Here is a 72,089-nt window from a genome sequence, read left to right as displayed (position 1 = left end):
ACAATATTTTTCACTTTACACAAGCTTACTGGCACTAATGGGAAAGAGAAGCCTTGAGTACACAGTAAAGGTTTTTACACACTTAAGGGTGTAAATCAGTTTGTCCCTGGGCTAACACCCTTATGGCGTTCAGGCAAGCACCCTTCACGAAGGGTGCTTGCTAACACCCTTGGTGAAGGGTGCTTGGCATGAAATGGGCACCTGCTGGGGTGGCCCAGTGGATGCTGGGCCACCCCAGCCAATCTGGCGCCGGGAGAGTATCATGCGGGAGAGTATCATGCAGGAGAGTATCATTTCATTGGAATGTGTCCAATACACATATCAGAACTTGTAAATTGTAGGAAAATCATATATGCTATTGCATATTCTTATATTATTATTATATGATTTACAGCTTATCATGTTTACTGAACACATATACACTTTTTCCACTTAGAGGGATTGCCACATCAACACATACGAGGCACGTGATAAAGAAATAATGAGTCACACTAAACACAACTCACTTCATGAAGAAGTAATACAAAAGAGCTCCTTGCAAGCCACATCATAACCCCGTGGGCACTTGGGAAGTGTTACGGCACCCCCCTTTCTCGAACTCTAAGTGAGCAAGCAGTGGCCCCAAGCATCGCACTGCACGGCTCAACCATTGTGAACATCATGGTCTGCCACAAACGAAGCATGTAAAGCTTTCCTGTTTGGAGATCAAGTGACAGGTTTTGTTTGTCTCAGAGGATTGCAGGCAACACGCTTCGCTTATTACTTGTCTCCTACGCGCATATGTTTACTAATTGGTAGCAGCGTAGAGGGGGGTGGTTTTGCCCTTGACTGAACCACAGCAGTATTTCATTATGACATCAATTAGAATGTGTTAAATTGAACATTTATTGAACATTGAGAAATGGAAAATACAATGTATGCCATTCCATGAAATAAAGAATGCTCTCTGCAAACATGTAATGAAAACTATTACAGAATGAACTTGCACTCTAGGGCAAAAAAGCAAACGTTTCATAGAAGACGCTATCCTTTTGCTCACGTACAAAGAACATTATAAAGTTCTGGAAGACGACTATGAATAAGGAACTCGTACAGCTAAATTCTAAGCACCTCGTCTACAGGAGGTCAGCATTAGTTATCACAGAAAGTGCCCAACATTTAAATAAATAAAAAGAAAACATGCCTCTATAAAACCTTCTATCATTCGTTCTGGCAGCAAAATAAAAATTAACCTGATAATACTGGCCAGAAAAGTGGATTATACACTTTTAAAACGGCTCACAAAACATCTCTTCAACCACATACCTTTCTGCAAACTTTGTTCAAAAATTTAATTACGACTGTTCTTGGATTGGTGTCGCTCAAGCCAAGGAAAATCCTCTCCAGAGCAACCAGTGTGTTGGAGGCCTTGCATTCGTACTGGATGCTGAAAAGCCAATATGCTGCCAACAACCATGCACAGCCCCTCTTCTGCATTAAAAACGGAGAACAAGCGCTCACGATCCTCAACACTGTGAAGAAAGTCTGCATCGTCCAGCTCTTGCTTGTTGTAGAGGACATGGTGCCGGTGGGGTGTTCTCGTCCTGCGTTAGGTAAAAGGATAAAGCAAAACATATTTTAATGTAGAAGGCAAAAACATGTTTGCTCTTACAACTGCTATTATTCACTGCAGTTAAGGCCATGAGCATCAGCCTCCACACAGGCATACAGTGCTTATGTTCGAACAAGTAACCGGCGTCTGTAGCAATGTAAAACGAATGAAGAATTACAATCGGGGCAACATCACAATATGCAAGCATTGCGATGTAATCTTAGGGGCACTTGTGAGTATCTCTATTTCTGTACCGAAATGCATTTCCAAAATCTATTTGTGTTTCAGTAGTGAAATACTTTTGCGATGTATTATGATACGCTGCTAGAGTTATGTATCTTGTTACATTTATTGTTAGAAATGAGCTGACAGGTTTGGAGATAAAAAAAAAGCCACTGAAAAATCCGACGCATGACTGGTTTATTTTGGCAATGAGTGATTTTTTGCTTTGCTCTCACTTTTAACTTCTACAGCGGCCGGTTTTCTTTCTGCTGACAGCAGTCTTCCTGTGTACATTTGAGGTTATTGTATGGGTAAGAGGCCACCAACAAATGCACAGATGAGAAACAATATGTCTAAAAGAAGAAGGCAAAAAGCAGGGACGTTTGGGCAGACACGTTTTGTCAGGCGGTGTCATCGGTCGCCAGCGTTCATTGGGTGCGATAATGGGTTTTTTTCGGTATCAGCGAACATAGCCAAGGGAAGTCAAGTTGCAAAAAAAAAGGACAAACACCGACAGAAGGCGGGGAGCTTAGCTGCTACAATCTATGTTTGCCACAGACGCACCCTTCTCACCTCGCCACCCTGCATTTATGACGCGTATAGGGCTGCCGACTGACTATACCGGTACATGCTAATATTTGTCCCTTGGCCAATATTAATTTTTTTGCCTCTTCCTCTACACTGAAAAGCCCAAAGATAAAGGTTACAGAAAACAGCCAACATAAAAATGTTTCGCAAGTAGCTGTAGAAATTAATCTTCAAGAGCTACATTTTAAGTACAGTCGCCGGCCATATGAACTCCCCCGTCCAAACACCAGCCGGTGCAGCAAAAATCCAGCATGCAGCGTGTCGAGGTTGACAGGTGCGATTTTCAACAATGGAGGGGGTGATTGCACATGAAAAGGTGCTCGTGATAATATATTTCTACAGCTATCTATGATACATTGTTGCGTTTGCACCTCACTGCACCCCTCGAATCCGTGACAGACAAAAGTGTTCTGACAAAATCTACAATGAGCTGTCTGCGTCAAGAGAAGAGCAATCTCGGTGGCCCAAAAGGTAACCTGCGGCTGCTGGATGAGTTTATATAAACGGACCCAGAATTCACGGGCTTGGAGAAAGGTGCAGAAACTATGTGACATTCAACTGAAAAGTTAATAAGCTCAAATTATTATCCATTTTAAGCCAAAATCCATGATTCGCACATGCCTATTATTTTCACAATGAAGCCAAAGGCGAACCAAGTAGTAGTCCGTTGATTTATTGCCGAATACAATACACTTTGAGTACCAAACTGGATGCTTTGCTTATGTTTGGAAGGTTGCAACGACAAATGCAATACTTAATTATTTGAAAAGCAAAGTTTTGTAACAATTATGTGCATGATTACATTCTACAAGTCGTTTCACGTGTATACACTCTGCACAGCATTCTATTTGAAAGCTAACAAAATTTAAAAAAAAGGCCGTGAGAGTTCTGTCGATGTCTTCACTGCGTGTTCGTGGGACTCGGCGGACATTAGTAAAGGGGATAACTGTCACAGTACGTTGACTAATTGACCAAAATCTGTTAGCTTTGTAATTCATGGCTTTATGGACCATGTTGCAACTGCAGTGTTAAAAGCCAGTCAATATTAAAGGCTATCCCTATTTAAACCATTCACAAAAAGCCAAGCGGCTTGAAGGTATTCATTGTCCAACTTTTGCGTTTTTAATGTCGGATGCAAAAACCGTGCTCAGCTTGAGCTCAAGTTTTCGTGCCGTTAATAATGGGCAGAAGAGTCCCCTAGTCATACCCGGTATGCCGTCACTATCTCGACAGTGTGTCCTTGGCGGAAGCATCGGCGTCATACTTCCAAGATAGTGAAGGTGCGTCCGAAACAACCAGGTCCGCACGACATCCTGAGGCCTTCTGAGCGCAAGATTTTGGAATTGGGCGACGAAAAGGCAGATTTTTATCACTGAATATTTCGAAACTTGTTGCCATTCGCAAATTGTGTCAATTGTGTTAGTCTTTAATATTCACTGCCTTTGAAACTAGAATTAAAACATACCCCATAAAACCATTATTAAAAATTTTGGTTAATTAGTTTTGAATAACATACTGCTAAGGGTTTGCCCCTTATGTAATGTCCTCTGAGCCCCACAAACACACATTGAAGTCAACATCCAAGTAACACTCACGCCGTGTTTTTTTTTTTACTTTGTTTGAATCAAAATAGAAAGCTTTGTATTTAGGTATATATAAATATAATAAATACCGGGTGCATGTGCATGCAGCCGAGCACCATCGCACTATAAGGGTCCACTTTTTTCTGAAGTAAAACTGGTTCAAACCGACAAGGCCAGTTTTACATAAACCCCCAGCACTGCATGTACCAATGACTGCCAAACATGATTGCTCACCTCATAGAACACTCTGCGCGGCTTGAAGATAGCGGCTTGCGGTCTTTGACGGTGAGTCTACTCGCTTGGTGCAGCTGGGACCTGCAATAAATTCAATACCGCTTGCCATATCCCACAAAGTAACAAAGAAAAGCCAGTAATACATAAGTCTACAGCATGACATGTCCCAAGGACCGCTAGAAATTCTCGTTCGACTCATAGAACACTTCACGCGACAAAACCCTGCGTTAAGGACCGATTGAACTTAGTATAAATGTTGCAGAAAAATAAGGATATGAATTCAGCTGTGTCAAAACATGTGATCTAATGTAATAATTGTGTGGCCTTAAAGGGGTAGGGAAACGAAATTTCAGCGCTCATTTTCTAGCTTGAATGTGTTGCATGTTGCACTCTAACCTCAAAAAGATCAGTCTTCCGTTGAAAGGCACAAGAAAACTAATTTTAAAGCTAAATAAACGATCTCTCGATGTGCACCTGGTGGATGCATGCGGAGCCTATTTGGGAGGTAATCTAGCAACACTGAGGAACTTGCTACGTAGTCGTGACGTAGCAGATTCCTTCGGAGCAGCGCCGCCCTTTGGAATTTCAACATTTTCTTTCTTAGCTTTCCTCCTGGCTCAACTCACAAATCGCGCATTGTACCAAACGGTCCAAGAAGACGGAAAAGAAGCACTCCCCTCGTTCTTGGACCCTCGTTCGTGCAACCGGAAACAGCCATTCTCCCCCTAGAAGATTAGCCCGTCGCTCAAAACTCGAACAAAAGTTGCTTTCCCCAACCCGTTCAGCCCTAAGCTGACAGCGTCGAGGAAGCTACGTGCTCCTTGGGCCAGCTCACGTGTGCCAGCCACACGCTCGTAACGCCACACGTACTTCGAACGGCTCGGTTGTAACGCGCTGATGCTATTGACACCACCACAACGCTGACAACGCCACCAAGGGCAAAGCTCATAACCACGCCTGCCTTGCTACTCCACGAACGCGGAAAATCTTTTCTTTCTGTTTTTTTTGCGCCGGATATTCCATGACGCATCGCGCTCTCCGTTCGCTTCTCTTCGAGCGCTTGCTCGAGTGCACCGTTTGGAACGAAAAATATAGCCAGTCGTTCAGAATACAAACGTGCGATTATCATTTACGGTTATTATCCGTCATGCTTGATTTACTTCCGAACGAAATTTGAATATTTTAATTTTTGTTTCCGTACCCCTTTAAGGAACACAACTGTGATGATGAATTAATGAAAGATGACGATGAAATAATTTTGACGAAAGAGAGTGACCACAAGTGTATACTGAAAGAATCACTAACAATGATGAAACCTAGAAATCTATTAGTGTGTTCCCTGTGTTTTGCCATCGAGTGGAAGAAGTTTCTTGGCCTATATTTTTTTCGAAACAGGTGTATGCGTCCGTCTGTTTTTTTAAATCTTGATGTTGTGCATATCTTTTATTTCCTAGGTTGAAAGCTCAAGGCATTCCCTGTTGTTTGTTCAATCACATTTGCCCAAATGTTAGTAGGTTGCTTTTTTATGTTTACTGTCCTTGGGTATGTCAGGGGTTGTAAACAGTAAAACGCTGTAAGGCCCAGGAAGGAATTTCCTTTGTAAAGTGGTGGCAAGCAGAAGAGAAATTGTAAAGCCTGACTTCATGTCTTCCCCTACGTTTTCTTTTTTGGGTCGCCTATTCATTTTTTGCCCATTAATATTCAGCTGTGTTTGATACTTTTCTGCGTTTGTGTCATCCTTCAGAGAATCAGTCTTTAATAAATTATATGTTTAGCCTGTTTAGCTAGCTTGCACCCTCGTTTTTGTTTATTAATAAATGACTAGGATTTAACTGCAAGCACGGTGTTGATTCATACTAATAAATAGAAGCATACTTTTATTGACTAGTGCTGATGATTGGACTAGTTAGTAGCCAATTATTGAAAAGAAATCATGAAGAATATGGGAACGGAGGATATGAACACAACACAGCGCTGTGTTGATCTCCTCCTTCTTGTCCGTGCCATTCACATTCCATTTTTTTAATAACACATTTATTAATAATTTCCTGCTTGGTATCATCTGTATAGGGGTTCCCTGGAACGACCCACCTGCTATTGCATTCACTTTAGGGCAGCTCCCCCTTCCTCATGGTGCCATCGTTCAGGAAGTGCAAGGCGGGTGTGACTCTCACTCTTGTGGTTCAGTTCCCCAGGTTCCCATGGGTTTCAAGCTGCTAGCCAAACTGAGTCAGGCCTTCCAGCCCTGCAGGAAATGTCAATTCCACTTTTTTAGACGTAGACACCCACATTTTGCATGTACGTGGAAGAAGCTCTAACAGAGAGGAAACAATATGATTGGCCTTTTTTTTATGCATCCTTTTCTTTTGCTGAGAACATACATAAACGTTACACGCTATTGTACATACCGTGGTGCGGCTTAATTTAGGAAGAGCACTTTTTTTCATATAACTTTTATATAAAGAAAAAACTCAATATAATGGGTCGGGCATAAATGGTTGCTATGAACTGCCCTACACATTACACATTACCTGATATCATCAAAAGAGTAGAGTAGCGTAGGGCTGCACTGCACTAATTACGACTTTGTAACCAGTTAATAGTTGGCATTTATTTGTTTATTACTATTGGCTATTATTCTTTGACAGGAAGAATAACCGGGCGAGTTGGCACGGTAGTAGTCTTTCAACTCCATCAAATATTCAGGTTTGACATTTGTTAATTTTTTCCGCCTTTTTTCATGTTTTTTGCTTTTTCTAGCTGCTCTGATTTTTTGTAAGGGCTTTTGCCACTACTAAAAAACGTGACATCTAAACTCCTTTTATTTTTTGCATCACACAATCGTAAACGTAAAAAGTGTGCCGGTTCGTTAAACGCGAAGAGACCTAATTTCCGAGGGTAAAAGCTCTAAAAACAACGGACAAGTAAAAGAAACAAACAACACAGGCGTTGTTTGTCTGTTGTTTTCAGCGCTTTTACCCTCGAAAATATGACGAAGAGACCGCGCGTCTCTACGTCACAGGCATTAGCATATGCAAAAAAATCATGCTGCATGCTCGCTCTTGTAACGTTTTTCTCACTCCCGCTTTATGAAACAAATCGGTGGCGAGCGGCTGTTAGGACAAGACGTCAGAACTAGCATGACATGTGATTAACACTTTGGGACGGCGACTGAATGCTTGAACTGCCGTCAGACGGCACTTGAACGCTCCGCACAAGCGTCGTCGGACGAGCGCCGCACGACGGCGCCCATAACATGCCCACGGTTCCGCCGCACGGGAATCTTTCCCGCACTGCGGAGCGAGCCACAGGTTTTGAAGAAGTTACGCTCTTTTCAAATAACGAAATAACACAGGGCAGATGCATAGTTAGAATCAAGCATAGCTTAGCAAGCACATGGTACACGACAAAGTTTGAAACAGCAGCCCACTTCGCAGAAACAAAAGAAAGTTGCTTACCGGCGTTTGCACGAGTCGTGCATGGGCGGTTCTGAACTTACGGGCGTTGGCAAGACGTAGCGTCTCCCAGCTCTCAGTCGTCGATTGCTATTCTTGAACACGGTATTCGTAAGGAAGATATTTAAAATATCCACTAAAACGGCTAAACGTAAAAAAAGGAGGTTTCCGAAACCTTTTGAACTTCAACGACCATTCAACAGAGCCCAACGGAAGCTGATTGCAATAGCGATTGCCTTGCGCAGTGTTCAAGAGTCTCTTTCCCTTTTTATTTATTGCTATTTTTTTAGAACGATGCTAAGCAAATTATTATTATATTAGTAACAATAAGAATATCCTCAGAATAATAATGTAAAACATTACAAAAAGTGAGTAAATCTTAGGTTTTATTTAAACTTTAGGTTGTTTCTTTTTTGTGTAAACCGAAACCGAAACTAACTTAAGCAACGTTATTTTCGTCGTAATTGTTTGCGTGTGTTTGCGTGTATGGCGCGTGCGTGTTTGTCCGCGCGCGTGTGGATGCGTCCGCGTGCATGCGTGTGTGCGTCTCTGGTTGTGCGTGCGTGTGCGTCTGCGCGAGGGCGTGGGTTTGCGCGTGTGCATGCGTGTGTACGTGCGTGCGCGCGTATATAAGTGCGACTGCGAGCGCGCAAGCGTCTGTTTGTGCGTTCTATTGCACTGCGCCCGCAAGAAGAACAATTGGATGTCCCTGGACACTGTTAAAACACTAAATTATTATTATTATTATTATTATTATTCATGTGGTACCATACCCACTGGCCTCAAAGTGGCCATGGTAAGACCTCTTTTCAAAGGAGGAATACGATCTCAAGTTGAAAACTATCGCCCTATATCTATATTGCCAGTTATAGGACAATTACTTGAAAAACACATATTACAGTCGTTGAGCAGTTTTATTAATACGCATGATATCTTTACGTCAACTCAGTACGGCTTTATCGCTGGACGAGGGACCCAACTAGCTCTGGATGACTTCTCTGATTATTTGCACTCAACATTTGAAAAAAAATATGTTCGCTTGTGCTCTATTTCTTGATGTATCTAAAGCCTTTGATACTGTTAGCCATCAATTGCTTCTAAGAAAATTGCAGAATTTAGGGTTTCGCGGTCCGTTTTTTTTGCTACTAGAAAGCTTCCTATCTGATCGCGCCCAACGTGTAGTAATCGGAGACTTTAAAAGCTCCCTTATTTCTTTAAAGACGGGAGTCCCCCAGGGTTCTATTCTTTCACCTTTGCTCTTTAATATTTTTGTGAACGATATGGCCCGTGTTATAAATGGATGCAAAATTTACCAATATGCCGACGATACCCTCTTTGTCGCGCGTCATATTAATTTATCTGATTCGCTCAAAATACTCCAGGCCAACTCCACGCATTTAATGGATTGGTTTACGAACAACGTTCTAGATATTAACAGTTCTAAAACAAAACTTGTCTGTTTCCACTACCCCCTAAAGAAACATCAGGGTAATGTGCAGTTGCTTCTCCATGCATCCAGCTGTAATCCCTGTAATTGTGTATCCATCGAATCAATTGACCATGTAAAATACCTTGGCGTATATTTTGATTATGATATGTCATGGAACTCACACATGTCCTACCTTTGTGGTAAATTGCGATCTATTGCCTGTATGCTTTTTAACAGTCGAGTTTTTCTGCCTGTCGGTATTCGATTTCTTATTGTACACGCACTTGCTTACGGTTTACTCCGTTATGGTGTAACGGTGTTCGGTAACTGTTCAGGACGGTGGCAAGGGAAAATTAATATTTTACTTAAAGGTATATTAACAAGCGTTGCATATAATACGGATCTGTCTAACAGCGCTGACATCTTTAAAACCCTTAAACTCCCTAATTTTCGTTCTCTGTTTATTCAGACTGTTGTGCGTCGGTACTTTTGGAATAGCGATTTCAAAACACCAGTTATTCCATCCCGCACATTGCGTCGCACCTCTCGTTTCGAAGTGAAGTGCCATATCGAGTTCCACTCGATATGGCAAATGTATGCGGGAGTACTATGTCCCGTTTCTGTTCAACGCCCTCCCGGACTCTGTTTACCAAGTGACATCACTGAAGACGCTGAAACGAGAACTCAAGTGCTTAAACTTGGACACTAGTTAACTGACTTTTCAGGATGTGGGTATAAACTGTTTGTGAGATGATAGTTGTGTGCTAGTTTAAAAAAAACTTTTTGTGTGTAAATTTTACTTTATTTTGTACCTAGGCAGACACATATATGTCCTTTTTTTAGGGTGTCATCACACAAGCCTTTATTGGCTTTGGTGTACCCGTATTCACGTCCTGCTTCTCTTGTCTGAATGGGTCAATAAATGTATTAAATGTATTGTTGTTGTTGTTGTTAATGAAACATAGCCCTGAGTCTTTAGACACAGGGCCCTAAAATTTTCTATAGCTGGCTGTAGCTGTATCTATAAATTTCTAAGGCCGACCATGCAAAGCTACAGGGAGTGATAGCCTGCCATTGAATTTCTCATAGACGACCATAGATCATTTTTGTATGGGATGTCTCGGACTGATTTATTATGGGATTTGCCTCTTTATGTGTGTGGGTTTTCTGCATGTCACCATATTCTCAAATGAATATTTTGCTCAGGTTGACATGGTCATGTGACAGGTTCTAGCAGCGTGTCATGAATATTTGTCAAACATTTTCACTATATTTTGATTTCATGCTGCCAGATATAAACTCGAGACTAACTGATTTTTTTACTGTACACTTCCATCAATAAATATATGTAAAAAATGCTAGTATTGAGCATTTCACCCTACATTGCAATTTCTGAGCATGGAGTGAATTGTAAGAAAATGAAATATGAACTGATATATAAAATTTTGACTGCAAAGATAAAAATTGTATGCAAAAGAGGCCCCAGACAGCACACGACGTCGGGCCAACATTGGTATTTAAGTGGTAAACAATGGTCCAATATTGAGCCAATGTGGTCATCGTAGAGCCAATATTGGTGGTACACTGGAATATACTGGCCAACGTTGGCCTGACTTGACCAACGGCTCACCAACGTTGGTAATCGATGGGCTTAGGCTGGCCAACATTGGCCTACCTCAGCCAATGGCTTACCAACGTTGTCAATCGATTGTTTAGACTGGCCAACATTGGCCAATCTCAGCCAACGGCTTAGCAACGTTGGCAATTGGTTGGCTTAGGTTGGCCAACATTGGCCTGTATTAGCCAATTGGCTATGAACATTGGTAATCAATTGACTTAGGCTGGCCAACATTGGTCTATGTTAGCCAATGAGTTGCCGTCGTTGGTCATCGATTGGCTAAGACAGGCCAATGTTGGCCAGCTTAAGCCACTCAATTACCGACATTGGTAATCGATTGACTTAGGTTGGGCAACATTGGCCTGTCTTAGCCAGTGGCTTACCAATGTTATATATAATTGGCTTAGTTCTTTTAATGTGCTGATCGCGCACGCTGAGAACAATGTCTAGCTATGCCTCCGGGGGGAACGATTCTTCTGTTTTCACACGCAGAGCAAGTTAGCAACTGAATTAGAACGCTGTATGCATTGCGAGCTGTAGCAAGTTTGAACGTCCACGCAGAAAAAAACCGTGTTCGGTGACAGGTTAAAAACAAACGCTGGGGAGGAGGTCGACTCCTCCCGATCTTTCGATCTACAAATATGGAAAGAGGTCGGAGGAGCTTCTACCACCGGTCACCGACTATAACTAACACGCGTCTTCCCAAAACTGATAGTTATGCTTAGTAAATTCCACACGAAATACAAAATGCACGCTTCCTTCGATTTGTGTATATGTTTATACGGCAAAAAGCATAGTGCCTCTTCTCTTATGCCCATTTAGCGACGCAGCCGGGAAACCTTTTCAAAGGTTTCCCGGCTGCGTCCCCCCGGGAAACCTTTCAAAGGTTTCCCGGGGGGGGGGGGGGAGGCAGGGTTCAACCCCGAAATTTCCACCCGCCTCCCCAACCTAGGACACGGGTGTATTGTCAGCTGTATGTGATCTTGAAAATCTCAAGGCAACCCGATTTGCTGAGCCGCAAGACGCGCGGCCTATAATTCAGACTGAACCGGACAAAATTAAAGAATAAATAAGAAGCACTAATAATTTTAGCAAAAAAAAAATAAAACCTTAAACAAATATCCAGCGACTGATTAAGCAATTACATGTCTTCACGAATAAAAAATTGCGTTGAATTAACATCTCGAACACCCTATGTTTGAGGTAAGAGTGACATAGAGCTGATGCGCATTTCAATCTGCAAAGAAAAGTTATCACGCAACATATAACAGAAGAAGCTGAGCATTGTGCCTGCTTGCCCAAAAATGACTTCAAAGTGCGTACAAAATACGGCAACTGCAGTACTGACTACGGTAGTGACAACGCCCTCAGAAATATAAGCTGTAATAGAGCCAACGGGTTACCAAAGTTGGCCAGCGATTGGTTTAAGCTGGCCACCAATTGCCTGTCTTAGCCAGTGGCCTACCAACGTTGGTAATTGATTGGCTTAGGGGGGGGATCGGTGGCCGAGTGGGCTGAAGCGCACACCCAGCTCGACGCGCGTGGAGCGAAAGCTCGCGCTGCAGAACCCAGGGATCCTGGGCTCGAGCCCCACCCCTGCCCGTTTCGATCTGGATGAGCATCGTACCGGCGTGCGGACGTGTATCACTACTGCGTGGTGCACGTTAAAGACCCCAGGCTAGCGGTTGTACTGCACTGGCTAAATTGCTCATCTACAGCGTGTGACTCGTCGCAACTTTAATGGCTGACCAACTACACGCTGTATAAAGATCCCCACAACCCCAATTATTATTATGATTGGCTTAGTCTGGTGTGATGAGCGATCCCGCGACCAGCCGAAGAGGACGAGAAAGAAGAAGACGAGGTGGGGGCATGCGAGCAGCACGGGAGGGGATTCGGGCGGTTGACAAAGGACGGTGCAGACGCGACCAGGCCGGACCTCCGTCGGCGTGACCAGACGTCAAGAGGCCCGACCCACAACCCACTTCTCACGCAGTCCGGGCGCCAACCTTCCGGAGGTAGACAAGACTGCGTGCGTGGCGCAGTTGAACACCCGCTGCCACTCCGTGCCACAGACGTTCTGGGCGTGACTCAAGCCTTCGGCCAACGCCCAACTGCCTCGTCGCTACGTCCTTCGGCCCAGACCTTGGCGCACACCTGGTCATAGGCTGCCACCGGCGTACGGGGCCTGATTCAAGCCTTCGGGCATCGGTCAACTGCCTCGTCACTACGTCCGGACCTCGGCCCTGATGTCGTAGACCCCTGATCATCGGCTACCACGGGTGCTACGCCACAAGGACTGAAAAGTCGAGAGCGAGGGACTTTTTAGGAACACTCAAACCTTAACATTCGTTGAAGTGCTGCTTGGGAGTGTGCTATACTAAGACCAATGTGGTTTGAAAGCGTTGATCTTTGACCTTTGGATCTTTTCGTAGATGCCATCAGTGCGAAACTAACAATTGAAGAATCGACAGCTTAAAATGGTGCTGAAGTGGCTGCCAGTGTCTTGCGACAGGGGAGGCTGCAGGAAGAGGCGTTCGGAAGCCGTACTGGCTCCCCAGCCCCAGGACTCGCCCCAGGACCTTCCCCAGGACCAGGCATAGGCTCTCCGCTGAGCTTCCTCCCTAGCCCATTTCAATAAAAGTTCCGAAAAAAGTATTAATTGATCTTGAGTTAGTCATTTGCTCGCCAGATAAAATAGTGCACAGACAAAGCATAGGAGGACCTTGCCATTTGTGCCCAGAATGTTTTTCTTGCAGTGGGCTGCTAATAAGAAACAGGCTAGGGGTTCTTAAAACCCAATGCTGGAATAACCAGGATTTAAACACATTGCCATCATTGCTTAGCCAGCATTAAAGATATGGCATTAACACTGGGACATGCCAATGAATCAGCTTGACTGCCGATAACGGCCTATTCAATGATTGAACTTGTATACCAATGATGGCATAGCCATTGAATTAGTGTGAAAGCCAAAATCGGCATAGCCAATGACATAGTGTGGATGCCAACGACGGCTGAAATATTGGTGTAACGATGGCCTAAAAAAGGTGCCAATGATGGTTGGATCATTGGTTGAACGATGGCCCAACGTTGGCGCCAATGACGGCTGGAGGTTGGTTGAACGGTGGCCCAACGTTGGCGCCAATGACGGCTGGAAGGTTGGTTGAACGATGGCCCAACGTTGGTGCCAATGATGGCTTGAACATTGGTTGAACGATGGCCCGACGTTGGTGCCAATGGCTGGGCCAACATTGGAAGAAGTTACGCTGGGCCAGAATACCAATGTTGGACCAACCTCCGGAGCCAGCGTTTGCCATTGTTGGCCCAATGTAGGTCCGACATTGGTGTGCTGCCTGTGGCACTTTATTATCAGCTATTTGCATGAATTACAACTGACATTATAAAAAAACTAGACTGCTAACAACTGTTGCTTTTCAAGCAGAAATCTTACCTGTACACTATGGACAGAGCCATATATAAGCTTTCCAAAACCATTTCACATAATATATTTTGCACCCTCTTCTACATCCTTCTCACATTCTACACTAAAGGTAGGGTGTAACACGAAACAGCACCCTTTTCGGTAAAGTTTTGAGGTTGTATTCCTACTTTCTAGGGTGTTCAAAGGGTGTAGCCGAGGGTGTAAGTTGCTACAACACCGCTTTTACATCCTTAAAGGTGTGAAAACTTTTACTGTGTAGTACGGCCGAGCATCACTGGCGTCAATCACCACGATAGCGTCAATAGCGTCACGGCGTTGCCCACCACCCGCCAACAACCACGTTGTTAACAACAAAACCAGCGTTCTGCACATCTAGGTCGAGATGTTCATTTTCTTTTTCTTTTACGTGTGGTTCAGTTTTGAACGTTTCCGTTGCGGTTTTAACCGAAGCTGTTAGCTTTCGTTGGCTCAGGAAATCAGTATCCTAGCAACTACATAAAACATTACTGAGACTAGCTTAAGTTTAATCAATATATGAGAGACGTCTTGTTTAGGCTCTTCCAAAACACAAAGCCTGAAATATCCAATCTTATCCGATTTAAGCACAACCTGATCGGGAAGCGTGGCTAGCGTGGCAGTTTACTAAGCTGAGTGCATTGATACAATTATAGGTTTTTAAGGTAGAGAAGGGGGCTTATGGTCGGTGTACAAGTATACACTGGCTGGGTAACGGAGGGCGCGTCTTTCAGGGAAGGGGAGCATGTGCGCCCGATGCACCCGACTACAACTTTTTTTGCTTCAAGTGCAGTTGGGAAGTAAATATGTGGAGCACTAACCGAAAAATCGCGGATGTGGTACTCGCGCTAAAAGTGCCGCGCAGCGACACATATTGTTAGCGCGAAAATGATGTGGGCGCTGTTTTCGTATTTATTTTCATAGAACAACGACGGGCACAATATTTTCCCACTTCTGGTAATGTTCCAAATGTACATATCACACGACAGTGCTAGTCTAACGAAAAAAAAAACTAAATAAAACGGTGATCGTTTGCTTGCGCTAACAGTGTTCGCGCGATGCACGCACTAATATCCTGCCAAACACTCGCTCATGACGCTTCTCTCGCTGCCCGTCGTTATGCCAAAGTTTCGTCAACGCGATGAAAGTTTAGATTATGGGTGTCCCTGCGGCGAAACTGAAAATCAGCACTTTTGGCCAAATACTTGCTGGCCGTGTTTATGTCCCCGGCGGCCAAGTTGAAAATCAGCACTTCTGGCCAAACACTCGCCGGCCGTGTTTATGTTTCCGGCGGCCAAGCTCAAAATCAGCACTGCTGGCCAAACACTTGCCGGCCGTGTTTATGTCTCCGGTAGCCAAACTGAAAATCAGCACTGCTGGCCAAACACTCGCCGGCCATGTTTATGTTTCCGGCGGCCAAGCTGAAAATCAGCGCTACTGACCAACCACTTGCCGGCCGTGTTTATGTCTCCGGCGGCCAAACTGAAAATCAGCACTTCTGGCCAAACACTTGCCGGCCGTGTTTATGTCCCCGGCGGCCGCGCTGAAAATCAGCACTGCTGGCCAAACACTTGCCGGCCGTGTTTATGTCTCCGGCGGCCAGGCTGAAAATCAGCACTTCTGGCCAGGCGCTTGCCGGCAGTGTTTATGTCTCCGGTGGACAAGCTAAAAACTAGTTTGTGGCCGGACTCTTGCCGGCCTTGTTTATGTCTCCGGTGGCCAAGCACTTAAAGTGGCCAAGCTGACCAGACACTGGCCAACCGTCGGCCAATCGAAATTCACTTTCTGATGCTGCTTGGGAAGTTCTTGCCAGCCAAATGTTGCAGCCAAACAGGCCCAACACGCAGTTCCACACAGAGAAAAGAGGAGACAGCCATGTCCGCATGAAAGCAGCTTGCACACCCACACACTGATCAACAACCACGCACGCGTTGCCGGGAAAGAACTTCCAAGCTGCCGCCAAGACAGCCGACGATAGCCTCAATGACAGGTTTCAGCAAATGTCCGGCAGTAAGTTCTGGCCAGCCAAATGTCGCAGCCGAACAGGCCTAACACTCAGTTCCACGCACCAGTACGAACTCCAGAAAAGAGGAGACAGCCATGTCCGCAGAAAAGCAGCTTGTACCCCCACACACTGATCAACAACCACGCACATATTGCCGGGAAAGAACTTCCAAGCAGCCACCAAGACAGCCGACGACAGCCTCTACCACAAGTTTCAGCAAATGTCCGGCAGAAAGTTCTGGCCAGCCAAATGTCGCAGCCGAACAGGCCTAACACTCAGTTCCACGCACCAGTACGTACTCGAGAAAAGAGGAGACAGCCATGTCCACACGAAAGCAGCTTGCACTCACACACACTGATCAACAACCACGCACATATTGCCGGGAAAGAACTTCCAAGCAGCGACCAAGAGAGCCGACGACAGCCTCTACGACAGGTTTCAGCAAATGTCCGGCAGAAAGTTCTGGCCAGCCAAATGTCGCAGCCGAGCAGGCCGAACACTCAGTTCCACGCTCCAGTACAAACTCCAGAAAAGAGGAGAAAGCCATGTCCACACGAAAGCAGCTTGCACCCCCACACACTGATCAACAACCACGCACGCGTTGCCGGGAGAGAACTTCCAAGCAGCCACCAAGACAGCCGACGACAGCCTCTACGACAGGTTTCAGCAAATGTCCGCCAGAAAGTTCCGGCCAGCCAAATGTCGCAGCCGAACAGGCCGAACAGTCAGTTCCACGCACCAGTACGGACTTGAGAAAAGAGGAGACAGCCATGTCCGCAGGAAAGCAGCTTGCACTCACACACAGTGATCAGCAACAATGCACGCGTTGCTGGGAAAGAACTTCCAAGCAGCCACCAAGACAGCCGACGACAGCCTCTACGACAGGTTTCAGCAAATGTCCGGCAGAAAGTTCCGGCCAGCCAAATGTCGCAGCCGAACAGGCCTAACACTCAGTTCCACGCACCAGTAAGGACTTGAGAAAAGAGGAGACAGCCATGTCCGCAGGAAAGCAGCTTGCACTCACACACACTGATCAACAACCACGCACATATTGCCGGGGAAGAACTTCCAAGCAGCCACCAAGACTGCCGACGACAGCCTCTACGACAAGTTTCAGCAAATGTCCGGCATAAAGTTCTGGCCAGCCAAATGTCGCAGCCGAACAGGCCGAACACTCAGTTCCACGCACCACTACGGACTCCAGAAAAGAGGAGACAGCCATGTCAGCAGGAAAGCAGCTTGCACCCCCACACACTGATCAACAACCACGCACGAGTTGCTGGGAAAGAACTTCCAAGCTGCCACCAAGACCGCCGACGACAGCCTCTACGACAGGTTTCAGCAGATGTCCGGCAGAAAGTTCTGGCCAGCCAAATGTCGCAGCCGAACAGGCCGAACACTCAGTTCCACGCACCAGTACGGACTTGAGAAAAGAGGAGACAGCCATGTCTGCAGGAAAGCAGCTTGCACTCACACAAACTGATCAACAACCACGCACATATTGCCGGGAAAGAACTTCCAAGCTGCCACCAAGACTGCCGACGACAGCCTCTACGACAAGTTTCAGCAAATGTCCGGCATAAAGTTCTGGCCAGCCAAATGTCGCAGCCGAACAGGCCGAACACTCAGTTCCACGCACCAGTACGGACTTGAGAAAAGAGGAGACAGCCATGTCCGCAGGAAAGCAGCTTGCACTCACACACACTGATCAACAACCACGCACATATTGCCGGGAAAGAACTTCCAAGCTGCCACCAAGACCGCCGACGACAGCCTCTACGACAGGTTTCAGCAGATGTCCGGCAGAAAGTTCTGGCCAGCCAAATGTCGCAGCCGAACAGGGCGAACACTCAGTTCCACGCACCACTACGGACTCCAGAAAAGAGGAGACAGCCATGCCAGCAGGAAAGCAGCTTGCACCCCCACACACTGATCAACAACCACGCACGCGTTGCCGGGAGAGAACTTCCAAGCAGCCACCAACACAGCCGACGACAGCCTCTACGACAGGTTTCAGCAAATGTCCGGCAGAAAGTTCTGGCCAGCCAAATGTCGCAGCCGAACAGGCCGAACACTCAGTTCCACGCACCAGTACGGACTCCAGAAAAGAGGAGACAGCCATGTCAGCAGGAAAGCAGCTGGCACCCTCGCACACTGATCAACAACCACGCACGAGTTGCTGGGAAAGAACTTCCAAGCTGCCACCAAGGCCGCCGACGACAGCCTCTACGACAGGTTTCAGCAAATGTCCGGCAGAAAGTTCTGGCCAGCCAAATGTCGCAGCAGAACAGGCCGCACACTCAGTTCCACGCACCAGTACGGACTCCAGAAAAGAGGAGACAGCCATGTCAGCAGGGAAGCAGCTTGCACACCCACACACTGATCAACTACCACGCACGCGTTGCTGGGAAAGAACTTCCAAGCAGCCACCAAGACAGCCGACGACAGCCTCTACGACAGGTTTCAGCAAATGTCCGGCAGAAAGTTCTGGCCAGCCAAATGTCGCAGCCGAACAGGCCGAACACACAGCTCCACGCACCAGTACAAACTCCAGAAAAGAGGAGACAGCCATGTCAGCAGGGAAGCAGCTTGCACACCCACACACTGATCAACAACCACGCACGAGTTGCTGGGAAAGAACTTCCAAGCTGCCACCAAGACCGCCGACGACAGCCTCTACGACAGGTTTCAGCAAATGTCCGGCACAAAGTTCTGGCCAGCCAAATGTCGCAGCCGAACAGGGCGAACACTCAGTTCCACGCACCACTACGGACTCCAGAAAAGAGGAGACAGCCATGCCAGCAGGAAAGCAGCTTGCACCCCCACACACTGATCAACAACCACGCACGCGTTGCCGGGAGAGAACTTCCAAGCAGCCACCAAGACAGCCGACGACAGCCTCTACGACAGGTTTCAGCAAATGTCCGCCAGAAAGTTCTGGCCAGCCAAATGTCGCAGCCGAACAGGCCGAACACTCAGTTCCACACAACACTACGGACTCCAGAAAGGAGGAGACAGCCATGTCAGCAGGAAAGCAGCTTGCACCCTCGCACACTGATCAACAACCACGCACATATTGCCGGGAAAGAACTTCCAAGCAGCCACCAAGACAGCCGACGACAGCCTCTACGACAGGTTTCAGCAAATGTCCGGCAGAAAGTTCTGGCCAGCCAAATGTCGCAGCCGAACAGGCCGAACACTCAGTTCCACGCACCAGTACAAACTCCAGAAAAGAGGAGAAAGCCATATCCACACGAAAGCAGCTTGCACCCCCACACACTGATCAACAACCACGCACGCGTTGCTGGGAAAGAACTTCCAAGCTGCCACCAAGACCGCCGACGACAGCCTCTACGACAGGTTTTAGCAAATGTCCGGCAAAAAGTTCCGGCCAGCCAAATGTCGAGGCCGAACAGGCCGAACACTCAGTTCAAAGCACCAGTACGGACTTGAGAAAAGAGGAGACAGCCATGTCCGCAGGAAAGCAGCTTGCACTCACACACACTGATCAGCAACAATGCACGCGTTGCTGGGAAAGAACATCCAAGCAGCCACCAAGACAGCCGACGACAGCCTCTACGACAGGTTTCAGCAGATGTCCGGCAGAAAGTTCCTACGGACTCCAGAAAAGAGGAGAAAACCATGTCCACACGAAAGCGGCTCGCACCCCCACACACTGATCAGCAACAATGCACGCGTTGCTGGGAAAGAACTTCCAAGCAGCCACCAAGACAGCCGACGCCAGCCTCTACGACAGGCTTCAGCAAATGTCCGGCAGAAAGTTCTGGCCAGCCAAATGTCGCAGCCGAACAGGCCGAACACTCAGTTCCACGCACCAGTACAAACTCCAGAAAAGAGGAGAAAGCCATGTCCACACGAAAGCAGCTTGCACCCCCACACACTGATCAACAACCACGCACCCGTTGCCGGGAGAGAACTTCCAAGCAGCCACCAAGACAGCCAACGACAGCCTCTACGACAGGTTTCAGCAAATGTCCGCCAGAAAGTTCCGGCCAGCCAAATGTCGCAGCCGAACAGGCCGAACATTCAGTTCCACGCACCAGTACGGACTTGAGAAAAGAGGAGACAGCCATGTCCGCAGGAAAGCAGCTTGCACTCACACACAGTGATCAGCAACAATGCACGCGTTGCTGGGAAAGAACTTCCAAGCAGCCACCAAGACAGCCGACGACAGCCTCTACGACAGGTTTCAGCAAATGTCCGGCAGAAAGTTCCGCCCAGCCAAATGTCGCAGCCGAACAGGCCTAACACTCAGTTCCACGCACCAGTACGGACTTGAGAAAAGAGGAGACAGCCATGTCCGCAGGAAAGCAGCTTGCACCCCCACACACTGATCAACAACCACGCACGAGTTGCTGGGAAAGAACTTCCAAGCTGCCACCAAGACCGCCGACGACAGCCTTTACGACAGGTTTCAGCAGATGTCCGGCAGAAAGTTCTGGCCAGCCAAATGTCGCAGCCGAACAGGGCGAACACTCAGTTCCACGCACCACTACGTACTCCAGAAAAGAGGAGACAGCCATGCCAGCTGGAAAGCAGCTTGCACCCCCACACACTGATCAACAACCACGCACGCGTTGCCGGGAGAGAACTTCCAAGCAGCCACCAAGACAGCCGACGACAGCCTCTACGACAGGTTTCAGCAAATGTCCGGCAGAAAGTTCTGGCCAGCCAAATGTCGCAGCCGAACAGGCCGAACACTCAGTTCCACGCACCAGTACGGACTCCAGAAAGCAGGGAAGCAGCTTGTACACCCACACACTGATCAACAACCACGCACGCGTTGCTGGGAAAGAACTTCCAAGCAGCCACCAAGACAACTGACGACAGCCTCTACGACAGGTTTCAGCAAATGTCCGGCAGAAAGTTCTGGCCAGCCAAATGTCGCAGCCGAACAGGCCGAACACTCAGTTCCACGTACCCGTACAAACTCCAGAAAAGAGGAGAAAGCCATGTCCACACGAAAGCAGCTTGCACCCCCACACACTGATCAGCAACAATGCACGCGTTGCTGGGAAAGAACTTCCAAGCAGCCACCAAGACAGCCGACGCCAGCCTCTACGACAGGCTTCAGCAAATGTCCGGCAGAAAGTTCAGGACAATCAAATGTCGCAGCCGAACAGGCCGAACACTCATTTCCACGCAACAGTACGGACTCGATAAAAGAGGAGACAGCCATGTCCACACGAAAGCAGCTTGCACTCACACACACTGATCAACAACCACGCACATATTGCCGGGAAAGAACTTCCAAGCAGCCACCAAGACAACCGACGACAGCCTCTACGACAAGTTTCAGCAAATGTCCGGCAGAAAGTTCTGGCCAGCCAAATGTCGCAGCCGAACAGGCCGAACACTCAGTTCCACGCACCAGTACGGACTCCAGAAAAGAGGAGACAGCCATATCAGCAGGAAAGCAGCTTGCACCCCCACACACTGATCAACAACCACGCACACGTTGCTGGGAAAGAACTTCCAAGCAGCCACCAAGACAGCCGACGACAGCCTCTATGACAGGTTTCAGCAAATGTCCGGCAGAAAGTTCTGGCCAGCCAAATGTCGCAGCCGAACAGGCCGAACACTCAGTTCCACGCACCAGTACGGACTCCCGAAAAGAGGAGACAGCCATATCAGCAGGAAAACAGCTTGCACCCCCACACACTGATCAACAACCACGCACACGTTGCTGGGAAAGAACTTCCAAGCAGCCACCAAGACAGCCGACGACAGCCTCTATGACAGGTTTCAGAAAATGTCCGGCAGAAAGTTCAGGCCAGCCAAATGTCGCAGCCGAACAGGCCGAACACTCAGTTCCACGCAGCAGTACAAACTACAGAAAAGAGGAGAAAGCCATGTCCACACGAAAGCAGCTTCCACCAACACACACTGATCAGCAACAATGCACGCGTTGCTGGGAAAGGACTTCCAAGCAGCCACCAAGACAGCCGACGACAGCCTCTACGACAGGTTTCAGCAAATGTCCGGCAGAAAGTTCGGCCAGGAAAATGTCGCAGCCAAACAGGCCAAACACTCAGTTCCGTGCACGAGTACGGACTGCAGAAAAGAGGAGACAGCCATGTCCGCAGAAAAGCAGCTTGTACCCCCACACACTGATCAACAACCACGCACGCGTTGCCGGGAGAGAACTTCCAAGCAGCCACCAAGACAGCCGACGACAGCCTCTATGACAGGTTTCAGCAAATGTTTGGCAGAAAGTTCTGGCCAGCCAAATGTCGCAGCCGAACAGGCCTAACACTCAGTTCCACGCACCAGTACGTACTCGAGAAAAGAGAAGACAGCCATGTCCACACGGAAGCAGCTTGCACTCACACACTGCTCAACGAAAACGCACATATTGCCGGGAAAGAACTTCCAAGCAGCCACCAAGACAGCCGACGACAGCCTCTACGACAGGTTTCAGCAAATGTCCGGCAGAAATTTCTGGCCAGCCAAATGTCGCAGCCGAACAGGCCGAACACTCAGTTCCACGCACCAGTACGGACTCCAGAAAAGAGGAGACAGCCATGTCCGAAGGAAAGCAGCTTGCACCCCCACACACTGATCAACAACCACGCACGGGTTGCTGGGAAAGAACCTTCCAAGCTGCCACCAAGACCGCCGACGACAGCCTCTACGACAGGTTTCAGCAAACGTCCGGCAGAAAGTTCTGGCCAGCCAAATGTCGCAGCCGAACAGGCCGAACACTCAGTTCCACGCACTAGTACGGACTCCAGAAAAGAGGAGACAGCCATGTCCCCAGGAAAGCAGCTTGCACCCCCACACACTGATCAACAACCACGCACGCGTTGCTGGGAAAGAACTTCCAAGCAGCCACCAAGACAGCCGACGACAGCCTCTACGACAGGTTTCAGCAAATGTCCGGCAGAAAGTTCTGGCCAGCCAAATGTCGCAGCCGAACAGGCCGAACACTCAGTTCCACACACCACTACGGACTCCAGAAAAGAGGAGACAGCCATGTCCGCAGGAAAGCAGCTTGCACCCCCACACACTGATCAACAACCACGCACGCGTTGCTGGGAAACAACTTCCAAGCAGCGACCAAGACAGCCGACGACAGCCTCTACTACAGGTTTCAGCAAACGTCCGGCAGAAAGTTCTGGCCAGCCAAATGTCGCAGCCGAACAGGCCGAACACTCAGTTCCACGCACCAGTACGGACTCCAGAAAAGAGGAGACAGCCATATCAGCAGGAAAGCAGCTTGCACCCCCACACACTGATCAACAACCACGCACATATTGCCGGGAAAGAACTTCCAAGCAGCCACCAAGACAGCCGACGACAGCCTCTACGACAGGTTTCAGCAAATGTCCGGCAGAAAGTTCTGGCCAGCCAAATGTCGCAGCCGAACAGGCCGAACACTCAGTTCCACGCACCAGTACGGACTCCAGAAAAGAGGAGACAGCCATATCAGCAGGAAAGCAGCTTGCACCCCCACACACTGATCAACAACCACGCACATATTGCCGGGAAAGAACTTCCAAGCAGCCACCAAGACAGCCAACGACAGCCTCTACGACAGGTTTCAGCAAATGTCCGCCAGAAAGTTCCGGCCAGCCAAATGTCGCAGCCGAACAGGCCGAACATTCAGTTCCACGCACCAGTACGGACTTGAGAAAAGAGGAGACAGCCATGTCCGCAGGAAAGCAGCTTGCACTCACACACAGTGATCAGCAACAATGCACGCGTTGCTGGGAAAGAACTTCCAAGCAGCCACCAAGACAGCCGACGACAGCCTCTACGACAGGTTTCAGCAAATGTCCGGCAGAAAGTTCCGCCCAGCCAAATGTCGCAGCCGAACAGGCCTAACACTCAGTTCCACGCACCAGTACGGACTTGAGAAAAGAGGAGACAGCCATGTCCGCAGGAAAGCAGCTTGCACCCCCACACACTGATCAACAACCACGCACGAGTTGCTGGGAAAGAACTTCCAAGCTGCCACCAAGACCGCCGACGACAGCCTTTACGACAGGTTTCAGCAGATGTCCGGCAGAAAGTTCTGGCCAGCCAAATGTCGCAGCCGAACAGGGCGAACACTCAGTTCCACGCACCACTACGTACTCCAGAAAAGAGGAGACAGCCATGCCAGCTGGAAAGCAGCTTGCACCCCCACACACTGATCAACAACCACGCACGCGTTGCCGGGAGAGAACTTCCAAGCAGCCACCAAGACAGCCGACGACAGCCTCTACGACAGGTTTCAGCAAATGTCCGGCAGAAAGTTCTGGCCAGCCAAATGTCGCAGCCGAACAGGCCGAACACTCAGTTCCACGCACCAGTACGGACTCCAGAAAGCAAGGAAGCAGCTTGTACACCCACACACTGATCAACAACCACGCACGCGTTGCTGGGAAAGAACTTCCAAGCAGCCACCAAGACAACTGACGACAGCCTCTACGACAGGTTTCAGCAAATGTCCGGCAGAAAGTTCTGGCCAGCCAAATGTCGCAGCCGAACAGGCCGAACACTCAGTTCCACGTACCCGTACAAACTCCAGAAAAGAGGAGAAAGCCATGTCCACACGAAAGCAGCTTGCACCCCCACACACTGATCAGCAACAATGCACGCGTTGCTGGGAAAGAACTTCCAAGCAGCCACCAAGACAGCCGACGCCAGCCTCTACGACAGGCTTCAGCAAATGTCCGGCAGAAAGTTCAGGACAATCAAATGTCGCAGCCGAACAGGCCGAACACTCATTTCCACGCAACAGTACGGACTCGATAAAAGAGGAGACAGCCATGTCCACACGAAAGCAGCTTGCACTCACACACACTGATCAACAACCACGCACATATTGCCGGGAAAGAACTTCCAAGCAGCCACCAAGACAACCGACGACAGCCTCTACGACAAGTTTCAGCAAATGTCCGGCAGAAAGTTCTGGCCAGCCAAATGTCGCAGCCGAACAGGCCGAACACTCAGTTCCACGCACCAGTACGGACTCCAGAAAAGAGGAGACAGCCATATCAGCAGGAAAGCAGCTTGCACCCCCACACACTGATCAACAACCACGCACACGTTGCTGGGAAAGAACTTCCAAGCAGCCACCAAGACAGCCGACGACAGCCTCTATGACAGGTTTCAGCAAATGTCCGGCAGAAAGTTCTGGCCAGCCAAATGTCGCAGCCGAACAGGCCGAACACTCAGTTCCACGCACCAGTACGGACTCCCGAAAAGAGGAGACAGCCATATCAGCAGGAAAACAGCTTGCACCCCCACACACTGATCAACAACCACGCACACGTTGCTGGGAAAGAACTTCCAAGCAGCCACCAAGACAGCCGACGACAGCCTCTATGACAGGTTTCAGAAAATGTCCGGCAGAAAGTTCAGGCCAGCCAAATGTCGCAGCCGAACAGGCCGAACACTCAGTTCCACGCAGCAGTACAAACTACAGAAAAGAGGAGAAAGCCATGTCCACACGAAAGCAGCTTCCACCAACACACACTGATCAGCAACAATGCACGCGTTGCTGGGAAAGGACTTCCAAGCAGCCACCAAGACAGCCGACGACAGCCTCTACGACAGGTTTCAGCAAATGTCCGGCAGAAAGTTCGGCCAGGAAAATGTCGCAGCCAAACAGGCCAAACACTCAGTTCCGTGCACGAGTACGGACTGCAGAAAAGAGGAGACAGCCATGTCCGCAGAAAAGCAGCTTGTACCCCCACACACTGATCAACAACCACGCACGCGTTGCCGGGAGAGAACTTCCAAGCAGCCACCAAGACAGCCGACGACAGCCTCTATGACAGGTTTCAGCAAATGTTTGGCAGAAAGTTCTGGCCAGCCAAATGTCGCAGCCGAACAGGCCTAACACTCAGTTCCACGCACCAGTACGTACTCGAGAAAAGAGAAGACAGCCATGTCCACACGGAAGCAGCTTGCACTCACACACTGCTCAACGAAAACGCACATATTGCCGGGAAAGAACTTCCAAGCAGCCACCAAGACAGCCGACGACAGCCTCTACGACAGGTTTCAGCAAATGTCCGGCAGAAATTTCTGGCCAGCCAAATGTCGCAGCCGAACAGGCCGAACACTCAGTTCCACGCACCAGTACGGACTCCAGAAAAGAGGAGACAGCCATGTCCGAAGAAAAGCAGCTTGCACCCCCACACACTGATCAACAACCACGCACGGGTTGCTGGGAAAGAACCTTCCAAGCTGCCACCAAGACCGCCGACGACAGCCTCTACGACAGGTTTCAGCAAACGTCCGGCAGAAAGTTCTGGCCAGCCAAATGTCGCAGCCGAACAGGCCGAACACTCAGTTCCACGCACTAGTACGGACTCCAGAAAAGAGGAGACAGCCATGTCCCCAGGAAAGCAGCTTGCACCCCCACACACTGATCAACAACCACGCACGCGTTGCTGGGAAAGAACTTCCAAGCAGCCACCAAGACAGCCGACGACAGCCTCTACGACAGGTTTCAGCATATGTCCGGCAGAAAGTTCTGGCCAGCCAAATGTCGCAGCCGAACAGGCCGAACACTCAGTTCCACACACCACTACGGACTCCAGAAAAGAGGAGACAGCCATGTCCGCAGGAAAGCAGCTTGCACCCCCACACACTGATCAACAACCACGCACGCGTTGCTGGGAAACAACTTCCAAGCAGCGACCAAGACAGCCGACGACAGCCTCTACTACAGGTTTCAGCAAACGTCCGGCAGAAAGTTCTGGCCAGCCAAATGTCGCAGCCGAACAGGCCGAACACTCAGTTCCACGCACCAGTACGGACTCCAGAAAAGAGGAGACAGCCATATCAGCAGGAAAGCAGCTTGCACCCCCACACACTGATCAACAACCACGCACATATTGCCGGGAAAGAACTTCCAAGCAGCCACCAAGACAGCCGACGACAGCCTCTACGACAGGTTTCAGCAAATGTCCGGCAGAAAGTTCTGGCCAGCCAAATGTCGCAGCCGAACAGGCCGAACACTCAGTTCCACGCACCAGTACGGACTCCAGAAAAGAGGAGACAGCCATATCAGCAGGAAAGCAGCTTGCACCCCCACACACTGATCAACAACCACGCACATATTGCCGGGAAAGAACTTCCAAGCAGCCACCAAGACAGCCGACGACAGCCTCTACGACAGGTTTCAGCAAATGTCCGGCAGAAAGTTCTGGCCAGCCAAATGTCGCAGCCGAACAGGCCGAACACTCAGTTCCACGCACCAGTACGGACTCCAGAAAAGAGGAGACAGCCATATCAGCAGGAAAGCAGCTTGCACCCCCACACACTGATCAACAACCACGCACACGTTGCTGGGAAAGAACTTCCAAGCAGCCACCAAGACAGCCGACGACAGCCTCTATGACAGGTTTCAGCAAATGTCCGGCAGAAAGTTCTGGCCAGCCAAATGTCGCAGCCGAACAGGCCGAACACTCAATTCCACGCACCAGTACGGACTCCCGAAAAGAGGAGACAGCCATATCAGCAGGAAAACAGCTTGCACCCCCACACACTGATCAACAACCACGCACACGTTGCTGGGAAAGAACTTCCAAGCAGCCACCAAGACAGCCGACGACAGCCTCTATGACAGGTTTCAGAAAATGTCCGGCAGAAAGTTCAGGCCAGCCAAATGTCGCAGCCGAACAGGCCGAACACTCAGTTCCACGCAGCAGTACAAACTCCAGAAAAGAGGAGAAAGCCATGTCCACACGAAAGCAGCTTCCACCAACACACACTGATCAGCAACAATGCACGCGTTGCTGGGAAAGGACTTCCAAGCAGCCACCAAGACAGCCGACGACAGCCTCTACGACAGGTTTCAGCAAATGTCCGGCAGAAAGTTCGGCCAGGCAAATGTCGCAGCCGAACAGGCCAAACACTCAGTTCCGTGCACGAGTACGGACTACAGAAAAGAGGAGACAGCCATGTCCGCAGAAAAGCAGCTTGTTCCCCCACACACTGATCAACAACCACGCACGCGTTGCTGGGAAAGAACTTCCAAGCAGCCACCAAGACAGCCGACGACAGCCTCTACGACAGGTTTCAGCAAACGTCCGGCAGAAAGTTCTGGCCAGCCAAATGTCGCAGCCAAACAGGCCGAACACTCAGTTCTACACACCACTACGGACTCCAGAAAAGAGGAGACAGCCATGTCAGCAGGAAAGCAGCTTGCACTCCCACACACTGATCAACAACCACGCACGCGTTGCTGGGAAAGAACTTCCAAGCAGCCACCAAGACAGCCGACGACAGCCTCTACGACAGGTTTCAGCAAATGTCCGGCAGAAAGTTCTGGCCAGCCAAATGTCGCAGCCGAACAGGCCGAACACTCAGTTCCACACACCACTACGGACTCCAGAAAAGAGGAGACAGCCATGTCCGCAGGAAAGCAGCTTGCACCCCCACACACTGATCAACAACCACGCACGCGTTGCTGGGAAAGAACTTCCAAGCAGCCACCAAGACAGCCGACGACAGCCTCTACTACAGGTTTCAGCAAACGTCCGGCAGAAAGTTCTGGCCAGCCAAATGTCGCAGCCGAACAGGCCGAACACTCAGTTCCACACACCACTACGGACTCCAGAAAAGAGGAGACAGCCATGTCCGCAGGAAAGCAGCTTGCACCCCCACACACTGATCAACAACCACTCACGCGTTGCTGGGAAAGAACTTCCAAGCAGCCACCAAGACAGCCGACGACAGCCTCTACGACAGGTTTCAGCAAATGTCCGGCAGAAAGTTCTGGCCAGCCAAATGTCGCAGCCGAACAGGCCGAACACTCAGTTCCACACACCACTACGGACTCCAGAAAAGAGGAGACAGCCACGTCAGCAGGAAAGCAGCTTGCACCCCCACACACTGATCAACAATCACGCACGGGTTGCTGGGAAAGAACCTTCCAAGCTGCCACCAAGACCGCCGACGACAGCCTCTACGACAGGTTTCAGCAAACGTCCGGCAGAAAGTTCTGGCCAGCCAAATGTCGCAGCCGAACAGGCCGAACACTCAGTTCCACGCACCAGTACGGACTCCAGAAAAGAGGAGACAGCCATATCAGCAAAAAAGCAGCTTGCACCCCCACACACTAATCAACAACCACGCACGCGTTGCTGGGAAAGAACTTCCAAGCAGCCACCAAGACAGCCGACGACAGCCTCTACGAAAGGTTTCAGCAAATGTCCGGCAGAAAGTTCTGGCCAGCCAAATGTCGCAGCCGAACAGGCCGAACACTCAGTTCCATGCACCAGTACGGACTCAAGAAAAGAGGAGACAGCCATGTCCGCAGGAAAGCAGCTTGCACCCCCACACACTGATCAACAACCACGCACGCGTTGCTGGGAAAGAACTTCTAATCAGCCACCAAGACAGCTGACGACAGCCTCTACGACAGGTTTCAGCAAAAGTCCGGCAGAAATTTCCGGCCAGCCAAATGTCGAGGCCGAACAGGCCGAACACTCAGTTCCACGCACCAGTACGGACTTGAGAAAAGAGGAGACAGTCATGTCCGCAGGAATGCAGCTTGCACTCACACACACTGATCAACAACCACGCACGCGTTGCTGGGAAAGAACTTCCAAGCAGCGACCAAGACAGCCGACGACAGCCTCTACTACAAGTTTCAGCAAATGTCCGGCAGAAAGTTCCGGCCAGCCAAATGTCGCAGCCGAACAGTCCGAACACTCAGTTCCATGCACCAGTACGGACTCCAGGAAAGAGGAGACAGCCATGTCCGCAGAAAAGCAGCTTGTACCCCCACACACTGATCAACAACCACGCACGCGTTGCCGGGAGAGAACTTCCAAGCAGCGACCAAGACAGCCGACGACAGCCTCTACTACAAGTTTCAGCAAATGTGCGGCAGAAAGTTCCGGCCAGCCAAATGTCGCAGCAGAACAGGCCGAACACTCAGTTCCACGCACCAGTACGGACTTGAGAAAAGAGGAGACAGCCATGTCCGCAGGAAAGCAGCTTGCACCCCCACACACTGATCAACAACCACGCACGCGTTGCCGGGAAAGAACTTCCGAGCAGCCAGCAAGACAGCCGACGACAGCCTCTACGACAAGTTTCAGCAAATGTCCGGCAGAAAGTTCCGGCCAGCCAAATGTCACAGCCGAACAGGCCGAACACTCAGTTCCACGCACCAGTACGGACTTGAGAAAGAGGAGACAGCCATGTCCGCAGGAAAGCAGCTTGCACTCACACACACTGATCAGCAACAACGCACGCGTTGCTGGGAAAGAACTTCCAAGCAGCCACCAAGACAGCCGACGACAGCCTCTACGACAGGTTTCAGCAAATGTCCGGCAGAAAGTTCTGGCCAGCCAAATGTCGCAGCCGAACAGGCCAAACACTCAGTTCCACGCACCAGTACAGACTCGAGAAAAGGGGATACAGCCATGTCCGCAGGAAAGCAGCTTGTACCCCCACACACTGATCAACAACCACGCACGCGTTGCTGGGAAAGAACTTCCAAGCAGCCACCAGGACAGCCGACGACAGCCTCTACGACAAGTTTCAGCAAATGTCCTTCAGAAAGTTCCGGCCAGCCAAATGTCGCAGCCGAACAGGCCTAACACTCAGTTCCACGCACCAGTACGGACTTGAGAAAAGAGGAGACAGCCATGTCCGCAGGAAAGCAGCTTGCACTCACACACACTGATCAACAACCACGCACATATTACCGGGAAAGAACTTCCTAGCAGCCACCAAGACTGCCGACGACAGCCTCTACGACAAGTTTCAGCAAATGTCCGGCATAAAGTTCTGGCCAGCCAAATGTCGCAGCCGAACAGGCCGAACACTCAGTTCCACGCACCACTACGGACTCCAGAAAAGAGGAGACAGCCATGTCAGCAGGAAAGCAGCTTGCACCCACACACACTGATCAACAACCACGCACGAGTTGCTGGGAAAGAACTTCCAAGCTGCCACCAAGACCGCCGACGACAGCCTCTACGACAGGTTTCAGCAGATGTCCGGCAGAAAGTTCTGGCCAGCCAAATGTCGCAGCCGAACAGGGCGAACACTCAGTTCCACGCACCACTACGGACTCCAGAAAAGAGGAGACAGCCATGCCAGCAGGAAAGCCGCTTGCACCCCCACACACTGATCAACAACCACGCACGCGTTGCCGGGAGAGAACTTCAAAGCAGCCACCAAGACAGCCGACGACAGCCTCTACGACAGGTTTCAGCAAATGTCCGGCAGAAAGTTCTGGCCAGCCAAATGTCGCAGCCGAACAGGCCGAACACTCAGTTCCACGCACCAGTACGGACTCCAGAAAAGAGGAGACAGCCATGTCAGCAGGAAAGCAGCTTGCACCCTCGCACACTGATCAACAACTACGCACGAGTTGCTGGGAAAGAACTTCCAAGCTGCCACCAAGACCGCCGACGACAGCCTCTACGACAGGTTTCAGCAAATGTCCGGCAGAAAGTTCTGGCCAGCCAAATGTCGCAGCCGAACAGGCCGAAAACTCAGTTCCACGCACCAGTACGGACTTGAGAAAAGAGGAGACAGTCATGTCCGCAGGAAAGCAGCTTGCACTCTCACACACTGATGAGCAACAATGCACGCGTTGCTGGGAAAGAACTTCCAAGCAGCCACCAAGACAGCCGACGACAGCCTCTACGACAGGTTTCAGCAAATGTCCGGCAGAAAGTTCCGGCCAGGCAAATGTCGCAGCCGAACAGGCCAAACACTCAGTTCCACGCACCAGTACGGACTTGAGAAAAGAGGAGACAGTCATGTCCGCAGGAAAGCAGCTTGCACTCACACACATTAATCAGCAACAATGCACGCGTTGCTGGGAAACAACTTCCAAGCAGCCACCAAGACAGCGGACGACAGCCTCTACGACAGGTTTCAGCAAATGTCCGGCAGAAAGTTCTGGCCAGCCAAATGTCGCAGCCGAACAGGGCGAACACTCAGTTCCACGCACCACTACGGACTCCAGAAAAGAGGAGACAGCCATGCCAGCAGGAAAGCAGCTTGCACCCCCACACACTGATCAACAACCACGCACGCGTTGCCGGGAGAGAACTTCCAAGCAGCCACCAAGACAGCCGACTACAGCCTCTACGACAGGTTTTAGCAAATGTCCGGCAGAAAGTTCTGGCCAGCCAAATGTCGCAGCCGAACAGGCCGAACACTCAGTTCCACGCACCAGTACGGACTCCAGAAAAGAGGAGACAGCCATGTCAGCAGGAAAGCAGCTTGCACCCTCGCACACTGATCAACAACTACGCACGAGTTGCTGGGTAAGAACTTCCAAGCTGCCACCAAGACCGCCGACGACAGCCTCTACGACAGGTTTCAGCAAATGTCCGGCAGAAAGTTCTGGCCAGCCAAATGTCGCAGCCGAACAGGCCGAACACTCAGTTCCACGCACCAGTACGGACTTGAGAAAAGAGGAGACAGTCATGTCCGCAGGAAAGCAGCTTGCACTCTCACACACTGATGAGCAACAATGCACGCGTTGCTGGGAAAGAACTTACAAGCAGCCACCAAGACAGCCGACGACAGCCTCTACGACAGGTTTCAGCAAATGTCCGGCAGAAAGTTCTGGCCAGCCAAATGTCGTAGCCGAACAGGCCAAACACTCAGTTCCACGCACCAGTACAGACTCGAGAAAAGGGGATACAGCCATGTCCGCAGGAAAGCAGCTTGTACCCCCACACACTGATCAACAACCACGCACGCGTTGCTGGGAAAGAACTTCCAAGCAGCCACCAGGACAGCCGACGACAGCCTCTACGACAAGTTTCAGCAAATGTCCTTCAGAAAGTTCCGGCCAGCCAAATGTCGCAGCCGAACAGGCCTAACACTCAGTTCCACGCACCAGTACGGACTTGAGAAAAGAGGAGACAGCCATGTCCGCAGGAAAGCAGCTTGCACTCACACACACTGATCAACAACCACGCACATATTGCCGGGAAAGAACTTCCAAGCAGCCACCAAGACTGCCGACGACAGCCTCTACGACAAGTTTCAGCAAATGTCCGGCATAAAGTTCTGGCCAGCCAAATGTCGCAGCCGAACAGGCCGAACACTCAGTTCCACGCACCACTACGGACTCCAGAAAAGAGGAGACAGCCATGTCAGCAGGAAAGCAGCTTGCACCCTCGCACACTGATCAACAACTACGCACGAGTTGCTGGGAAAGAACTTCCAAGCTGCCACCAAGACCGCCGACGACAGCCTCTACGACAGGTTTCAGCAAATGTCCGGCAGAAAGTTCTGGCCAGCCAAATGTCGCAGCCGAACAGGCCGAACACTCAGTTCCACGCACCAGTACAAACTCCAGAAAAGAGGAGAAAGCCATGTCAACACGAAAGCAGCTTGCACCCCCACACACTGATCAACAACCACGCACGCGTTGCTCGGAAAGAACTTCCAAGCTGCCACCAAGACCGCCGACGACAGCCTCTACGACAGGTTGTAGCAAATGTCCGGCAGAAAGTTCCGGCCAGCCAAATGTCGAGGCCGAACAGGCCGAACACTCAGTTCAAAGCACCAGTACGGGCTTGAGAAAAGAGGAGACAGCCATGTCCGCAGGAAAGCAGCTTGCACTCACACACACTGATCAGCAACAATGCACGCGTTGCTGGGAAAGAACTTCCAAGCAGCCACCAAGACAGCCGACGACAGCCTCTACGACAGGTTTCAGCAGATGTCCGGCAGAAAGTTCCTACGGACTCCAGAAAAGAGGAGAAAACCATGTCCACACGAAAGCAGCTTGCACCCCCACACACTGATCAGCAACAATGCACGCGTTGCTGGGAAAGAACTTCCAAGCAGCCACCAAGACAGCCGACGCCAGCCTGTACGACAGGCTTCAGCAAATGTCCGGCAGAAAGTTCTGGCCAGCCAAATGTCGCAGCCGAACAGGCCGAACACTCAGTTCCACGCACCAGTACAAACTCCAGAAAAGAGGAGAAAGCCATGTCCACACGAAAGCAGCTTGCACCCCCCCACACTGATCAGCAACAATGCACCCGTTGCCGGGAGAGAACTTCCAAGCAGCCACCAAGACAGCCAACGACAGCCTCTACGACAGGTTTCAGCAAATGTCCGCCAGAAAGTTCCGGCCAGCCAAATGTCGCAGCCGAACAGGCCGAACACTCAGTTCCACGCACCAGTACGGACTTGAGAAAAGAGGAGACAGCCATGTCCGCAGGAAAGCAGCTTGCACTCACACACAGTGATCAGCAACAATGCACGCGTTGCTGGGAAAGAACTTCCAAGCAGCCACCAAGACCGCCGACGACAGCCTCTACGACAGGTTTCAGCAGATGTCCGGCAGAAAGGTCTGGCCAGCCAAATGTCGCAGCCAAACAGGGCGAACACTCAGTTCCAGGCACCACTACGTACTCCAGAAAAGAGGAGACAGCAATGCCAGCAGGAAAGCAGCTTGCACCCCCACACACTGATCAACAACCACGCACGCGTTGCCGGGAGAGAACTTCCAAGCAGCCACCAAGACAGCCGACGACAGCCTCTACGACAGGTTTCAGCAAATGTCCGGCAGAAAGTTCTGGCCAGCCAAATGTCGCAGCCGAACAGGCCGAACACTCAGTTCCACGCACCAGTACGGACTACAGAAAGCAGGGAAGCAGCTTGCACACCCACACACTGATCAACAACCACGCACGCGTTGCTGGGAAAGAACTTCCAAGCTGCCACCAAGACCGCCGACGACAGCCTCTACGACAGGTTTTAGCAAATGTCCGGCAGAAAGTTCCGGCCAGCCAAATGTCGAGGCCGAACAGGCCGAACACTCAGTTCAAAGCACCAGTACGGACTTGAGAAAAGAGGAGACAGCCATGTCCGCAGGAAAGCAGCTTGCACTCACACACACAGATCAGCAACAATGCACGCGTTGCTGGGAAAGAACTTCCAAGCAGCCACCAAGACAGCCGACGACAGCCTCTACGACAGGTTTCAGCAGATGTCCGACAGAAAGTTCCTACGGTCTTCAGAAAAGAGGAGAAAGCCATGTCCACACGAAAGCAGCTTGCACCCCCACACACTGATCAGCAACAATGCACGCGTTGCTGGGAAAGAACTTCCAAGCAGCCACCAAGACAGCCGACGACAGCCTCTACGACAGGTTCCAGCAGATGTCCGGCAGAAAGTTCCTACGGACTTCAGAAAAGAGGAGAAAGCCATGTCCACACGAAAGCAGCTTGCACTCTCACACACTGATCAGCAACAATGCACGCGTTGCTGGGAAAGAACTTCCAAGCAGCCACCAAGACAGCCGACGCCAGCCTCTACGACAGGCTTCAGCAAATGTCCGGCAGAAAGTTCCGGACAGGCAAATGTCGCAGCCGAACAGGCCGAACACTCATTTCCAAGCAACAGTACGGACTCGATAAAAGAGGAGACAGCCATGTCCACACGAAAGCAGCTTGCACTCACACACACTGATCAACAACCACGCACATATTGCCGGGAAAGAACTTCCAAGCAGCCACCAAGACAGCCGACGACAGCCTCTACGACAAGTTTCAGCAAATGTCCGGCAGAAAGTTCTGGCCAGCCAAATGTCGCAGCCGAACAGGCCGAACACTCAGTTCCACGCACCAGTACGGACTCCAGAAAAGAGGAGACAGCCATATCAGCAGGAAAGCAGCTTGCACCCCCACACACTGATCAACAACCACGCACATATTGCCGGGAAAGAACTTCCAACCAGCCACCAAGACAGCCGACGACAGCCTCTACGACAGGTTTCAGCAAATGTCCGGCAGAAAGTTCTGGCCAGCCAAATGTCGCAGCCGAACAGGCCGAACACTCAGTTCCACGCAGCAGTACAAACTCCAGAAAAGAGGAGAAAGCCATGTCCACACGAAAGCAGCTTCCACCAACACACACTGATCAGCAACAATGCACGCGTTGCTGGGAAAGGACTTCCAAGCAGCCACCAAGACAGCCGACGACAGCCTCTAGAACAGGTTTCAGCAAATGTCCGGCAGAAAATTCGGCCAGCCAAATGTCGCAGCCGAACAGGCCAAACACTCAGTTCCGTGCACGAGTACGGACTGCAGAATAGAGGAGACAGCCATGTCCGCAGAAAAGCAGCTTGTACCCCCACACACTGATCAACAACCACGCACGCGTTGCTGGGAAAGAACTTCCAAGCAGCCACCAAGACAGCCGACGACAGCCTCTACGACAGGTTTCAGCAAACGTCCGGCAGAAAGTTCTGGCCAGCCAAATGTCGAAGCCGAACCGGCCGAACACTCAGTTCCACACACCACTACGGACTCCAGAAAAGAGGAGACAGCCATGTCCGCAGGAAAGCAGCTTGCACCCCCACACACTGATCAACAACCACGCACGCGTTGCTGGGAAAGAACTTCCAAGCAGCCACCAAGGCAGCCGACGACAGCCTCTACGACAGGCTTCAGCAAATGTCCGGCAGAAAGTTCTGGCCAGCCAAATGTCGAAGCCGAACAGGCCGAACACTCAGTTCCACACACCACTACGGACTCCAGAAAAGAGGAGACAGACATGTCAGCAGGAAAGCAGCTTGCACCCTCACACACTGATCAACAACCACGCACGCGTTGCTGGGAAAGAACTTCAAAGCAGCGACCAAGACAGCCGACGACAGCCTCTAATACAAGTTTCAGCAAATGTCAGGCAGAACGTTCCGGCCAGCCAAATGTCGCAGCCGAACAGGCCGAACACTCAGTTCCACGCACCAGTACGGACTTGAGAAAAGAGGAGACAGTCATGTCCGCAGGAAAGCAGCTTGCACTCACACACACTGATCAGCAACAATGCACGCGTTGCTGGGAAAGAACTTCCAAGCAGCGACCAAGACAGCCGACGACAGCCTCTACTACAAGTTTCAGCATATGTCCGGCAGAAAGTTCCGGCCAGCCAAATGTCGCAGCCGAACAGGCCGAACACTCAGTTCCACGCACCAGTACGGACTTGAGAAAAGAGGAGACAGTCATGTCCACAGGAAAGCAGCTTGCACTCACACACACTGATCAGCAGCAATGCACGCGTTGCTGGGAAAGAACTTCCAAGCAGCGACCAAGACAGCCGACGACAGCCTCTACTACAAGTTTCAGCAAATGTCCGGCAGAAAGTTCCGGCCAGCCAATTGTCGCAGACGAACAGGCCGAACACTCAGTTCCACGCACCAGTACGGACTTGAGAAAAGAGGAGACAACCATGTCCGCAGGAAAGCAGCTGGCACTCACACACATTAATCAGCAACAATGCACGCGTTGCTGGGAAACAACTTCCAAGCAGCCACCAAGACAGCGGACGACAGCCTCTACGACAGGTTTCAGCAAATGTCCGGCAGAAAGTTCTGGCCAGCCAAATGTCGCAGCCGAACAGTCCGAACACTCAGTTCCATGCACCAGTACGGACTCCAGAAAAGAGGAGACAGCCATGTCCGCAGAAAAGCAGCTTGTACCCCCACACACTGATCAACAACCACGCACGCGTTGCCGGGAGAGAACTTCCAAGCAGCGACCAAGACAGCCGACGACAGCCTCTACTACAAGTTTCAGCAAATGTCCGGCAGAAAGTTCCGGCCAGCCAAATGTCGCAGCAGAACAGGCCGAACACTCAGTTCCACGCACCAGTACGGACTTGAGAAAAGAGGAGACAGCCATGTCCGCAGGAAAGCAGCTTGCACCCCCACACACTGATCAACAACCACGCACGCGTTGCCGGGAAAGAACTTCCAAGCAGCCACCAAGACAGCCGACGACAGCCTCTACGACAAGTTTCAGCAAATGTCCGGCAGAAAGTTCCGGCCAGCCAAATGTCGCAGCCGAACAGGCCGAACACTCAGTTCCACGCACCAGTACAGACTCGAGAAAAGGGGAGACAGCCATGTCCGCAGGAAAGCAGCTTGTACCCCCACACACTGATCAACAACCACGCACGCGTTGCTGGGAAAGAACTTCCAAGCAGCCACCAGGACAGCCGACGACAGCCTCTACGACAAGTTTCAGCAAATGTCCGGCAGAAGGTTCCGGCCAGCCAAATGTTGCAGCAGAACAGGCCGAACACTCAGTTCCACGAACCAGTCTGGACTTGAGAAAAGAGGAGACAGCCATGTCCGCAGGAAAGCAGGTTGCACCCCCACTCACTGATCAACAACCACGCACGTGTTGCCGGGAAAGAACTTCCAAGCAGCCACCAAGGCAGCCGACGACAGCCTCTATAACAGGTTTCAGCAAATGTCCGGCAGAGAGTTCTGGCCAGCCGAAAACAACAAACGAGGGAAAGATAAGGAGTTACTGCATATGGAGGAGTGGAAAGGCAACATGGCCGGACTTGGAGGGCAAAGGAAGACACTGTTGGGACCCATGAACATCTGAGATCTGCAATCTCTTGACTGTAGTGTCCTGGCCATCGGTTCTAAAAATGCCTAGGGCAGATGGTTTCATCGGAACATCAAAAAAGTTCCTAGCATTTGTTAATGAAGCGACTTCGCACGTGCTTTGAGACACCTCCAAAACGATGACTGGGGATTTCCTGATCAGGTAGCAGTCTCCTTTGTTGATGAAGTGGGGGACTCGTTTTGCAACAGAGAAGCATGTTGCTCCCGCATGTTCAGAAATCCTGCGGCTAACTTGCGCCAAAGGGTTGCTATGTGTTCGCAGCAGGGGCTTGAGTTTTCCGAGAAAACTCTCGAAAGGGAATGCACTAAATGCGTGAAGCGGTCTATGGACAAGGCACTCCTCGGCAAGGTGGCTCAATGTGTGTACATTGTAGGTTAAAAACCGTGCTCCGTAAAGTCCTACGGTGCCATACTCCTGCACAAAAAAACGAAGCAGGTCTCTGGCATAGGCGTTATGCTAAACGTGGTGAGCTGGTGATGCCAGAATTCTTATGGCCACATGCAAAAAGAGAAAATGTTCGTACTGGTGATCTGGAAGCAGGCCCCTCAGAACAACAGGTCCAACATACAAGAGGAAGGTCCGAAATTCTGTTGCCTTCTACCGGTCGACCTCGTCCACACCTCTGGGCTTCCGTTGGAAGTGTCGGGGGAATACTTTGGCACACGACTTTAGTCTTCTGTTGAGTTTTTCTTTCTGCGTAGTCCTCAACGATCCACGCCCCCTAACCCACGTTTGAAGCAGGCGGCGCATCACACCTAGACACACTAGATGCATGTAGTCTAGGGGAAAAAGTGAAATGATATCATTTTTCAGCAGAGTGAACGGCGAATCACCCACGTGGTGCAATGTGTCCTCTTGGTTATGAAATGACTTGTCAGTTCGTTTTGGTGCTTCAAGTTCCGGGAATGTCATCCTTCCCTCAATGTGCCGACCATTCTGGCAGCACCTCTCACAGCCATGATACCCAGTATGGCCCTTGACCTTCTTAACAAAGCTCCTTGCAGGAGCATCGCATATGACGGCTGTTAAATGGACGGTTAGGCACGAACCTTTGTAAACGAAGCCGTTGGCTGTCATCTCTTGAATTTCCTTCAAGAAGGGGTCAAGAAAACTTGAGAGGTCTGGAGGCTTGCCGCTGTCGCAAAACATACTGACAACAAAAGGGGTGCTTTCACCACAGTTTGTCAGGCGACAAAGGATTGGCCAAAATCCAATGTTTCAACTCTTATAAAGAGGGAGCCCATCAATGTTTGCTTGGAGGAGAAGCTCCTGTGGCACTGTTTTCCCTTGCAGGGCTTGCTCGATACCTTTCTTCAGCCCAAAATAAATAAAAGTTCCATCCTGCTCCAGCTGGGCCTTCCTCTCGGTGCCGAGAATAGTTCGGGCATCTTTAGGGACGTCGTGGCCGAGTCTCCTTAACGCAGCAGCGGTCTCATTCAGTGCTTCATGTGTGAAGTTGAAACGACGCGCTAAGATAGCCAGTTCCTCCGTGGCCGTGCACGGACAGTCTTCCGAGGTAGCTCGGCTGACCTCGAAACTTGCGTTGCATGGCTCGTCTTCAGATGCAAGCGCGTCTGCTGGGTCGCAGCCTGTCGCAGGGTCAGCTCCACTTCCGTCAGTTGTGCTGCTTTCACAAGAGCCGGGGCAAGGTTCGTCATCGCTTCAAGCGCTGCTTGTTGCGTCCCTTGAAGAGTCGCTTGAAGCGGCGTCGTTGGTGGACCTTCCGGCGGCGGCCGTAGCGTTTGCGGCCGCAATCCTACTTGCGATTTCATCAAATTCCTTTCGCAGTGTTCGTGGCTTTTTCCACCTCGAACTCATGCTGATCAGCTTGGTGAGGGGAACAAACGAGTCAAGTAAATAAAAAGAAAAGCGGTCACCCGTAAAATAAAAGGAGCGCAGGGCCTGCGTGGGCCTGCGGAAATGACGAGGGGTCGGGGGCGCGGGAAGGCACCTGAAGGAAAGAGTTCAGAACATACAGTACTCGAGAGGCTAGGCCGCGAGCGGCTGACAACGAGGCATTGTAGTGAGCCACTGATCAGTGTAGTGAGCATCTGATCACGTATAGGTGCCTCCAACCGAGTAAAGCCAAGACAGAGCCACCACCAGCCACGAGTAGCCTGTGCCGCTGTACCAGCTGTGCCGCTTATGCCCTTCTTGAGATTCCTCCTGAACGGTGACTTCTGGGCACAACAGCTACAGAATTTTTCGTCGTTTTCCTATAGTAAAATTAAAGCTTCTGTCTTGCACATAATTTTACAAGAGCATGAGCAACTCAATGTCGAGCAAGCGGTGCTGCTCTGTCGGGTGCTTACAGCGTCTACGTTAAAGAAGTGGTTTATTAAATCGGTCGTAATTTCATCGCTATGCAGCAGGGTCCTTCAACCCTGACTTTGGGCCTTGGGGTGGGTGGCCGTCCTGGCTACGCGGTCGCTCCAGTGCGAGCTTCCTACCTTCGATAGCAATCGGGCGTTTAGCGAGCCTCGAGCGTGAAAGAACTCCCTGCCGTTGTAGAAGTTGCTAGCGGGAGCACGTGAAAATCACTTTTTTTTTATTTATATTGTCTCACTTTCGTTAGAGGACGTGAGAATGAACCCCAAGTTGGAGCCACACGCTCGAGCCACCAGCTTTAGCAGTATTGTACCGAGGTTGTACCGATGGCTGTACTATCAGTGAGTGGGGCACAAGCGAACGCGAGCACTTCGCTTGAAAAGATGCACCGATGACATGATTGCTTGCTTTATCACGCAAGCCAAAGGACCGTGTTTTTCAGCCCAGGTAAATAAACCATAAATCACAGAAAGCTCAAACTTTACGAGAATGTACGCTAGCGGTTGGGATATAACGCGGAAGTTTGACAACATAACATTGCTTGGATCGGGTCACATAAGCCTAATATGTGGGCGCCAGCTGTGGCATCTATTTCCAGCGGGGAAAAAAAAAACTTCTCACCAAGAACGAAAACAATATTCTCTTTCATTGACAAGTTTTTTTTTTTTTTTCTTTGATATGAGTCCCAAAATCGTCCGCAATGTCAAATTCTGTTTTTACGATATTAGGCTTAGGTGGACGTGTCGGCTCGTGGAGAAATTTATTTTCTCTGTCATTTTTATCATTCAGATATCGTAACGTTTTCCAACTTCCGCGTTCTATCCCAACCGCTTGCATCACATTCTCGTGAAGTTTGAGCTTTTCGCGGTGAATATTTAATTTATCCAGGCCGAAAAACACTGTTCTTGTTTCTCGGGTGCTCCCTTACAAGTTCCAAAAACAGTCGCCTGTGACCACTCCTGGCAAAACCTCAAAACAGTGAGCTTTACCTCAATCAAAACACAATAACAATAGACTATAGCACGTTCGTAGTCAAAAATGCTCCCAGCCGTCTTAAAACCCGAGACCGTGAGCTTTGTGAACTTAGTGAACCACCAAACTCCACATAAGGCTCTTTGTCTCTCGTTACAAAAGCCTGAGTTTGTCATATGGGTGAGGCTTGAGCGCAGGATCCCTGGGCTTTGTTTAAGCAGAATGGCTGCCATGTGCTAAAGTGTGCTAACCTATGACAATACAATCCGCTGGGTACCTCAGCAGTTCTAATTTCAGCTGTGATACATCTTCGGTTTCTCTCAATAAAATGGCATCAAAGCAGTGCCATTGAGCATAGAAGATCTCGAATCCCAGACAGGAACTCACGGGACAAAAGCTCACCGGATAGACGCTCCCCCCACCTCTTCCCACTTTGTAGATCGAACGCTGCAGAGGAGGCGACCTCCCCTCCACCATTCGCTCCACTAAAGAGGAAAGGGGTGGGAGGAGCTTCCGCTTCGTTCTTGACCTGTCACCGGCTATAGGCTCATCACTCCAACATTGTTGTAGTTCTTTCGACGAATATTTTTTACATGAACGGGCCGCTTCAACAAGTTTCCCGTTCGACTAATTCGCCTAGTGCGAACTGTCTTATTCGACGAATTGTGCGTCTACCAGTTGTCTGTCGGCGAATGGGCTTTTGACGAATGGTCCTAGACCCTGCCTCTTATGGGCTTTTGACGAATGGTCCTAGACCCTGCCTCTTATGCCTAGTTTTGACAGTCATGTTTAGTGCTATTGAAATGACTGCAATGGTAGAGGCGTTGGTTCGCCGTTGAGAATAAAGTAGCTTCGTGAAGTAATCACGAGTGATATGGTTGTCCAGGTTGCCTCAATCGACGTTCGCTGCGCTATGCCCGCAACCGACGCAAATGTCTGAACTAGTAGCAAGACCTGCATTCAACAGTGAAATGTGCAAAACAATATTTTCGTTTCACGCCCCTCGATGGTTCGCGTTTGAATTTCATCAATTCAAACGTTGCGTTGTGCTTGTTAACAACAGGGGTGGATCCAGAACTCCCTTTTGGGGGGGGGGGGGCACAAAATTTGTAAGGATACTATTCTCCCATTCTTTCGTCTGCGCACCGGGGGGGTTCAACTATGTAAAATTGCCTTCCTAGATGAGGTGAAAGGGGAGGGGGGAGTAGACTGTCTGGGGGGTGGCCGCCCCCGTCGCCCCCCCCCCCTGGATCCGCCCCTGGTTAACGCGGCCACCAGATGCTACCCAGGCAGCACACGATATTGGGCCAACATTGGAATTGATGGGACAAAGAATGGCCCAAAGAATGGCCCAACAATGGCCCAACTGAGCCATGTGTTTACCAATATTGGAATTACCTGGGCCAATAATGGACTATCATAGCCAATGTTTTTCCAATATTGGTGATGCACTGGAATAAGCTGTCCAATATTGGACTGTGAAAGCCAATGGCTTGCCAATATTGGATAAATGCTGGCATAACCTGTCCAATATTGGACTGTCAAAGCCAATGGTTTTCCAATATTGGATATATGCTGGCATAAGTTATCCAATATTGGACTGCCAAAGCCAATGGCTTTCCAATATTGGATATATACTGGCATAACCTGTCCAATATTGGACTGTCAAAGTCAATTGTTTTCCAATATTGGATATATGCCGGCATAAGTTATCCAATATTGGACTGTCAAAGCCGATAGGTTTCCGATATTGGATATATGCTGGCATAAACTGTACAATATTGGACTGTCAGAGCCAATGGCTTTCCAATATTGGATACATGCCAGCATTAGCTGTCCAATATTGGACTGTCAAAGCCAAGAGCTTTCCTATATTGGATATACGCCGGCATAACCTGTACAATATTGGACTTTCAGAGCCAATGTGTTTTCCGATATTGAATATACGTTGGCTTAAGCTGGTTAATATTAAACTGTCAAAGCCAAGAGTTTTCTAATATTGGTGATGTCTTGGTATAGGCATGTCAATATTGGTACCGCCATAACCAATGGCTTATCGATATTTACGTCGCCTAGGCTATAGACCCGCGAACCTCTTTTTTGCATTGCAGAAATAGGAAATTGGAAAAGAGTCATTCATGAGCTCGCTCGGGCGAAAATTTTATTTAGCCAACTTCATGGGGCGTACGTCGCCGGCGCTTTATAACCGCGATCACAAATACGTCCTTAGCTGCCTATAGGACTATTGCAGTTTTTTTGCCGGCTGCTCTCCATTCGCATTGCCTTACCTCGGCGTTGACAACTCCGTTTTTTTAGATTTAAGTATTTTTGTCTTTTCCAATATATTTTTTATATATACGTAGCGTTAACGTCTTCTCTTTGTCCGTGCCCCTGTCATGTTTGTATTTCTTTCTGCGTGCTCTATTTTTTTATATCTAATGATTCGGTGCATATTTAGTCATTGTCGACGCAGGTGTCAACAAACATAAAGCCGCCGCCTACGCCGCAACCGAAGTGACTCTCAGTTTTACGAGAGTATATCGCGATATAAAGTCATATATTAAACTCAAGTGAAGTCTCGAGAGGGTTGCTTCGACTGCCAGTGCACATGTCATCAGGGTAGGCAGAGCAACGACGTAGCTATCGCGACGCGAGAGCACACTGCGCCTCGATCTGGCCGGCCGCGCTCGCTCTGCGGAAATGTGAGCGTGGGACTCTCGAGCCCCGTTAGCTTACTGAAGCTGCTAGACCCTACTTTGTTGTCATGAATAATTTGCCCTTCGAACGGTCGCGAAGCCGTTGCGCTCGGAGTACCCTACCCAGCATCTTTCAGAAACCGTTCGCGCAGCATCGCAACCTTCGTCTGCGAGCGTCGGCGATTCATCGTGTGTTGAAATTCGGACGATGTGCTGTTCGGGGTGTCTTTTATGTGTAACTCTTTCGTAAAACAATTTGAAGTTTAAAAACGCGAACCTAACAGCGTACAAACAGTTTTAAATTTATTGATAAAAATATATTTATATACTTATAGATATATTTGTGTACATCGAGCGCAAAAAATAGTCGCGCTTAGTTCTTCATTACATTATATTATATATTTATATATTATTATATTTACGTTATACGACGTAAAACATACTGTCTTCAAACTTGCCCCGTTTAGAACCACTTTTGGGCTGAGAGCTTGCTTAGAAGTTCAAAAGCTGACCTTCAAAGAGCTGTCCTGTTAAATCGGTATTGACAGCAGGGTAGACGCTATGCGTGTTTAAGGCCAATCGTGTCTCCGGTTAGGGTCACTTGACTACGGTCTCGAAGCTGGTGATAAGGCAGAGCACGGAACCTGCCTAAAGCCCAAGGTCACGCATAACATCTACTGCACTATCAACCTTGGGTAGAAGTGACAAATTCTCTCGCTGCGTTCATTGTTGAGATGCCCCTGAAGATTAGCCTTTTGTAAGCGCACCCCACCCCGGTTCTGGCCTGCTTGCTTTGTCCTCCTTCTCTTTTTTTCTCTCTCCCTAAGCTGAAGGCGCGGTAGACGATCCGTACTCGCCGGACCAATGAACCGTACACGTTTTATCGCTTGAGTTCGCTCTCTGTGCGCGGGTAACGGCAGAAGCGTGATCACGTGGTTTGACGGATGACGCATTAGCCGTTGAAAAACTCGGAATGCCTGCGTCGCGAAGACCGGACCTAGTTTCGCGTGTGATGCGGCCTGCGGAGCGCGGGCCCGCTGTGGATTTCGCTTCTGTGGTAAATGGTATCTCGTTCGAAAAGTCCCACCCGTGTCGATTTCTTCATAGAAGCCCAAGACATTCTTGTGAATCGTTTAGTGTTCGGTTCGGCAAATGGCAGCGTGTGCTACATCGTGTTGAATCTTCACGGATCACTTCTTTCTGGTTTTTGTGTTTGAGTGGTTTTTCTGCAGTGCCCGTGTTTACATATATGTCGGATTACATCTTTCAAGTCCGGTATTTTCAAAGTAAGTGCGCTGCAACCTACTTGGTGATCATTGTCCGCTCTTGTATGGGTAATCTTCCGGATAACCTCTAGAATTGGGCAGGGCCTATCTTCTGGCAGCCGGGAGAATAAGTTTCCCGCAATCTTACCGACAGTCGCCTGCCATTATCTGTCTGAAATAATGTCACAACTGCAGGTAGAATGCTGACTTTTTTATACTCCGTGCGTTTCGCGAAAACACTTTTCGTGGCCACCTTTTCGTCGACATTTTTGTTTCATCGACACGCGTTACGCGAATTGCGCGCTGTAGGGGCATTTCGTCGTGCGTGTATTCCTGAGGCGCAACGTTTCCTTGACATGCGTTACGCGAATTGCACGCTGTAGGGGCATTTCAACGCAAGTGTATTCCTGAGGCGCGTGCTCACCGAACCAGCCCACCCTTTCACGCCGCTTCATGCCAAGTCTGAAGCGGTTCATTGCAAAAAAAAAAAAAAAAAAAGAAAAGAGGGGAAAAGACGTATTTTGAGTTTTTTTTTATGAAACATCGCGTGTTGATGAAACGATCTGTCTATGAAATGTCGTTCGATGAACTGATTGCACCGCCAATGAAGGGCGAATAGCGGTAGAATTTTGGGGAAAAAATTCTTCCAGCTGCCGGGAGACTGGACACTACCCAAGAATTACCCCGGTTTGTGTTTGCTTTGCAATCTTCTTAGTTGTATCACAGTTGAATAGTACCTCTTCACATATTCCAAATTGCTGATTTTGTGCTTGTCTACAGAATAAGCTGTGTGTAATAAACTTTTTGAAGATTTTAAAACAATCCCTTGTGTCTGTTTACCTTCCTTTTTGCAAACAACTTGGTGAATGCACTTGCAAAGAGCTGGGCGAGTGCAACGATGGCCAAAAATCAGCATAACGGCCAACATTGGATCGGGTCGCGCTTCCAGTGTTGTCCAATATTACGCCGGTTTTCGCCAATGTGGGAGCACCTTGGCTGGAACCATGGTTTAGCAATGGCCCAACGTTGGCACCAATGATTGGGCCGACATTGGCTGGAACGATGGCTGAACAGTGGCCCAACATTGGCACCGATCACTGGGCCAACGTTGGAAAGGGTAGCGCTTCCAATATTGTCCAATATTGCGGCCAGTCTTTGCCGATGTTAGGCCAATGTCGGACCGACATTGGTGTGCTGCCTGGGTAGGCAGCTCGCACGGTGCGAGCGGTGCGAGAAAACAATGCTCGCCCACTAATCAACGACACCTAATATTTTTTTGTTTTTTGCCAGATGGCGCGAGTTATCGCCCAACGCAATTTACGATTGTTTCCCTACATCCCTAGGTCCCTTTTCTTCCTCGGTTTCCGTGATTCTACAGGTCTGTCCCCGTGCCTCCCGAGTCTTCTTCCGAGCACGACGTACCGCACCGAGCAGCGCATTTTCTTTGTTTAATATTATTTAGATTTCGTAGATTACGTTAGTTTTTACATAGATTATTTCGTTTTGTGTAATTGTATTCTTCATCTGTGTCCCCGTGTTTCCTTCCGAGCACGAGGTTCCGTATTGAGCGACTTTTCTTTGGTTCGTATTATTTAAGTTTCGTAAATTTAGGTTTCTCTTTTTTTTTTTTATCGATTATTTCGTATTGTGTCCCCGTGTCTTCTTTCGGGCACGAGGTTTTGCACTGAGCAGCTTTTATTTGTTTTGTATTTAGACTTCGTAGATTTAGGTTTTTTTTTTAGTACTATCGACTATCGTTTTTGTAACGATTATTTCGTGTTGTGTCCCCGTGTCTTCTGTTCACGAGGTTCCGTAGTGAGCAGGTTTTTATTTTTGTATTTAGATTTCTTAGATTTAGGGATTTATTTTTTTAGTACTTTCGTTTTTCGTATCGATTATTTCGAGCGGTGTAATTCTCTTTTTGCTGCGACGGCGCAACAAACTCAACGTCGACGATGTCCTGGCAGCCCGGGTAAGTGACCCCTTTATTACTTGACTTTCGAGCACGGCTGAAGTTTTAATGCGGAACTATGCGATTGGGCGTACTGACAGAGCAGAGAGCACAAGAGTTTGTCGAAGTGTGATTGAAACGGCGCAGTGTGTGCGTCACCGCGCTCCGTGCATCTTCGTCTCTTGAGCGCACAACGATGTTGCTGCTCGAGCGACGCTCGTTGAGAGGCTCGCGCGCTCAGTTATCCCGCTATTACTCGTGAAGTACCGTACGCTCGAGTTCCGCTTTGCTAGGGGGAGCTCGTGCCGTCATTTTGAAGCATGGGTTGGGCACGCTATCTCTGGGCACGCTACCTGAAAGCGTACGGTCTACCAAAACACCCTAAAGCCTGGTTCAGACAGTTGCGTTTGACTGCGTTGCGGCAGCGAGAAACCAGGACATCCCTGCTGCTTATATCGCGTGCTAAGATGATTCCTTGAATTGGAATCCAGGCTTCATACGAAGCACAGATGTGCCGCTGACTCGCTTTCCGTCCTCGACGCAACGCAGTCAAACGCACTCAAACGCAAGCGTCTGAACCGCCCTTAAGGCCCGCTTCACCGCTCATTCACACTGAAAGCGGATCCGCGTTCGCAAAGCGGTTGCGAACGCGGTTGTATAAAGATGCAGTACAATTGCACGCGCACTCAATGACATCAAGTGCGCGTGCAATTTCGCCCAGTGCGCGTGCAATTTTGCCCAGCAACTTTACGTCGCAACACCAGCAGCACGGACCTCCCGCATTCGCACGCAGCAGCCGAATTGCTACGACTTGCCATCATCATCAGGAAATTTTATTTTCCTTGCACTATTTAGACGCACAGTTACATGCTAAAAACATGTTTTTATATCTTTAAATTGCGTTAAAAATACAAACTCATCTTTCTGAAACAGTTCATTTCCAAAAGCGATCCATTTCAAACCAGAACCAAGTCTTCAGTTATCATTAAAAAAAAAGCAAATTGGGTTACGGGGATATTTATTCACCGCATTCGGTGGGAGTTAGTACCACGAGGGCGCCACAGTATTTGGTGCCCCAGTAGACTTCCGGTAGTGTATTTATTTCTTCAGTAACACACAGCGATCGGAAAATAAGATTTTTCTTCGGAGAGGTACCTGTAATAGGTTTGTAAGAACCTGCGCTTTGTAGAACGTAGTACAAATAACAAAAGGATGTCTGGCAAGAGGAAAAGAAGAGGAAAAACCAGAAGCGCGCGGGGGTCCGCCGATAGTGGGCGGCAGCGAGCTTGTTTGCAAACAAACATCGGTGAATACAGCCTGTAGTTGGTCAGCAATTTAAAGTTGCGACAAGTCACTTGCTGTAGATGAGCAATTTAGCCAGTGCTGTACACCACTAGCGTGGGGTCTTTAACGTGCACCACGCAGTAGTGATACACGACCGCACACTGGTACGATGGTCATCCAAATCGAAATGGGCAGGGGTGGGGCTCGAACCCAGGATATCTGGATTCTGCAGCGTGAGCTTTCGCTCCACGCGCGTCGAGCTGGGTGTGCGCTTTAGCCCACTCGTTACAGGGGCCGAACCCGATTTCAGCAATTCGTGTCGATCTAGGGAAAGCTATGAAACAACCCGCCAGCAACCCCGAAAGTGCTTGAAAAGTTGCCCCGTCTGAAGCGGGCCGAATGGGTAGTAATCCGTACAGTTGTCAGCCTAAATAAATATTAAGAATAAGTTAGCGCGAAGATGTGACTCTGTAATGCCCTACTTGGTCGCACTGTTCAGTGCTTGGTGCTCTGATCAGTGCTGATCAGTACACTTATCACCAGTAGAAAATGCTTGGTCGCTGCAGCATGAGTGCGGCCACCGAAAGCTTTGTATTTGCCATCTTGTGCCCACAGGAAGTCAGCCTTTTGAGCATTAGGCTAGATGGCATCCGTGCTGGAAAACACATTCTTGTTTGCCATCATTCGACAAAAATTTTTCTAAAACCCTGTGGTTACTATGTTGTCTTCAAGAGCATGTGGACAGTTTTACGAATGTGCATCATTGCAGGAAAAAGGCAGAACTCGTCAAATGCAAGTCTCATGACATGATCAGAGGACATGCCTTGGCACGCCGAAATGCTGCGTCCTTGCCTTCGCACGCTTGGACACTGATAAAAAGTAGACGTCGTGTGAATGTGTTAACCATTCGGGAAGGTTTTGAAGGTGTTTCGCTTTTTACATGTCTTTGCCGCATACATATCACTCGCAGATCTCTGGATAGTCCAGCAGTTCTGTTTGGTTGCACTATGAGTGGTTGCTATCATGCGCTATCGGCAGTGTTTAAAATGTACTCGTATGGATCCGAATTACTCATGTCACCTGAAAACAGAGCAGCACAGTTATGTATGGGTTACAAATCACATTGACGCTTTTGAGCTATGCTATCAGGGGTGCCGGAAGTGGGAGATCGGGGAATCGAGAAAGATAAATTTCTATTCCCTTCCACAGATTTGGTTGCTAGAAATGTCCCGGAGGCAAAGAACGATCTCCTCCGCCGCTGCGTTCTGTCGGCACAAAATCAACTAACTGCTGGCCCACGAGTGCTGCAAGTTACAAATACAGTCTTCAGAGTAAAGTAAAACGCTGCTTCAGAGGCACATAAATCTTCATACACGACAGACCTTCAGCATCATCTACACGATTTCGATGCTTGTTCAGTATGCCCAAGTGTGCAAGGGTGGAGATGCAGCACTTCAGCATTCCAAGGCATGTTCTTTGATCCCGCCGCAAGACATGCATTCAATGAGTTGTGACTTTTTTATGCCGTGCTATGTTTTCATAAAGATTTCTATGTGTTCTCAAAGGCACCTATAACCAAGTACACAAGGGAAAAAAAAATTCAGCGAATGATTGCTATTAAGCCGAAAACGTGTCTTTTAGCACACTGCCGCCCAGCCTCTTAAAGGGATACTACAACGAAATTTCGGCGCTTATTTCTTGGTCTATTCGTGTTCAAGGGAGCAGTATCACATCAGACGCACCAATCTCTTGTTGAAAAAGACACGAAAGGAATTTGAAAACGAGTTAAACGATTAGCAAAGTGCACCCGGTGGCTGCTGCTAACGCCTCCCCGAGAATATATTTTGTGTGTCCCAAAATGCCGCTATTGTTCCCCTACAAGATTATAGAAGATTAACCCGTCACTCAGAATTCGTATAAAAGCAGCCGCCTCCGTGGCTGGAACGTCTAGGACATCTCGATGTCAGCCTTGACGCAGCTTTGCTCGTCTCGAGACAAACTACGTCACGATTGCGGCGGAGGCCATGTGCTCTCCGCTGGCTACTCTCCGAGCACTTGCCAGAGTGGGCCGTTTATAACGAAAAACACAGCCATCAGGCTCAAAATGCAGACGTTTTATTGTCATTTACGGATATTGTGGATCATATTCAGCCTATTTGTGAACACGACGGGTATATTTCAAATTTCGTTGAAGTATCCCTTTAAAACGCTTTAACTGGTCAACATCCCGTTGGTACATGATGGCCGTCTGGTGGCTGCATTCGCGGAGTGGAGAAGCGTGATCTAACAATTGTCATAGAGATCAGTAAATTAATGCATTTTTTTTAATATCAAACAGCAAACTTAATTTAATCGTAAGTTACAAAAAAATATGAAACTCTTCTCTTTTTTTGGGTCAGTATGCACACCTTTTTGTGTGAATTTTTGAAAAAAACAAAAACATTTGTGACATTTTATTTAACAGGCATAAGTAAGAAAAGAAATCTGATTTTTCTCTCATTTTTTTTCCCCAATAAAATGCTCTGATTGCCGGCCCTCAGGAACTCTATCTCATTCTTAGTCGCTTTGTTAAACCCAAGGTACATTGTGCAGTATTTAAAAATAAATGGTGCGGCACACCACGAACTCGGTGTGCCACTTACACGGGCTCGCACTTGAGCCCGTGCATTGCGAGCGCTTGCCCGTGATCATAGACCAGTCATGCTCAAACCTTTGACGGAGTCGGACGTCTTTCATTATTGGCGGGTCTGCTGGGCCGCAGAAACCGTCCATCTTCAGTTCCACGCGAGTGAGCCCTCATCAACTTATTCCGTGTCCTCTTAGGCCCATCCTCCCTTTCTCAGCAGCACGGCCCTAATCTTGAATTATTACCCATTGCTAATCAGCTGTGGCTTTGCCTTGCAGTAACGAAAATGTTATATTCATTACAGAAAGGAAAACCGCCCTTTTTGTGCGGTTGAGTTTCTCGGGGATGACAGCGTGGCCGCTGTTCCGACGGCCTGGCTCAATGATGACAAGACGATGTGTTCCTGGCCAGGAAACGTGCCACCGGCATCAGTGATAAAACTGGCCCAATCTCAGGCCCCACCTGGGAATGAAGAGGAGTGGCCCCTCCACCCTGCGCGGGTGTTCTCCTATTGCAGTAAGTGGCGTTTGTATGAGTTCCTCGTGGCTTCAAGTTGTGAAATCTTTGCAGATACCTAGGGGCATTAGTCATTGATATGATCATGTAGTATATCTAAAGGTAAACAATGTTTAGATTTGGACTGAGAGTGTAGTTTGCATATACAGGGATGCCTCGTTAATATGGACACCTCCGTTCCTTCCTAAGCTTGTCCATAACGTAAGCTGGCCACATTAATAAGACAAAGGTTTATCTAGTATTTACCCAATTCGATCCCGAAAACTTTGTCTATATATATACACAAATTCAGCTCTGTTATGTCATGGTGCGGTGGTGGTGCGTCAGGCACACTTCCGGTCTGGGGCTGTGGGTGGAAGTCACCATGCGGGGCGTGCATGCCTGTGTTGTTTTAGAAGAAACCAGGCAAAAACTTGCCTTCTCGTCAAAATGCAGCAACTGAGGCTGTACCAAAACAGTTGCGAAAGGTTTGAAGATCAGTATTCATGAGTTTTCTGCCTGCTTGGTTCATCCTAAAACATAGACAGGGCTAGTGAAAAGGAAAACCAGATGGCGTTGGACCACGACTGCTTGTACAGAAAGCACTTTGAGTTGAATTCGCGGATACTTATGGCCATCGAATTCATTTGTTTTGTTCCAACATGAATGTGAAAAAACGGCCAAGTTGTTTGGATCACCCGCGGACTATGTTTAGTGTGTCTTCAAGTTCGGACGGCTGCCTGATCGTTCAAACCGTTGTCTGCTCTTCCAAACGTTCCTGCTCGTTCAAACGACAGCGGCCCGTAGCGAAAACATTGACCTGGTAATTGCAATATGGAGTAAGCGCAGGCCTTCAAAAGACCTTTAATTTTGAAGGTTGGTCAAGGTTAGCAGGCTCAGTGTAAACAGTAGATACAAGATGTTGATAATTGTTACTAGTTGCCATCACCGACTTGTTATGTCTCAGTCACTTGGACTGATTCTGCTTGCAATTTTTCGTATCAATGTCAACCATCTCCGCTACAGTTCATGCTTTTGCAGCTGGAGCGACGTAATGACTGAAAATAGCAAGCAGAATCTCATCCTGCGAATCAGGCTTTAGCGTCCATTCTGCGGCGTCTACGCGGAATGAATCGCCACATGCAGTGAAACAAGCCTAGTTAATTTTGCTTAGGCTGCTAAAGTAGTCTGACTTTGCCAGGAGGACATAGAAGCAAAAATTGCAACATAGAAAAGAGCACGGGGACACACATCGACGCCAAAAACGTAGCATTCCAATGGTTTGTTGACAGACGACGGCAAACTTGTATTGATCATATCATGTCGTATTGCACCTGAAACTGCGGTGGAAGAAATCGGAAGAACTTTCAGTAGAAGGAACAGACACAGAGAACGTCTAAATCAGAGAGAGCGTCTCAAACAGACACAGAGAACGTTCCTTCTACTGAAAGTTCTTCCGATTTCTTCCACCGCAGTCTCAGGTGCAATAAGACATGATTAGCTACCACCAGCTCGCCTGCACTCTCACCGTCTTTTCACTAATTGATCATATGACTGCTTTGAGTTAAAGCCAGAAGGGAACACCCACTTGTGCTTATTATTCCCGACGTGGCTGGAAGTGGCCGAATGGCCTGACGTGGCTGGTGTGTGAGCGCCAGCCACATCCGGCAGTAGGATGGGCTGACGACGATTCCTGCGAACGACTACGTCCCTGGTCTTACTGCCGGACGTAGACTGGAATCCTCGTCCAGCACCAGAGCCTTCACAGCCCGACAAACCCGCAGACACGATCAAAGATGACGTCTCAGACAGGTCAGACAACCAGAGAGCCATTCGGGAGTCACCAATAATCTTCCATTTATTGGTGCAACCATAAATATAGACAGATGAAACAAATCATATGACTTGTGATAACAGAAAGGAAAGAGTAGCTCGGAGCACTATCACAATGACATGAAAGATGCAGCACTTGATCTGTTTCAGTGCTCGATCTCACTGTGATGACTGCGAAATGCTAGTGCAGGGGCTTTGATTATTTTAGATGGTGTTGAGCTAGCCCATCGAACCTGACAGCAGCATCAGAAACTTGACTGGTAATGAAATGCGAGCTCTCTGGGAGTATGATTGCAATTGAAATTTCATAGTCAAAAATATGTATCATGTGGTGATAGAGCAGCGCTTTTACGTGCACGTTTTCCCTCACAGTTGCCATAGCACTGTCAGCAGCCAGTGTAGGAAACGAGCGTGAGCCTGGAGTATCTCTCTTCTTCAAAAAGCCGTAGTCTTGCACTGCACACGCACGAAAGGGAGCGTAGCACTTGCTAGGTTGCCATGTCTGTATTGAGTGACACACGTTTACATGTTCCCGGTTATAGGTCTTATGAAAACCCGTTAACACACAGATGCATTTGACTAGGACCGACTGAGACAAGACTGATTTTTAAGCTTCTTGCGAAGGCCTATGACCGGCAGTCCAGCAATGGCAGCCGGTCGTAGGCAGTTGCAAGAGGCTAAAAAACTGGTCGTGTCTCAGTCATTCGTAGTCAAATGCAGGTGCGTGAATGGGGCTTTACATACAATGGACAGATTTGAAGCTCCCAAGCAGCAGCTAAAGTTGCTTCGGCTGCTCCTAGTGCATGCCATTTCGAAGTTGCACTCGCCCTACAAATGAAAGTGTCACCTTATGCGGCGAAAACCTGAGTGAGAGGAGAAGACGAGGTTGGATGGGGATGTCAAAACGCTGAACTCTGGTTGGAATGATTGATGCGTAGGTCTAAAGCTAGCTATCTTTGTCTCAACTGCAGTCGTCGAACACATCAGAATGGGAATGCCAGCGTCTGGCATTGGGCTTTCAAATTCAAACCTGTTTGATGAGTGCAGTGGAGATAAAAACAGCTAGCTTTATTTCTACCACTAATCATTCCAACCAGAGTTCAGTGTTCCGCCGTCCCTGTGAGCTCTCGTATTATTCTCTCAGTCATTTTCTCAACACATAAACGCAAATACACTACTAAGTGCGTTAGTCATGGGTGTTTATTCTCTCGGCATTGCTGCTTTTTGAGCCATAGTTAATTTTGCTCTGTATAGATGTTTGTGGAATCGCGACAACTGATTGTGCAGCTGCACATGCTTTGCATTTCTTCTGACCATGACTGCATATGGGGCCTTTGCATCAAATTTCAGAGTGATGCAAGCAACAGTGCGCCTCTCATGCTAGCAGCAGACACCACTCTGTGCTGTACATAAAAAAAAAGTATTTGAAGCCTTTACAAATGCTGATCTTGAACGAGTGCTGCTATCAGGCATTGCCCCCAAATGCCGGTTTCCCGGCAGAACACTACAATAATATATCCTTTTGGTATTGTAAGCTGTGAAAGCAACCATATCTAGAAAATTGTAAATTGGTTTTAGTGATTTTTTGCTCTGTTATGGGTTGGCATTGCAGCATTGTAAACCAGGTTTTGCACGAGCTAAATAATTAGTGGGTCTGTATCAATTTGCTTTCTCTTAAAGAAACATACAAGAAGGCCGAAAGGAAGGCCACCGAGGGGCTCGAGAACTCGTGCTTGGAAAGCACGGATGTCGGGGAGCCCGATGATGGAGGTATGTTGATCATAGCAATTTAACATTTTCAGAAGAAGAAATGGTTCTTTGTTTAACCTAATTTTATTCTGATAATATGTCTGTTCTAGCCACTGGGAAAGACAACACGGTCGACGCTCCTGTGCGTCTCTCAGTGCCCATTCCACGTGAGTTAGCCTACAGTAAAGAAAAATATATTTAATCTATTTTTACCTTGCGAGAGACACTGACAATGTATTTACACTTGACATTGATTTTGCAGCTACTGGCCTGGGAGGTGCCTGTGCAAGGGGTAAGTGTTCTTGCTTTATTTCCACATGTTTTACACATGAGAATCTACACGTTATTCATGAAGGTTCAAACCTATCTAGAACTGTAAAAAGTGATTCCTCCATTTGACTTTAGAAAACAGCTAATTTGAATTGGGATTTTAAGATTTTGTTATTTGAAAGATGCTCGTGGATACAAAATTCCTCTTTTATGTGAATATAAGCAAACAATAATTTATGAAATTAAAGAGAGTTTGTTTTACAATCACGCCTAAACCTTTCTGATGTTCCATTTTGGCAGTATGGCAGCAAGGAAAAAAAAAGGGGGGGGGGGTTCATGCCTTTTGCATTGCATTGCATTCTAAACGAGTAGATAAAAGTTGTCTAAGATTTTAGAAAGAAAAGGGGCACCCTGGTTAAGCCATAATTGCCCATGTGGAAAGTAAATTGTGATACTTTGCTCCAGCCCCTCCCAAGCGCAGGGCCCCAGACCCTCCATCCAGTAAGGGGTGGTCCAAGGAAAGTCGGGCTCCTACATCTCGTAAGTTTCACAGTCGGCTCTTTCCAATGATTCACAGATAATCTAGACTGACATAGGAAAGTTGTATATTTAACCCGCTTGTTTGTATTTCTAGAGATATCACATACAAGGTTATCAGCTATTTTTTAAATGTTCAACAAACTGTGGCTAGCATTAATCTGCTTCGCTCACTGATCTCTACGATAATTGCTGGTTTGCGCTTCCCCGCTATTCGAATGCGGCCACCGGTTGGCCATCGTGCCACAGGTAATCAACCTTTTGGAGCGCAGCGAGGCTGGGCGGTAGCGTGCTGAAGATATGTTTCTGCTCGTTCGTTATCATTTGCCGGAGAAGTTTTTTAAAACCTGGTGTAACAGGTGACAATTACCTTTAAGAACGCGTGGAAAGTTTTACGAAAGCACAGCACTGCAGGAAAAAGGCACAACTCGTCAAGTGCAAGTCTTGTCGGTGTCGCAACGTGATCAAAGCTTCCTTGGCACGCCGATGTGCTGCATCTCTGTGCCTTCGCATCCTTAGATGCCGGTCAAGCTAACAGCTTGGTGCTACTCAAAGATCAGACTTCACCGCCAGGCAAGGCGGTTTATAGAGCACAGCGCAGGCCTAATCATAAGATCCAGTAACATTCATACTGTAATTTTCATGGGTCAGTAAAGAGTCTAACCCGGAAAATTTTTTTATGTGCTTCATTATATAACAAGCATAAAGTGTTGCGTTCATTGGAACTGCTGAATGCCTCAAATAGCACACTTTATTTTGTTTAATAAAATAATTACATATATACTTACTGCAAACTGCTCTATCGTAACCTCATGCGATTACTCATGAATTCCACCACCTCGGTAAGTGCCCACAAGAAAGCCTCCCTTCAACCACCGCAGCCGCCCCCCCTCGTCCGTCGCCACTGCATCAGACTTATCTGGACCACGAACGCCGCAATTTACAAATGCCGTCGAGACCGGTTATAACGAAGTCAACGGGAATCGAAAATCACTTCGCTATATCCGCTATTTCGTTAAAACTGACTTTGGTTAACGAAGTGTGAAAGGGAATGGGAAATCGAGATTGCTTTGATGTAGCCGCTATTTTGTTATAACCGGTCTCGACACTACAGTCACCACAGTAAAGTAAAACGCTGCTCCAGAGGCACGTAGATTTTCACGCACGTTGCACATGCAAAACACATCAACACGGCGTCGACTCTTGATCGCTATCCGCGTGTGTGAAGGCACAGAGATGCAGCAGTTTGGCATACCAAGGAAATTTCGATCATGCCGCTAAACCGGCTAGACTTGCTTTCAAGGAGTTGTGCTTTTCTCCTGTGGTGCTGGACTTTTGTACAAATTTGCTCATGTTCTCGAAGGCCAACGAAGGTCACCATTTACGCCAGGTTTTAAACAACCTCTACGACGAATGACAATAAGTAAGCAGAAAACGTGTCTTCAGCACGCTGCCGCCCACCCTAGCTGCGCTCTGAAAGGTAGATTTTTTGTGGCAAGGTGACTGTGCGGTGGCCGCATTTGTGCTACAGCAACCAAGCGGGGATGCGCGATCCAGCAAATTGTCAGAGATCAGTGGCTTCACTCTTGAGCTGCTATACCTCTTTCATTCTGCATGTAAGGTTCTTGTAACAATTGTAACTGTTGGAATTAATGATTTGATGAGCATAAATGAGACAGCTGAGATGTTTCCCCTTGTCCACCGTCTGATACAGCCAGTGTTATTAGTTTAAAGGGATGGTGAACCGAAATTTGGATTTCAGAAAAAACAATGCAGGAAATGTAGGCGGGACGCTACAATCCCTACACCACTACTCGTAAGGCGATATCTCGAATGGATGGCCGTATTTTTGGAAAAAGAGGTCCAGATTGAACTAGGCCGACGCGGCGCGTGACATCACTATACCGAGTTTCCTCCTCTCTCCGCTTCGCTACCTCAAGGCTGTGAGGCAGAGAAGACGCGAGGCCGTTCCCCCTCCTTCTGGGAGAAACATGACGACATCATCTCTGTCAAATGCGCCTCCTTTTCTTGAAAAATTTGGTCATCCGTTCAAGATATCGCTGTATGAGTGGTGTTTTGGTGTTTGTAGCATCCCATTGCACACTTTTACCGCGTGTTTTGTGGAATCAAAATTTCGGTTCAGCATCCCTTTAAAGGGGTACTGCAGCAAAATGCCTAGAGTCTATTTTATGGTTTAAATACCAAGCACATTTTGGCCACACCACAAAGATGCCAATTTTTAGTTTCAAATGACACCAAAGGACTTTTTAAAACGAAAAAAAAATATTACCAGATTACACCTGGTGGAGGCTTCCGAATGTTAAGTAAAACTTCACATAAAAGCAGTGCCACTCCCTAGAGGTATTGTGCTAAGTTCTGAGCGTGCATAGACTGTTAAACTTGGCGGAACTGAACTTCCCTTCTCTCCCTTGGCGGAACCGAACTTCCCTTCTCTCCCGTGCCTATTCAACTTCTGCGGGAAGCGGGCCTCTTGAACCGCCAGATTGTAACATGTTGACACTACCAAGTGGCACAGTTCACAACCACACCAGCCTCCTTGTAGCCTTGCCCGCGAAGTTAAACTTTAGATCACGAGCGCGCTGTAGGTGCTGGATTTCTTTAAGAAGCATAGTGCTCTCCGACGGCTGCTCTCGATGGAATTGGCTGTTTGGAGTGCTTGCTGGAATTGGCTGTTTGGAACGAAAAATATAACCATCTGTTAAAAATACTAATGTGTGATTGTCATTAGCTGACTTCAGTGATTACATTTAACTTCTTTCTTAACGTGAGAAGTATATTTTAATTTTCATTTCAGCATCCCTTTAAAAAAGGCTGTCTATACCGGCATTTGTGATGACACGTTTCACATGCACATTTTTTTGGCAGACTGCAGAAAATTTGCTGTCGCCTCCAATCTGCTGCCTCCGGTCATTCATAAAATTTTTTGCTTGCCTCGAAAACCGTTTATAAAAGAAGTCACCAAGCTTAAGCTTTGGACACCTTATGCTCATTTTGGAAGTGGAGCTGACAAACATACTTTGCCTCCCAAAAAGGTGTGCATTTGAAGCGTATCTGTCAGATTTCTTGACATTGACTGCCCTTGAGATGTTGGGCAGAGAGGGACGCTGGCTGTGACAAAATGGCTGATATGTAGTTGCTGAAAAGTGTGAATGACTTGTGTGACGAGTTGAAAGACCTTAATCTGAGACTAAAACATACTTTACCACAGCCCTGGCAGAGCAGCAAGCCCCCAGAAGGCGGAATTTGGAGGCAGCTGAGGTGGTTGAGGCTACCATGTCCCGTAAGCATACCAGATGTTTCATTACGATCACTGCTTAATATTGACCTGACCAAGTTTATAAGACTGGCACAATCACATCTGTACATTTCATTTTTCCAATGCCCTTAGTATGGCATTAAATGCCCATACTCTCGATATAGTTCGACCACCAAAACAAAACCTGCCTATCACTCGTAATGCTCTGTTTTACATTTCACGAATGAGATGTTTGATTACCTGCTAAGAACAACATGTTTGACATCATTACATGAACCGGTCATTGCTGATATCTACATAATCTCACTTCAACATGAATTGCAAGTCCCCTTGCTTTAGAAATAGGCCTTGGCTGCATGAATCCTTGTGCAGCAGAAGCACCTTTGAAACCTTAACGTGAGTGGCAAGCCTTCTTGCTTTAGAAAATGTGCCTTGGCTGTATGAATCCTCGTGCAGCAGGGGCACCTTTGAAACCTATCTGTTCATACTTCTAGCTTTGCATGAGACCAGTTCTGCTTTTTGAACATTGATGCTTGTCATGATGGCAGTTGCACTGTGGCACCGACAGGTGGCAGCGGCGGGGGTCTTGTTAAATAAACGTTTTGAGGCCCAAGTCAGGCACTCGGTGCTTACACCAAAACAGGAGTGTTGGACATGCCTCGACGTGGCCTTGCCATAAGTCTGCAGTTATGGCAATACTCCGTATACAAATGATCATACTCCAGAATCACAAATTGAAGACCTCTCATGCTCCTAAGCAAAAAATAAACGAAATCGTTATGAAAGTGCAAGTATTGCCAACCTGAGCAAAGCGTACATGAAAGCATCCTAGTTGCGACATGTCATTTCATCAACTCTGAGATAAAATAGTTTTCCATATATCCAACGGTTGCGACCTCTTTATCAGTGGCATTGATATCAGTATCTTAAGGAACCCCAACGTCCGTCGGTATCAGTGCCTTGAGGGACCCCAAAGCAGACTTTGTACAGATGATGCCAGCAATCGCTTACATCAGTAAAAAATGTCGGTCACTGTGCAAGTAAGCACACACATTGGGCAGCAGGTGGCACCATTTAGCCGGCAGTAGTGGCGGCGGAGAAAGACCTGCGCCCTTAACCCCTCCGCCACTCTGGGCTAGGTGGGGCAACCTGGTGCCCATAGCTTGGGTTGATTTGCATGTTCAAGCCAGCTTTTTTATTTTTATTATCAGTGACAGCTGTTTTATTTTTATTATTCAAATATCTAAAAAAACTAGTGCCTGATTAAGAAAAGTGACTAATGTTTAGCTTGTTTTAAGAAGCTTACCTATTGTGTTGAAATCTTGTGGAGTGATGAGGCTGTTTCCTATGCTCTATTTCACCTTACACAAGACAGTAGTAGATGCTATACCATAATCACCAGTCCGGTGCCACAACGTATCACGAGGCTGCGCACCTTCAGTGACGCTGTGCCCCTTCCGAAGGTCTTGTGACGAGAGGTGAACTTAACATTTTGCCACCCTAGGCCTTCAACAGTGCTGCCCTCAAACCTCACCTCCCCCCCAAACCCTGCTTTCCATGGTCACTGGCCAAGGGGAGTGGTTGGGGGGTGGGGGGGGGGGGGGGGGGGGGGAGTAGCTAAATTTGGGGATATCATTTTCAAATATAGCTATACTCGTTTTCACCTCAAGAAAAAAATGAACCTTTGCACATTACTCATACGCTGCAAGTAGTAGTTCTCATACGATTTCGTTGTCAGAGGAGGCAGCAATGCTTTTGGCATTTGAAATGTGTTCGGCTCCATAAGATAATATATATTTGATGTAAAATGTGCCTGCATGTATCTTAATTCTCTACATAAAGGGGGAAATTAGTAATGATCCGCTAGGAGCCGGACTTTTTTTTTACTGTGGTCCTTGAGGTGATAACGGGTACAGATTTGGAGCTGGAATTTCTAAAGTAGCTAAATTTGAAGCTACAATCACGTCTATGATTTGTAGGTTTCTGGTCTCTCGAAAGGTGGAACAAAGTATAATTTATTGCTTGGACGTAAACAATATGTGCGACTAAAGTTCCACTGGCAGGACGGCCTACATTTGCTGCCATCAATTGCATAAGGCTTGGAAATATTTTTTTGAGCTATAATTTTTTATCATTGTTTTTTTTTCTTTTTAGTCTTAGGTGAAGTGTTGTTTTCAGCACGCTTCCTTCGTAGATCTCTGACCACAAGAATTTTCTTTGCCTCTATTTTAGCCTTCCAGTCGGAGCTTCTGAAGGTGGTGCTGGATGTGCGGCACGAGGTGCACCTTCTCCGCCAGGACACGGCGCAGGTCCTGGCAAACCAGGAACAGCTGGCAGTGCGCATCGCTCAGCTTGAGCGTGCGAACTGCCCGCCTGATGCCCCAGTGCCGCCAGCGGTTTTTATTTTACCGCTGGCGACAATGGAAGATTTTGAGGCAGCAGAGAGGCGCCTCATTAACCCTGTTGATCAGGCTGTCCTGGTGAATATCAAACTTTTTTTCACTATATGTTAGTGCCTTGTGGCGCAATCGGTTTGAGAAATGGAGCGACGGCATATGTTCAGCTGCTTCGTATCTAAACTTGACCAAAATGTTAGCTTAACCATTATCTCTATTTAGTCACAGACAGCCACTTATTAAGGCAGCATTACGATTGAAGATATGGCCTTATTTTTTTCACACCTCTACATAGTTTTGAGTGAAGAACAGGGGCATATAGAATGATTAAGGGCAATCAGTGCTCGCTGGAAAGTATAAAATGAAGGGAAGAAGGCAACAAGAACATCAAGAACAGCAGGGAGCAATTACCTGATCTATTAATTACTTTCAGTAAAAGTCTGGATCGATCTTCAGTATGATGATAATGCAATAATTGCAGAGGTGGAAGCTAGCTGGACAATCACAGTAGTAACTCTGGAGAAAAGGTATGGCGACAAAAGACAAACACAAATCTCCAAATGCCGCTAGGTGTGTTTCGAGATATGTGTTTGTCCTTTTTTTCCCTTGCTCCCCTTCTTCAGGGTTTATTTTCATTAGATCTTCCGTACTCTCTTTTATATAATAGTGTAGTAAATACTGTCAACAGAGTTAATGCAATTTCACATTACCTTTTCACTTAGGTGAGATGGATGCCATACCATAGTCAGTTTTCATCTTACTCATATTAAATGAACTGTGATCCTTAAAGTGCAATATTTTTTTTTTATTTTATTCGTGTAGAAGGAGCAGCTCTCCGGCTTGGGTGGCACCACAATCGCGGAGGCTGTGCGGCGCACCCTGGAGCGGCTCCTGCGGAAGCAGGTGCAGATGCACTTCAGCATCTGCGGCCGCAGGGGCAACAAGCGGCCGTTCAGGGGCACGCAGCTCTGTGCCGTGGCCGTTGGTAAGGTGTTTTCATTCCACACCTTCATTGCTAATTAAAAATGGTGGGAACTTTTCTCTTTTAATTCGTCAGCTGCCAAGAATCTGAAGAATTACTGGATCAGTTTTAAGCAAAATTTGTGGTTTGTAAACGTGCGCGTAAAGTGGCAAGAGTATTTTCATATAATTCCTGAATAAGTGTTTATAAAGCAAGCACTTTCTTTATCATCGTGGTTAGTCATTTCCCCTGATTTTCTAATCAAGTCGAGGCTTTTCCCTTCTGGCTAGTGATCTTAGGCGGTGAGCTGATGTTTCAAGTAATGCACCATGTTAGTGGTATTGCTATGGAATCTGGATTATGAAAAACTTAATCTTTCAGGGACTCTAAACAAATTGCACTGAGTTGAAAATTAATACTTAAGATTGAAAGAATAAAACGCAAAGGACAAACACAGGACAATTACGAAAGAATGTGGTTGTCCTGTGCTTGTCCTTTACATTTTATTCTTTGAATTTTAAGTATTGTTTGTATATGCGGTAGAGCCTCATTCATACATTCCCAGCTAAAAATTATTTCGGCTGTTACAGTCGGGAACTGCAGTCCTGTCGAACTCTCATGGGGTTACCTGTTTTAATTCTGTTTCTTATGTTTGCCTTTTCAACTGTTACACCTCTTTTTCATTTTTCCTCTTCATCTCATTGTCCAGCACGCATGCTCTCTTCTGTCGTTCACAGCGGCTTAGTTCCCCTGGTCGCACAAATTTAATTTCACATGGAGCTCAGAGTTCATAATCATGCACTGCCCATGGTGCGCGTGCATGAAGCTTCATTGCTTTGCAGTGGCTGGTGAGAGCAGCGTCTGGGTTCTCTCAAACGGGGAATACATTAGCTTATTCTTAGGTTAGTCAGCAGATTAATATTGGTGTTGAAATAACATTCAGCACTGCTGTCAATGCCTAAAGCTGGCTCTGAATTGTGTGTGAGCAGGAAAAAGTGGGGTCATATGCAGTGATGTTAATATAGGGTTGCGTGGCCCGCCATGACACCCCCCCCCCCCCCCCCCCGAGCGCTGCACCTAAGGTGGTGCCCCCCCCCCCCCACCTTTCCACTTGCGAGTTGTGAATGCGAAAGCATGCAAGCCACTCGTCTCGTGCACTCCCCCCCCCTCCCCCCACCCTTCCCTCTTGTGACACCACTGGTCATGTGCAAAGTCGGTGCTTTTCACTGAGTTGGTGCTGTGATGTATGTGTGAACAGGCCTTTGTAGACGAACACATGGCTTTGATGCCACGCCACCGCAGTGACGCTGTTGTCAAAATGGCGCGTGCACAAACGCCTCACCTCACAGGAAGCTCATTTCCGCGCATGCACAGTGCCTACATTTAATGTGGCCAAATGCAGGCTTGTTTAAAACAGCGCATTGGTCTATAGGTCGAGCTTGTTTGGTTATGATTACAGATCAACTCCTACTGGTAAAGAACAGTTTCCAGCAAATGGTTAACCTGTTTAGAATAAATATGCTAATTCTTTCTCGGCAGCCCTAAACTCGACTTGGAATAAATTACTGCACGAGAGTTTCCCCCTGTTTCTATGGGCCCCTAATGCATTTTGTGACTTGCTTTGTGGGGTGCATAACATTCGCTGCTGCTGTTTTTTTGTTTTCTTTTTCTCCAGCTCTAATCCGGAGCCGAGTGGGAGGCAACGTGGCCGACGTGGAGCGTGCCATTGGGGACTACTTGTCTGGGGCCCCGGATCGCGAGGGAGGCAGGGCTGAGAGGATGGCCAAGAAGATTCGAGACGCGGCCATCCTCTCAGCCCAATTCGTCACTGTCCTGCCCAGCAGCCTGCCAGAGGGCTACTTTGACGTCCACGCTGACATCCTGAACAGCTCACAGACGTGATGTCAAGCATGACAAAAACGAAAATTGAAAATAAAGAAATAAAAGAAAAAACATTGTTCTGAGTCTTCTTTCTCGTGCATTCCATCCACAAACTTGTAGCGAAATTGAAATAGCAGACTTTAAATTGTTTTGTTCTGTTGCGATTTAGCAACTCATGAGGACATTGCGAAAAATCGAATTGAACTACGTAATTGCAAATGGGTTTTGTCCACTATCATATTTCTTGATGCAAAGACTCATGTAATGCAAGCTTATCAAAGGGTACAAATCGGGCCTCCCAGGATGCTTGCAAGGTTTGCTCACAGCTAAATGAAATGGGTCCTTGGCAATGGACCGTGTTTATACTAAGCTCGTTCAATTTACCTGCACCTTTTGCACTGGTGCAGAAAAGTGTAGGGCAGTGCTTCTGGTGTGTGTATTGAGATACCACTGAAAGCACCACCCTGCACTTTTATGCACCGGTGCAGGTAAATCGACCGAGCTTTACTGTACAGCTGAGATTGGCTGACGACTGAACTGCCACCCTGGCCCGAGCTACATTTTCACCGTATTGTCAAGCTTGGCTGACTGCTGAAATGCCATCGTGGCCCAGGTTGCATTTACTCCGTTTGGCCAAGCTTGGCCGACCGCTGAACTGCCACTCTGGCCCAGTCCGTATTTACACAGTTTTGCCAAGCTTGACTGACCACTGAACTGCCAGCATGGCCCAGGCTGCGTTCAGACCGTTTTGCCAAGCTTGGCTGACCACTGAATTGCCAGCCTGGGCCTGGCTGTAGAGACGCCATAGAGCCAAGCTTGGCTAGACAAGGAACCCCCACTGAACTGCCAGGGTGGCTAGCCAGGCTGGGGATAGCTTGCCCCTTCGAGCAAAATGGTGCTTGGGCCGGGGAGACTTTCCCCGGCTGCCCAAGCAGGCTCAAGCTTGAACCAGGGAATTGTGCTGCTTGGGTATAGACCCATCTCGAAATACGGCCCTCTGTTGGCAGCTGTGGAATCCCTGCACAATAACGCACTAAAACCGCAACGTCACGGTGCACCCAATGTGTTCGGTTGGAGTAGAAAAAAAAACACCCATAGACAAAGGTGATGAGCGCAGTGACGTTGCACTTTCGACGCTGTTTGATTGGCCCGTTGGCTCCTAGCGTTGGCCGCTAGGAGCTATGTTATGGAATGATCTTGACGTTCCACGATGTCAGCTGTTCCGCAATTGTGCAGGGGTTCCGACCTCCTAATAATCGGCACGTGAATTTTGAAAGCAGTCTACAAAAAGTGCCTAAAAAGTTCGAAGTGCTCGCAAAAATTTCAAAACCGAACTAACTGAAGGTTGGGCTTCGAGCAAATATTCTTCGCGATAGCTACTAAAACTACCTTGAAGCATAATTTTTGTTTTCTTTTACCTGGGCACTTCCAAGCTTAAATGCTCACCCTTCCGGTGGAAACCCAAGGTATTCCGAACACGCCACAAACTATTCTGTGCAGGTTTTCAAAAAGTACTAAAAGTCTTCACCCGCTTTATCCCAACGTTTTGCGGCGTCGAAATATCCTCCTCGTGTTTGGAACGCATAAAAAAAACTTAACTGCTTCAGGATGACGGAGCACCCGCGCCACTACGCTTCCACTCCTCATTATTGTGTCTATACTTCCGAGCATGTTGCTAATCGACGGCGTAATAGGGGGTTGTAACTTTGAATTCGTACAAGGCGAGGTTACTCTTTGCGATTGCTAACTTAGGATATAGTGGCGTAACTAAATGTCTAGGTCCGCCTTAAGGTGCGTGTATTTTTCTCCATAAGAAAGTGCACCTTTGGCCAGCTTGTTCCCTCCCAGTTTAAAAACGCTCCTGCGTGAGTACACGTTAAATAACAACTTCTGTTTCTTGTCATGATACAGGGTAAAACTACAATAAAAATCAGGCCAGTTACCTCAACAAAATTTGTTAAAGCGTCTTGAATTCTTCATTTCTGGTTGCGTTTACCGATAACGTTTTTTGTTTTTTTTTTAAACTTTAGAATTTTATGTTAAGTTATTGAACCGCTTAGATCCTTTCATTACACTGCGACTAAAAATGTTCTCCTCTGAATTACGCAAAAAAGCGCATTGTGGTTCGAGTCAAATGACTGCTTTTGATCAGTGTTACTGTTGCAAATCCTCGGATAGGTATATTATTAAAAAGGGCCACCCACAGTTTAGGTAAGAGTGATCATCGTATCGCTCGACGATTGTGTAATCATTAAAAGGTAATGACCATCAAAAATTCTAAGTTTGAGGTCACACTTGACTGACCAAATTGACAATCTACAACAACGATGCAAGACGCCATTGTACGGCAGGTCAAAGTACTTCAGTTTGGACCTCCATGCAACAAAGTTTACTTTGATTACATTTGACTTCGCAACCGTTTCCCCACACGCTGCTTGTATTATTTTCTGGGATCGTGTGCTATCGACATAGGGTACTTCACTAAATGGCACAAGCCCAAAAATAATATTGATTCATCCTAGAAGGAACACACGATGTGGCAATGCGCTTCAGAAGCTCGTAATCTCACGGAATAGGAGACACGGAGCAGAGACGTCGAAGCGGCCATAACGTTGTGCTTGCAAGTTAGTGTAACAGATATTTATTTAGTGTCAAGAGCCTAAGTTGTGGTTAAAGCAACACATCGGCTTACAGAAACATTAAGATGTTGAAGGTGTTAAATACGCTTCACGAAAGCCCACTGGTATTGCATAATTATAATGCAATTAGATTCAAAGGTGCAAGCGAGCTGTACAAGAATGATGAAAATAATCCCTGGAGAAGGAGAATAAGAGGGACAATAGACAAACACAAATCAATAAGAGGGACAATATACAAACACAAATCTCAAGCTCAATTACAACGAAGATAACTATATTAGTAAACGAATATACAATACAATAGATGATACTTTTCTTTAATTTATTCAAACCTCTTTTTCAATGTCTAGTTTGACAATCTAAACATAAAGTTGCGTTTAATTTCCAAAAAAAAAAATAGAACAAACAAGGAAATTAATATTTTCTACTGTATGATTGCGGACGTAGTCACGTTTTTGAGGGACAGCTTAATGCATCTCATGAAAAGAAATATGCTTAATAGATCACCCCTGTTGTTTTTTTTCTTCAGTATTTTTAGTGTGTCCCAATCGCCGAAAAACTACACTTACAAAAACCCTGACGCTAAGCCCCCTACCCCAACTTTGTTCTAAGGCAGCACACATGATTCACGAAAAATCTTGAAAATATACTAGCAAAAAACTTACTTGATGACAGACGTTTCGCGAAATTTGCTAATTAAAAAAAATAGCTGATGAAACCACTATTTCTGGTTGTCTTTGAATGGCGACAGCATTCGTCATGAGACTCACAACGCAGATTCCTGTGAAGACGATGACGCAAATTTTGAGTGCACAGTTTATTTTATGAATTGTTTACGACGCAATAAATGACGTTAACGCGACTGCAGTGCGCCACTTTGAAATTAAGAAATTGCTTGGTCTCTCTGGAATCGTTCTATCTCCTCTTTGTAATTGTTCAAGCTGCTTCCCCACCATCATTGCAGCTTCATGTGTGTATTGTCCTTCCTCTAGCGCAATTGTTTAATGTTCAAGCTCTTTCACCACCATTACTGACCAAGTACCAACTGGCTCAGCTCAAACTGATAATCGCTTCGCAGCTTGGGCGCACATTTCAATGTGTGCGTACTAAACCCGCGCCATGTATGCGTGACGCGGGTTTATCTGTTTGATAAGACGGCGTCAAAGACGACGTCTAGGACGACTTCTGGGACAACATCGAGGACGACGTCAAAAACGACGTCTATAATCAATAATCTATATTAATCTTTCATCTTTATTCATACCTCGAAGGTTGGGACACCAAAAAATACCGTTGTCTGGGACCTTCGCCCTGTGGTGCCGCACTAGGACGACCTCAAGGGCGATCTCACGGACGACTTCTAGGACGACCTTAAGAACGACGTCTAGGACTGCGTTGAGAATGAGTTCCTGGAAGATGATGTCAAAGACGTCGTCTAGAACGACCCTTGGGGCGATCACAGGACAATCTCTAGGACGACCTCAAGAACGGAGTCCAGGACGATGTGGAGGACTCATTCAAACATAACGTTTTGGATGACCTCTCTGACTGCGTCAAGGACGACGTCTGCGTACGAGTGGCGCATGCGCATGCGGACGTCGTGCGTATGCAGCAAATGGCCAAATGGCCAAATGGCGTATCAAGAAAACCAGATGAAGTGGCTATTGCATTAAAACAATCAATCAAGCACTGTTTACAAACAAATCAGTCCAGGCGTGCTAAACTACAGTTCAGCCAGGGCTCGCTCGCAATTGCTGCCAATCATAAAGTACGCGTGCATAACTCACAAACACAGCAATGAACGCTCCCGATATGCCTTAATAGAAAGGTGTATAGACTTTTTTTATCTCAATGATTACAATACCGGTAGAAAGAAGGTGCTGACACACGCACGCCATAAGATGGCTTCAATTTGGTTGGTTTTGGTTTCAGCAGTCTCGCAGCTGTATTGGCGTGTTAGGTAGTTTTCGCTTAGTTCTGTGATATAAATGTATCCCTTGTGCACAGAACCGATGATACAATGGTAATGGGCAACCTTGAGAACTATGACGAAGTTACGAGCCTAAATTCGGGACGTTCTTACTAACCTTCCTCTGATCACATTCTTCGTTCGGTCAGTTTCGGCGGCGAAAGTATTGAAACGATGCCGGAGGAGGACTACGCATAGCTACGACCGTACTGGACAAGCCCGCTGATCCTAGTTTCCATTTACAAAAAAAACTATTCAACGAAGTCCGTAATGGTTGGGGGCGCAGTGGAGAAGCAGGCCGACGATTTGACTAACAATGTGCTGAATCGAAGAGAACAGAGGTACTCGAAAGTTTACTGCAGACCGTTCTGTTTTCGAGGACGCCAACGTTTTGTGAAAATTGCCGACCAGAAAACCCCGGTGTAATGACGCATGAAATGCAAGAAAGAAGCGATATTGTCTCCATTGGTTTATTTAAAGAAAGAAAGTACTCGAAAGATGTTTTGATAATCCATTCTAGGCGGAGTAGAAAAGTTTTTCATTTATCAGCCCTGCTAAAGTACTCAATAGCAGCATTTTACAATGTTGACTTTAGGAAACTATCTGTTATATGGCCATTTCCTTAGAACGTACTGAAAATATGACATGAAACAAACCCGTCAACTGAAGTATGACGCCTATCTTGTGTATAATTTGCAGAATAAAATTAAATGCCACAAGAGAAATGGCCTCCAGAAAGCTTCGCTCAAGTCAAATGTTAGGTACCAATTCATGTATTTGTGTAGACAAATATTTATTTGTTTGAACACATACGCTTCTTACTTTCAGCGGCGTCAAAAGTAAATCCGCCGGCGACAACGCTGCACTCGAGTGATTTCTATGCAGGCGGCTTCTCTTCCGCCTCACATATTACGTACTTCAGGCGCTTTTGTCAGGCAGTCACAAACTGTCTTTGACACGTTTTCCACTCCGGGGAGCGAACCCTGTGTGTCTAAATAAATTACATGAGGCCGAACGCCATGTATAGTTTCTTTAAGTTCATAAATAAACAGATGAAGCAAGTGTTTATAAAACAAAAAATGATTTCCCCATATAATCAAAAGCAACTGTTCTGGATTTGTTATGAAGGCAGAGCACGATGCTTTCAAGTAACGCACAGAGTGCCTACTTGCGTTGGCCATATGTGCCTTCTTCTTAAAATCATAAATGTGTGATCATAAATATACGTTGCGCATCTTATTGCGCCACAATACTAGGCCACTATCACATAAAAAAACATTTCCTCTCATATATAATCGGCCTATCAACCCTCGTTTGTGTCAGACATTTACATACTCAATGTGCGCCAGTGCTACCGCTGATTCCTTTCCTTACATGTATCCGGTACTTAAGTCATCCACGTAATAATGGCATGCAATCAGATAGTAAAAAAAATATCAGATGACGCTTCACAAAGCAAGAAAAAAAGCGCGGTAAAACACGAGGAAGAAAAAAAAAAACGAATGCTACGACTTCGCCAAGGCAGGGAGGAGACAGCTTATGGCGGCCGCGTCACGTGATACCATGATGGCAGCGCCCATGCGACGGAGGGTAAAAAGGCCTCCAATCCAGAGATCAGCGTATGTACGATTGCAAAATTTCGCACCACTCTCTTTTGAGCTTGTCCACATCATGTAGTGCATGCAACATTTCGGGCAAATCATGGACAAGTTTTGCGGGAAATCTTGCCAAAGCAAACTCACAAATGTCGGAAAAGAAATGTAAATACTAAGGATATTTTGAATCAGCAGCCACCAAGCAAAAGCTTCTGAAGCGTTGCCAACGAATTAGTTGTGTTTTCCGCCTACCCTTCGGACAGCATCAGCAGGAGTGATGAACCTTGATTAATGAGCGACCAGCGCACAGTAAATATCATCGTCATCATCATCATCCCTCATTAAACCTGGAGGGCCCTTCCGGGCATTGCAGAAAGTGGTGAGTACAGGTTGGAAAACATTGTTAAATAATGCAAGAAAAAAATAAATAGATATTCAAACACCATTAAAAATACAACTAATTAAACAAAAAACAAACAAAAAAGAATACACAAATAAAACATTTCTACAAACACCAATTTGCAATTAGTTTAACAGCAAACGGGTGGTTAGTTGGGATATGAATGTGTTATGATTTGTATGGGTCGCGATGACGTTAGGTAGGTTATTCCAGTCTGTTATTGCTAATGGCAAGGTGGACTTAAGAAACGACACCTATGAAACAATAACTGCACGCACTTTACAGACGTTATCAATGAGAGGAAATATGCGAGTGGTTGGTATTAGAAATAAAGTTATAATGTAATGGTTATGATAGTAAATCTTGTAAAAAAAGACAGGCGCGATAATGTTCTT

The 72,089-nt window shown here is 48.0% G+C and overlaps 1 protein-coding gene across 1 annotated transcript; it reads left to right on the top strand.

The window, feature by feature from the left end:
- The first annotated feature begins 55,502 nt into the window (after window positions 1-55,502).
- Window positions 55,503-65,112, top strand: LOC120836205. Its single transcript, XM_042290424.1, has 9 exons — window positions 55,503-55,545; window positions 55,701-55,790; window positions 55,880-55,936; window positions 56,032-56,061; window positions 56,505-56,579; window positions 59,806-59,877; window positions 62,086-62,333; window positions 63,072-63,234; window positions 64,886-65,112. Exons 1-9 carry the CDS (start codon window positions 55,503-55,505, stop codon window positions 65,110-65,112), a joined length of 1,005 nt encoding a protein of 334 aa, XP_042146358.1.
- Window positions 65,113-72,089: the final 6,977 nt, after the last annotated feature.

Source organism: Ixodes scapularis, unplaced genomic scaffold (genome assembly GCF_016920785.2).
Source record: "Ixodes scapularis isolate PalLabHiFi unplaced genomic scaffold, ASM1692078v2 PGA_scaffold1__304_contigs__length_218370807, whole genome shotgun sequence".
In the NCBI taxonomy this organism is placed as follows: domain Eukaryota; kingdom Metazoa; phylum Arthropoda; class Arachnida; order Ixodida; family Ixodidae; genus Ixodes; species Ixodes scapularis.
Note: the sequence above shows the minus strand (reverse complement) of the source record. Positions and strands in the feature narration are given on the sequence as shown.

Bases quoted from the DNA above. Each gene is read 5' to 3' on its own strand.
- LOC120836205 (XM_042290424.1), top strand. From the start codon at position 55,503: ATGCCGGTTTCCCGGCAGAACACTACAATAATATATCCTTTTG. The intron at 55,546-55,700 runs GTATTGTAAGCT...TTTCTCTTAAAG, and splicing joins TACAATAATATATCCTTTTG to AAACATACAAGAAGGCCGAA. The intron at 63,235-64,885 runs GTAAGGTGTTTT...CTTTTTCTCCAG, and splicing joins GCTCTGTGCCGTGGCCGTTG to CTCTAATCCGGAGCCGAGTG.